Source organism: Coregonus lavaretus (assembly GCF_964263955.1).
Source record: "Coregonus lavaretus genome assembly, chromosome: 19".
Lineage (NCBI taxonomy): Eukaryota > Metazoa > Chordata > Actinopteri > Salmoniformes > Salmonidae > Coregonus > Coregonus lavaretus.
The window spans coordinates 15,113,358-15,174,305 of record NC_140006.1 but is presented as its reverse complement, the minus strand read 5'-3'; the positions used below and the strand labels follow the sequence as shown (position 1 = coordinate 15,174,305).

Here is a 60,948-nt window from a genome sequence, read left to right as displayed (position 1 = left end):
GAAAATTGCAATTAAAGTGAACATGAGGTTGCCTAACACTCACTCTTCAGTCCAACTGTATCCAAATTCAGTTCACTTGAGTGAGTAGCAGGCCTCCATGACAGTATTATGTGCCTGTGCCATGTATCTGGCTACAGAAAAGACAGGTGAGCTCGCGGTCTATTTATGTCCTCTACGGACACCGTAGGATTCTTTAATGCTCATATGACCACGCGCTTCTCCCATCCTTTGTTGTCGCGGAAGTAAAACACCATCAGTGGTAGCTAGCAAAAGTGGTTAACAGTTAACTGAAGCCGTTTACCTTTGAAAAAATGTATACTTAACTGGGTGTGTCTCCCATAGGACACGAACGCAATAGCAGCTGTGTCTGACTTCCATGGAACCAGCTGTCTCTGGTAGCTAGCTAGCTAGCTAGCTATTGTCTTTTCCGACTGAACATTATCTTTAGAAACATAACACTAGTCAGATAAAATGTTGTTCCAGGAGAATATAACCAATTGTGTTACTTTTCAGACCAAGTTAACCTCGGTTATGGATGTGTTAGCCAAAGCTGCAGTTGCAGAAATAAGTAAAATGTTCGATGATGGGTTTGCTGTTTTACGCTTAGAAATGTGTCGTAGAGAAAATGAAATCGAAACGTTGAAACGGAGATTATTGTTTATGGAGAACGAACGGCAAACGACGCCGTCCAAAGCGCGAGAGGCAGGCTGTTCTTCCACATGCCCTTTGTCTTCCACCAGAACAGAGCAGGGTGAGCCAGCTCGTGTTCACTGTACCCATATAAATAAAATCAATGGATTATATTGCTAAGACTGTACTAGCTAGCTGAGTTTAGAATGAACCAGTACATGGGCTTGAGGAGACGATAAATATGACGAGCACTGCTCTGACGCCCAGGATACTTAAATTTAAAGACCCATTAACCAGCTCTACAAACGTTATTATGTAAAAAAAAAAAATACGTTCGGTACTCAGCAAAATATGTAGTTTCGCAGAGCAACTATAGTCATTACTGCCCTTATGCACGATATGTACTTTCAAAAAAGGTAAATAACACAATTTATTTCGTTTTTGACCGCATGCGGCAAATCCACCGTCGGCACCTCCAATAAAATCACACATTACTACTGCCTCGCAGGCTGATCCACCAACATTACAATATTCCGAAAGGTCATTGATTTTATTGGAAGTGCACAACGGCAGTAATGACTAATTGCTCTGCGAAACTCCATATTTTGGTGAGTACAGAACCTATTTTGACATAACATTCGCAGACCTGGTTAATGGGGCTTTTGCCGCGTTCTATTGCAAGTCGGAACTAGGAAACTCGGACATTTACGACACGCTAACTGTTGTCGTTATACACGTGCCGCGTTCAACGACCAGCAAGTCGGAAATGTCCGAGTTTCCTACCAACATATGAACGCAGCATTTGAATTGAAGGATCCTGGGCGTCAGAGGAGAGGTCGTCATATTAAGCTTCTCCCCAAGCCCAGGAACTGGTTCAGGTTTATGCTATGTTCACATGTTAGTCGGAACTAGGAAACTCGGAAATGGCCAACTTGATGATGTGTTACTACAATCAGTTAGCAAGGTGGACATTTCCGACTTTCCTAGTTCCGACTAGCACTTGAACGGGGCATTTGAGTAGAGCTATCTGAAATGTGTTGCTGTCCATCTCAACTCAAGGGTAAATTCTGCAAAAATATATCAAGTATTAACAATATGACTGACAATCATTTATGCCTAGCTAGTGTAGATAATGGATTTCAGTTGTTGACCTTGTTCAATTGTTCAGTGCTCTCTGAACTTTTACATTGATTTTGACATATACTGACAGTTCATTTAAACCTTTCCTAGGGTCCAAGGGGTCTGATAAGGGTGCTGGTGAAAGGACTTCATTTGAGCAGACCGCCAGAGACAAAGTTTTCACACCTAAAGATGACCAACTGGATGAAAATAGACCACAGCCACTTGCAGAAGTAGAGGGGCTCAATGAACAGGACAGGTCTGGCCACAGAGATCAGAAGGGTAGTGGACTAGAATTAGTGGTGAAGACAGAGCAAGAGGAGGAGTATGACGTTATTTCACTACATACATCAGGAAGTGAACATGGCACAGAGAGATCAGATCATCAGGAAACTGAGTTTGCCATGAATGACCGAGAGAGTCAGCTGTGGGCGTCTGTATCAGAGAGCAACTTTGACTCTGAGGGTCCAGATTGCTCTTATGGTACAGAACAATATACACAGGATCTCAATACAGACATACAGCTTATTCAAAGTGCTGTGCAGGGTCTGGATAGCGATCCATCATCAGAGATGGGGTACATTAACAGACTAATGAAAGAAGAGATGCGAGCACAGTCTGTTTGGAATCACCGAAGTAGGACCCCTACAGATTTGGTTCAGGCACAACCAGGTCAGCACAGAGAGCAAACTATGCACCCAGAGAGAAGGGAGGATGGAACAACTACCAGAGTGCCGTCAGACAAACAAACGCGAGCCAATGAGGGTGCAGCATATTCCAACGTTTGGCTAAACAACGTATTCTCGTTTGCCCCAAATGGTTTCAACTCCGCAAAAGTAGCCCCACGGGGAACCCCAGCAGGAGAGAAGCGCTTTGTTTGCACCTACTGCGGAAAGAGCTTTGACTGGGTCAGCCACTTGGAGATGCATCAACGGATTCATACGGGAGAGAAACCGTACAACTGTGTGACATGTGGGAGGAGTTTTGCTCAGCAGAGTAATCTCCGCACACACCAGCGAGTACACAGGGGCCTCAGAACAAAGCAAACAGTCTACTGATGGTTATAATAATAATATGCCATTTAGCAGATGCTTTTATCCAAAGCGACTTACAGTCATGCGTGCATAAATTTTTGTGTATGGGTGGTCCCGGGGATCGAACCCACTACCTTGGTGTTACAAGCGCCGTGCTCTACCAGCTGAGCTACAGAGTATCACCATGAAGAGACAACTAAGAACATTCTAGAGAAACCAGCTGGGGCCCGCCCCACACATTATGAAACACAACCTCATTAACCACGTTTCCATCCAGTTTTTATGCGAGTAAAGTCATACAATATTTTTTTTAAATCACGACAACTGTGATGGAAATAGGAAGTTTTGGTACAATTTCATCAATTCCGACAGATAATTTGTTTGTTCTACCTTTTTGTGTCTGTAAAATGTATTATGCGATAAATGGAAGTGGAAACGCCTTTATCCGCAAATATTAATTGAATAACCATCATATCAAAGTAAACTTGGAGTCACACGATGATATGGTATGTGGTCCTCCCACTACGACATGGGAAACCATGCAGTTTATTAGGCTACAGATGAAATTAGTTATGAACTTCTCAGCCCACAAGGCAAAAACTGGTTGCATCATTGCTTCTATGTCATTTCAACAAAAAATTCAATCTGATGATGTTGAATCAACATGGAAAACCGATTGCGTTCATTCAACTTTTAACCTAAATCTAATGACATTGTGACATTTCACGTTGAATTTGCGTTAGTTGACATCTCAACCCAATGTAAATATAAACTATATGTTGAAATTATGTCTGCCCAGTGGGAGGGTGGTGAAAGAGCACGGTGATCTTGATGCTCCTTTCCAATAAATATAGAGGGTCTTATACTGGTGACATTATGATCAACGCTTGACTGCTGTTTGACAAATAAAAATATCCATAATAATCTCATCATGTAGAGTACCCTACCCACAGAGCTTACCCACACTGTATCTGCGAGCTGTTGGCTAGAGCGCACATGCCAAGACCAGAGTAGGCATATTTGCAATTTAACGCAACAGTTTTTGTGACCAAACTATCAGTAGATGAAAATGTGATGGAAACACATTGAACTTTAGATTTTTATTCGGTACATGAAAACAATGGAAACACACTGGTTGGAAATACAAATATTTTATGCGGATTCTAGAATATTCACATGAAAATCTGTCACCAATTGGATGGAAACCTAGCTATTGACAAACATTTTCTAATGACTGAGAACAGAGAGTTTATGAGAAGACAGTCAAGACACTTGCAGAAAGCAGTAGTGTGTTACTTTTGTCTTCCTATTTTGTGAAGTGAGAGCAGTGAAACCCTACCACAACTGTTACACTAGTGGTGCTAATATACTGCAGGGAGGGATCACAGCCTCCTGCTTGTAACCTTTTAAAAAGGAACAATGTTATCAAGAGCCGGATCTCCATCGTCTTTTTAAAACTATGCCAGAGACTAACACATCTGGAGAGAAACACGACAGTGGACATGCTTTTATCAGTGCATACATTTTTATGAATAAACATGAGAGTTCTCTCAAACTTTGAGCCCTTTTGATTTTTAAAAATAGAAATAAACATGAAAATAACATTAACGCACAAGGGTAGGGTATATTTAGTATATCAGAACTATAATGTTAGCTGAAATGACAGCATAAGCACAACTAATAAGTGCTTAGACAAGACTAGGTTTACAGTTGACACAAAGTGATGCTGCAATCTAACAGGCCTCCATGACCATTGTGTTCGGATCGAGCGGAGGGCAGTTCCCTTTTCAACCAACTCCTTCCACCCCTGTCTAGATGATCTGTCCTCTGGGGTGTAGGAGGATGGCGTTGGAGTGCGGTTTGGGCCGCAGGAACCCGTTGCTGTAGTGGAAGTGGTTGGAGAGTGCCTCTGAGATCGAGTATGAACTGGTGTCACAGTCAGCCTCGTCAACCTCCAGCATGTCCTGTCTGTGGCCCCAGTCTTCCCCTTCGGTCACGCCCTCCCTCTGGCCACCCAGGTCGCTGAGCATTGGGGGGATGTCTGTGGGCCCCACACTGCCGTCCTGGGGCTTCATGGGGACAAGGGAGGAAGGAAGGCCAGAGTCCTGAGAAATAGAGAGCCACATATTGCGAGGCATGAAGAGAAACAGATAGGCCTTCAGTTATTACAGAGTAAACTTAGTGTGCATTTTCAAATTTCACGTATCCTTTTCCTATCTCGGACACAAATACACACCAGGGACATATTGCTGCTCTTTAGGTACGACTCCACCCTTCGTCTGCGCTCTTCCCTTTCTCCCTCCATCTCAGCCCCCCTCATACTCTCTCTGCACTCGCGCCAGCTAGACTGGTACAGGACGGGACGGCCTAGGGGGTCCAAATCACCCTTTCCAACCGTCCCCCACCTCCCACCAAGGGTGGATTGACTGCCTTTGTAGATGGGATGGTCCTAACGAGAGGGATCACAATAATCCACAGATTAAACATCAATGAATAAATCCATATGACACTGTTCATAATATGTTGTAAATGTATAATAGTGTTGAAGCTTTTATTGAACTCTCACCTCAAGGGACATTAGGCTGTTTTTCATTCTACCGTCTAGTCTGAGTAGTGTATAGTCTTCATTCTGTGGGTGGGGTAAAAAGTAGAAAAATACTATCATTATTGCTGGCAGACACACATTCACAAGTAGATGATAACTAATAACTGAAAATGATAGATAACTGGAAATAAGAGCAAACAAGTGTTTGAATTTAAAGTACTCTGCACCTGTCCTCTGGGGTCTGTGCTGACAGAGTTGAGTCTCCTGGAGGAGGCCTGTCTGGAGAGAGTGTTGATTTCTAACCTATGAAAGAGAGCATTTCAGAAACAGAGGGGGATTTGAGTATGTAAGGATAGGGAAGGGGGGTTCAAAGTATTATGGAAATCAACTCACATCCTTTTGCTAAGCTCCATCTCTAATTTGCTGTTTTTGCGTCTTTGGTATCGGTTGACTAAAATGATCATGATGATCATGATGATGACCAACACCCCAGCAGCCAGACCTATAATGATCATCACTAGAGTGTCAACGATCATTTCCTGCACACTCTGCGATGTCTCTGTGTGAGGGAGTGGGACGGAAAGAGGAAATGCACACAAAATTGTAAACACAGAAAAACAAAGGTAGCGATTGCAGTGCCATGTCTATAAAATGCAGTTTTATTGCAACTTTAGTGAGATCTGTATTTCAGATTATTATCACAAGGGGGTAGCAATGTTACACAAATATTACCAATCAATTACCAGGCGTAGTGTGACCAGTGTTATGTTTTTCTGTTCAGATCTCCCCAAAATACAGGAGTAACATTGCCCCTTACCTGTAACTGTGATGTTATATTCTACTTTCCTTGTCCCAACACCGTTGTTCACCACACATTCATAAACTCCAGTGTCATTCTGTCTCAGGGCTCGGCCAAACAGAAGCCTTTCTCCATCCACAGTCAGGCCATCTGGCAGAGCCTTACCATCCCTGAAGATGGAGACAAAATACACAGATACAGGGGATTAAAGAATAGCAGAAAACAAGAATGCCCACATTAATACTAAACTTCTCAACAATGTAATCATGTAACCTACTCAACATACTCATCATGACTAATGGAATAGCAGACTCGCTGCATGAAACAATGGCAATGTCCATGAAGGCAGACACAGTGGGCACCCTTACGAAAAAAATATTGCAGTCAGAGTGCAGTTCAACTGCAGTACACTGCAGTTATTCTGCAATTACTGTGTCCAAAATACCACAGTTGACTGCAGTTACTGCACTTTTACTGCAGTTTCAAAACTTTTTTTGTAAGGGCAAGGTTGGTCAATTCTCAATTCAAATCATGGAAAAACAACAACATTAAAAGCCTTTTGTTCAACTAGAAACTTCCAGAATATAAAGCTCTGACAAGAATGTCAGCTAAGCTACACAGTAGTAACCTACAATTAAATAAAAACAATAGGTCAGCGTGCGTTGGTGAGGTGTTTTAGCCAGTGTTGGAGTACTCGAGACCACATATTGAATCGGTCTTGGCTCGGTGTCAGATACATTTGTACTCGGTCTTGACTCGATCTCGGAAAATGAGGACTCGTAATTTTTTCCCGAAGCCAGCGGAGTAAAAAACTCATAATTATCAGCTTCCATTCAGTCAGCGCATAAAACCACTTCGCCAGGCCAAATATATACACTCCTTTCTTGAAACATGAATATCTTAATAGTCTTTATATCTATTACAGTGATGTTTGCGCAGTGGCGAACTTATAGGCCTTCAGTGTGTGACAAGTTCGTGATTCTGAAAGGACAGCAACCGTAATACCAATATCATCTGCAGGAATATCATCTGCAGGCAGCAAGAGTGTGCAGCTCTTAACTGGTTTTGGCATGGAGCAACTCACAGAAGAATGACATCAGTAGCCGGTAGGGTAGGAAAGAAATTTCAATTTATGATATTTACCAGTAAATGCTAACTAAGGCAACAACGGGTATGCAAACCAGGTATTGAAAAAGTTTGTCTGAAGTGTTGGTTAGTAGGCTATTTGTGATGTGCAATTGTCATCATGCACTGTTTGCATCAGGGGCGTATACATGGATGGGCCTGGTTGGACACTCAGTTTTATTTGCTGCAGTGTCTATTAATTGTCCAAACGCACGGCTGCTTTCCCTCTCTATGTTGCTATAGAATTTTCACAAATGCCTTAGTATACATCATTCCCAAACATTCTAAGAATTTATGAAAACGTGAAAATGACCATATCTAAGTGTCCGATTTCTTCCTGGGGGTGTAATTTTTACAAGATTTCATGATGCTAAAATGCTGTCAGTTCCACTTTAAATGCAACAATGTTTCACACACATAAGTTATTTTCAAAGAGATGGCTAACAACAGCAAGCGCGCTGCAATAAAAAAAACACAGTTCCACTCACCATATAATGATCATTTGAAACTTAACTTCTTGTTTAAAGTTATTCTTGAAAAGGGAGAAGCTAACAAATTATCAACAACATCCTCTTTGATAACACCTGCTGCAGCCACTGCAAACTAGCCGACAACAAAAGTTAGCTAGCTAGACCGTGGGAAAACTACTGCTCGATATTGCGCAGTGACATGTTGACCTTAAAGAAGACAGAAGTTTCCATTCATATTTGTACAAATTGTCCCTCCATTAAGTCAAAATGTGATTGGTTGATTCCACTGTCACTCCAAAAGTTTGCCCTAATACAGTTGAATGGCAGATGCCTTTATCTACTGTAGCTTCTGATGGCCTAGCCAAAGGCTGATTTAGCTAGCTAGATTTATCTCCCCAGAGACCAGCAAAGAAAAATCCTGATTGGATATTTTTTTCTCTTCAGCGTTAACCCTTTCCTTTCCAACACAAACTGAAGAGATTAAATCAGAACATCTTTGAAAATAATAATATAATTATATTTACATTTTTGTCATTTAGCAGACGCTCTTATCCAGAGCGACTTACAAATTATAATTATATGATTATAATTATTTTATAAATCCTTAGCCCTTCTCTGAAGGCGTAGAAGGCCAATTGTTCCCCACTGTGTTTGGGTTAGTAATAATTAGTAGAGTGGCTCTATTTCCCTCAGAATGCATTCTTTCACTATTCTGAATGACTAAAGAATCCATATGTTGTTCTGAAATATGAACACAGAAATACTGGACATTTTTAACTCTTATTATGGTGGTGATTTGACAAAATTACAATCATGGTCTTGAATTGGACTCGCATTTTTCTGGTCTAGGTCTTGACTTGGTCTCGGACCCCTTGTCCCCCTTCCCAGACCCGTCGCCAGACCTCAGTCTTAAGGGGGCCATATGAAATGCATGGGAGGGCAGGGCACAATTATTATTAGCCTAAAGTACGTATATTTAATAATAAATTCCCTCAAGTGGGGGGGGGGCACAAGCATTTTTGGGGGCGGGCCCGGCCCCCTATGGCCCGCCCATAGCGACGGGTGTGCCCCTTCCGGTCTCGGTCTTGACTCGGTCTCGCCACCCCCCCACCCCCCCACCGGTCTTGGTCTTGACTCGGACTCGATTTGCTCCGGTCTTGGTCTTGAATCGGTCTCGCTTTAGATGGTCTCGAACACAACACTGTTTTTAGCTAAATACATTTTCGTTGTATCAGGTTGACTAAAGGGAAACCAACCATTTGCATTCACTTGTAAAATCAGTTTAATTGCTGCTCCTATTGATCTGAATAGAAAAATACAGCTTGGCTTGGGATTTGAGCCTACTATGAAGTAAGAGGCCCCTGAATAAGCTCAGATGTCCCAGGGAGTTTAATAGCGAGCCAGTATCTGACCCCACCAGGAACTAGGTCCACTGAGAGGGCTCATGTTGCCCTAGTTTCACTGTGCCCAGCCGGGCTACCAGTTTATTGCTCACCCCAACAAGGAGCTTCTCACATTTCTGTTCTCACTCAGCCCAACCTTCTAACCAATCCTTCATAATGGAATTAACGCCAGAGATTACATCTGACATTGAATATATGTTTGAGAATAATACTACTGATAGGGAAACCCTATCACCAAGTGGTCAGGATCCTGTTTCTTTTCATTAAAATGCATTACGTTTTTAGCAACATGCTAAATATGATACTTTATATACATTTAGAGCAATTTTGGAAAGTATATCTCCTTCAATTATATCTAACTACTGCAGAAACGGACTCATGGATTTTTATCATACTGCAATAGTGAGTATTTAATTGTGTGTTCTGTCAGTATTGTAAAGCTTGCAGAATAATCTTTAATTATGTGCAGACCCTGTGTTTTACTGCGTATTAGAGTGATATTTAAAGTGAGTCACTATGATTAAGTGCTTAAGATGCGCCTCCAACTCTTCCTCCTCCCTCCCTGGCTCCCTCACACGTGTGAAAATGTCTCTCTCCCAATCGGTTTTCTTATTCTGTAACTGGACACGATGTCTTTTATTTCATCTTGAATGGAACAAAGAGAGAAAGGCACCCTCCTAATTGACATACTCTTCTTTGTGTGTGTGTGTGTGTGTGTGTGTGTGTGTGTGTGTGTGTGTGTGTGTGTGTGTGTGTGTGTATGTTTTTGTTTAACTATCCTTGTGGGTACCAGAAGTCCTCACAAGGATAGTAAAATTTTTTGCTGGTCCCCACACAAGAAAAAATGATATTTTAGGCTTAGGGTTAGGATTATAATTAGGCTTAGGGTTAGAATTAAGGTTAGGGTTAGGAGTTACGGTTAGGGTTAGGAATTAGGGTTAGGTATAGTTTTAGGGTTAGGGGTTTGGGATTAAGGTTAGGCTTATGGTTAGGTTAGGGAAAATAGGATTTTGGATGGAATCAATTATTTGGTCCCCATAAGGATAGCAATACAAAACTGTGTGTGTGTGTATATTGTTCACGCCAGTATATGTATAGTATATTTTATAATGCAGTGTGTTACATTAGGCAAATAATGCATAGACAGAAACAAAGACAGTAAGTCAGACAGACAGGTAATACCTGGTCCAGGTGAAGTTTTTTGGTTTGGGGTTTCCTCCAGACTCACATCGGAGTTCAACTCCCTTCAGTCCCATGTACCAGTTTCCATCAAAGCCGGTGACAGATGCATCTGGGGGAACTATCAACACAAACATTTTCACTTTAATCCATCCTAGCATGGCCATCTAGTTACCACCTTCCCATGGTGACAGCTGAGGGTAAACTCACATTGCACCACCAGGCGGTTGCTGATCCTGCGGGGTTGTTCCAGAGCAGGGTGCCAGACCAGGCAGTCCAACCGCATGCCATTCATGCTCCTCAGGGGGTGCAGGGAGAAGTGGGTAGACACGGCCCCGCTCTCTGAGCTGCGGTTCTGGGCCTGGCCAGGGAGGTCCGTGTCCCAGGTCAGGCGGGGTGGAGGGCGGGCCACGGAGCGGCAGGAGGCAGCCACGCGGAAGGACTGGCCCTCCTCCAGAACCACCGGGTCCAGAGAGGAGATGGGGAAGGCTGGGGAGGAAGGGAGGTAGAAGGGCACGGTCAAGCTGAGCTATATTAGATTGCATTTTATGCAGGTAAATTTAGTTTTTAAGTAAGGCTTTGGTCAGTCAGAACTGAGAGAGTTCCTTCAGTGGAAATGACTATGTCCCGTGTAGCTCAGTTGGTAGAGCATGGCGTTTGCAACGCCAGGGTTGTGGGTTCGTTTCCCACGGGGGACCAGTATGAAAAAAAAAAAAATTATGCACTCACTAACTGTAAGTCGCTCTGGATAAGAGTGTCTGCTAAATGACTAAAATCTATAACAATGAAAATAGTAACTTGGTTTACAACTAGGATGAAAAGGAGGATGGTGAAATAAATTAGTCTTACTCCACACAGTGAGTGACAGCTTCCTCTCGAAGTTCCCATAGGGGAATGTGCTGATGTGACAGATGTATTTCCCCTCATCAGACTCCTCAGTGATCAGGATGAGCAGAGCAGAGTTCACCATGGGGCGACTGCTCTCAAACCTCACTCTTCCAGAATACCGCCCAAACTCTAACAGAGAGAGACAGAGACATGGTTTTGTTTCAGGTAAACATTACAGTCATTGCAGACAAATGCATGAAAACAACATTATGATAGTGATTAAGATGTGTGAGTTGGTGAGGGCATGGTGTACCAACCTGTGTGTCCCTCTGTGCGGTGGACGGTGATGATATGTTCCTTGGTGCCATCAGGTAGCTCCTTGATCCAGCTGACCTGAACTACCTGCTCGTCCTCCTGAACCTGAAACTGACAGGGCAGCCGCGTCTCAGCCTCCGTCAAGGAACGCAGGGAGAAGGATGGAGGAGGCTCCACAAACCCACCCCTCACACACGCTGCTGTATGAGAGAGAGAGAGAAAAGGGTGAGAGAAGGGGTGTGAGAAAGAGTAATGCATAATCACCATAATAAACAAGAACAAACATTGCCCTTTGAAATGTCTGGGTGGATAGACAGTCTGTCATTAATGATTCCTTCACTCATGAATGATTACACCTGTAGATAAGAGACCATGGCATATACTATGAGCCATTCTATAAATTTCAACCACACAAGAACAAGGACACAGACCCCTCGGACACACAAAGGAATGCAAACAAACTTTTTCTCACACACAGGCTCACACTTATTTATAGTCAACATAAAAAAGGGACTCTGTGACCTATTTTACAGACAGGGGAGAGTGGGAAACAGACAGACACACACACACACACACACACACACAGAGGTAGAGTGTGAGCCACAATGCTGTTTTTCTTGCTTTTCCTGTTCATGACATTTACCATTATCACACCTCAGTTTGACAGTCATGCTAAGGCCATTAACACAAACATACTGACAAAAAGTGCACTTACTGACCTCAAAGGAAGTCTACTTTTAACACAGGTATAGGCCTATACATGCTACAAAAACTTACTCATTACTAATCAATCAAAACAAAAGATGCAGGGAAATAGCCTGTGTTTTTTTTGTTTTCCAAAGAAGAATGTTACTCTACCACATTTATGTGGTGGTGAGTGTTGTTCAGCACTTGTCACCACCACTCCCTTTCCTAATAGTGTCATGGTATGCAACTAAAATACACACACAGATATTATAAAAGCTATTATATATATATATATTTTTTTTAAACCCATTCTCAAATCTTACCAAATGCCCATAGCACCAACCACGCTGCCTCCGACTGGCTCTGGTCCCAGACAGGTAACTTCATTCCTCGATTCACCAGCCCTCACAATATCAACGTTGAACTACAAGCTTCAAAATGTTATGAAATAATTCATTTTTTGTCATCTCATCATTATTAGAAATATGAGAGTAAACTGGTGCCACTTATAGTGCAATTGAAGTGTATTGAAGCAAAAAGATTCAGTCCTAGCGCTGTTTACGGCAGAGGCAGGTAGACAGGCTGTGCGTCAGGTTGGCAGTGCGTCAGGTGTTCGTCTCTCTTCGTTTTTGCTTGATTTAATACACTTCCCATGGTTACTCCATGGCTTTTCAGTCTGACCGAAGTTGCCATAAAAAAGACGCAATAGTCTCTACAAGACAGAATTCTTAATACAATTATATTTACACTTCCTTTCCCTGTTGTACATGTTGTTGGACTTTTTGGTGGTAGGAGGTGGAGATGTTGTTTACCCGAAATTTTGCGCAGGTTCTGTCACTTGTATTTTAAATCTCTTGAGGCATTGCACGTGACGCACAATATGTAAACAATAGCCGAATGTAACCGAATGTAGTCCACCAAAGCGCGTTTCCTCGCAATCAGCTGGAAGTGTTTGCTGTTTGTTCTGTGGTTCGGTTAGGCTCGCTTTGTCAAACGCAAAGTGCATCAGTATTGAAAACAAAACTGGAAATACAAACCGATATACAGACCAGTGTACTGTAGGTCGGGTTGATAACACTTCCCTGTTGATATTTTGTATCAGATTACTTCCACCATAGATACAAAATCGCCAGACAACAGGTAAAGTAAATTGAAACGATTTTTTGTTCAACGTTCCGACTTGTAGTGGGACTATTCGGGAATGCTGAGCCTACATGTTAAAGATAGACGAGTGTGTAAGTATTTCACTCATGGATTCTAAAAGAGGCTACGTTTTTGCCAATCAAACCCAACCAGTTCAATTTATTTCCAGGAGCCCACGAATTGTGTACACATTTTCCACTGTATAACTATGTCCAAAATATTTAGTTACATTCAAAAAAATGTTTTCAGTTTAGTGTTCAAATTTTTCTAACTCTCACTCTCTCCAGGAATCCATAGTCCATACCTGACAGATGCATGAGGTAAAAAGTTAATTCCAATCCGAACAACTGCAAACACCAATCAGGTACCTACTCAACAACATTTGAACATAATTAGATTAAGTCATTAGCCTACACAAGACTGACATTATTCTGTGAAATTTCTCGAATTTACACCATGCTCATGCCATTGTTGAATACACCAGTGGCCCCCTGCGTCTTTCTCCACCCCTTTAGTTGCATCACCCCCCCTAATTAATATTCAAAATATTTTGACAGGTAAAGAAGCCTGCTTTTCTGTCTTTTGAGTTTTACAGCGCATTCTTTTATTTGACACAATCCAATGCACAATACTGTACACCTGGTGGTCTATTCTCAAATGGCCATAGCCTTATCTAAATGTAAACGTATACTGTATGTATTTGGTCAGATTAATGGAAATTAGTATTGAATCAGATCAAATCTCATTTAGAGTCAAACTTGAGGTCTAATTGGTCACTTTCACTCTTGCTGAGGTCTATGCTCATATATTGCCCCTGAATTTGAGATGTTTTCTTTCATATTAATTATGGGTATTCAAAAGGAGGATGTTGTTACAAGAATACATTATATAAGGTTTATGGTACTCCCTAGACCCCTCAAACGCAACTCTGGACCTCGAATCCAGTTCCACTGAATTTTTTCATTGTTCCCCTCTAATCAGGGACTGATTTAGACATGGGACACCAGGTGTGTGCAATTAATTATCAGGTAGAACATAAAACCAGCAGGCTCTGGACCTCGTAGGGTAAGGGTGTGGGGGATGGGGAGTGGAATGTGCAGCTCAGGGTTGTGAGGTGCTGATAACAGTCACAGGCAGGGAATGCTGAGCCTACATGTTAAAGATAGACGAGTGTGTAAGTATTTCACTCATGGATTCTAAAAGAGGCTACGTTTTTGCCAATCAAACCCAACCAGTTCAATTTATTTCCAGGAGCCCACGAATTGTGTACACATTTTCCACTGTATAACTATGTCCAAAATATTTAGTTACATTCAAAAAAATGTTTTCAGTTTAGTGTTCAAATTTTTCTAACTCTCACTCTCTCCAGGAATCCATAGTCCATACCTGACAGATGCATGAGGTAAAAAGTTAATTCCAATCCGAACAACTGCAAACACCAATCAGGTACCTACTCAACAACATTTGAACATAATTAGATTAAGTCATTAGCCTACACAAGACTGACATTATTCTGTGAAATTTCTCAAATTTACACCATGCTCATGCCATTGTTGAATACACCAGTGGCCCCCTGCGTCTTTCTCCACCCCTTTAGTTGCATCACCCCCCCTAATTAATATTCAAAATATTTTGACAGGTAAAGAAGCCTGCTTTTCTGTCTTGAGTTTTACAGTGCATTCTTTTATTTGACACAATCCAATGCACAATACTGTACACCTGGTGGTCTATTCTCAAATGGCCATAGCCTTATCTAAATGTAAACGTATACTGTATGTATTTGGTCAGATTAATGGAAATTAGTATTGAATCAGATCAAATCTCATTTAGAGTCAAACTTGAGGTCTAATTGGTCACTTTCACTCTTACTGAGGCCCTCTAATCAGGGACTGATTTAGACATGGGACACCAGGTGTGTGCAATTAATTATCAGGTAGAACATAAAACCAGCAGGCTCTGGACCTCGTAGGGTAAGGGTGTGGGGGATGGGGAGTGGAATGTGCAGCTCGGGGTTGTGAGGTGCTGATAACAGTCACAGGCAGGGAATAAATAATGGTGTTGCTTGAGAAATATGTAGACTAGGAGACACCACCATCTAGTGGTCTTTCTGGAGCTAAACAAAAGCAAGGATACCTTTGACAGATAATCTCACATGCATGAAAAAAATATTTATAGAATGAAACCACATATGAATTTACATAGCCTATATTGAATCACACAGATGCAAAACCTTTATGAGCATTTTATGAGTAAAGACAGGAAGTCAGTCGGACTCTGTGCAGTCAGGTTGTTGAGCTTGTGTTGGGTCCTTCCAACGTTAACACAGAAGTAGAACACCCATCCTAATAAACATGCTGAAAATGTGTTAAGATAAATATTTCATATCAATTATATAAAATATGTAGAAATAAAATGCACTGTTTGTTAGCCTATGGTAGTATCATTAGCATACAATGTTGACTAAACTTTAATAGAAAACATGGAACCATGATTTAAAGTTGTTGTCGAATCATTTAATCACAGTTTTAAATGACAGGAGAATTGATCGTTCATTTTATGAAGTGAAAGGCTGGTATACAGAATAATAAAAATGCATTTTGAACACTGCCCTACAGTCAACAGCCACCAACACTACTGGCCCAACCGAAGCCTGATGTTTTGGAAAGCAGTCATGTAGATTTAAACTAATTTAAATGCCATGTTAGACAGGGTTTGTTGTTTACCACAACTCGCTTTACTGTTCTTCCTCTATCACACCAGCACAGCTGTCTTCTGCACTTTGATGGTCTCATAAGTGTCCTGACCTTTATGGGTCAAACCCTGTGAGAGGAAGAAGAGTGAGGGTCTTGAAAACAACTTGAAATCCTGAAAACTGCAATGTTGTTTGTTTCATTAATGATATGTCATAATAAGAATAAGAAAATTGATCTTACTGCGTAAAGTCCCTCTCCTTTCTGTAAAATGGAAATTATGAGAACTGTTATCTGCTGAAGGCACACGCACACACAATTTATTTTAACATGATTTCCCAACAGTTCACATAAATGAGTTGTTTAGCAGACGCAGACAGAACTAAAGGGCATCGATATGCATTTCTCCTTCCCTACTTCTCATTTTCTCCTCTACTTATTTTTAACTGCAAAGGCAGGAATTGGTGTAAAGACTGCAGACAGAGTGATGCCAACATATAAGGCTTATGCTACTCTTAGCTTTTACTGTAATTTGATTTGATTTTTATCACAATCTATCTACACAGTTATTTCTGTGTAACAGGATATGGGGTTGTGTTTTAGTCTGACAGTAATGGAAACTGTGTTTATAAGTAACAGGCTTGGTGGTCAGTTCTTGTTAACAGGAAATTATGACAGTTGCTGGGGGAGGAAAAGCAGAACTGTGGGTCTTGAGATGACATGGTAAGACAGTATAGGACTTGAATTCATGAAGGATAAGCAGGATAATAATTTCGCCAGCTAAATTAGAAAATCATTCAGAGTTGAATATTGAGAGTATTGCGTCATTTCTACATGCTCAATACACATTTACATTCTCTCTTGCTTTTTCTTTCTCTCCCTCTTAAACACGGGCACAAAATTGTTATTTTACCTGTGAATATCCGCCAGTGCCCTGTGGATATCCATCAGTGTTTCTGTAGATTGGAGTCATCTGAGGAACATGATAAATATAATTTTAACTAAACAGCTGTGTGAATGTGAAATGTATTCTATTTATGTGGGAGCTAGTCTTCAATTGGTGTGAGGAAGTTATATTGGATGTTTTGAATGTGCCATTATTGTTGAAATATAAAGACAGTTTTAAAGTATGAATGTCGTAACTAAATGGTCATGGAGATATGTGTGCACTGCACACCCTGATGTATCATACACTATATACACACAAAAGTATGTGGATTCGGCCATTTCAGCCACACCCGTTAAAATCGAGCACACAGCCATGCAATCTCCATGAACAAATATTGGCCGTAGAATGGCCTTACTGACGAGCTCAGTGACTTTAAATGCGGCACTGTCATAGGATGCCACCTTTACAACAAGTCAGTTCGTCAGATTTCTGCCCTGCTAGAGCTGCCCCCGTAAACTGTAAGTGCATTTATTGTGAAGTGGAAACGTCTAGGAGCAACAACGGCTCAGCCGCGAAGTGGTAGGCCAAACAAGCTCACAGAACAGAACCGCCGAGTGCTGAAGCACGTAAAAATTATGTCCTCGGTTGCAACACTCACTACTGAGTCAGCACAATAACTGTTTGTCGGGAGCTTCATGAAATGTGTTTCCATGGCCGAGCAGCCGCACACAAGCCTATCACAACCATGCACAATGCCAAGCGTTGGCTGCAGTGGTGTAAAGCTTGCCGCCATTGGACTCTGGAGCAGTGGAAACTCGTTCATTGGAGTGATGAATTACGCTTCACCATCTGGCAGTCCGACGGACAAATCTGGGTTTGGCGGATGCCAGGAGAACACTACCTGCCCCAATGCATAGTGCCAACTGTAAAGTTTGGTGAAGGAGGAATAATGGTCTGGGGCTGTTTTTCATGGTTCGGGCTTGGCCCCTTAGTTCCAGTGAAGGGAAATCTTAACGCTACAGCATACACGATTCTGTGCTTCCAACTTTGTGGCAACAGTTTGGGGAAGGCCTTTTCCTGTTTCAGCATGACAATGCCCCCCTGCACAAAGGGAGGTCCATACAGAAATAGTTTGAGATCAGTGGAAGAACTTGACTTGCCTGCACAGAGCCCTGACCTTAACCCCATCGAACACCTTTGCGATGAATTGGAACGCCGACTGTGAGCCAGGCCTAATCGCCCAAATTCTGTGCCCAACCTCAGTAATGCTTGTGGCTGAATGGAAGCAAGTCCCTGCAGCAATGTTCTAACATCTAGTGGAAAGCCTTCCCAAAAGAGTGGAGGCTGTTATATCAGCAAAGGGGGGACCAACTCCATATTAATGCCCATGATTTTGGAATAAGATGTTCGACGAGGCGTCCACATACCTTTGGTCACGTTTTGTGTATGTTGTGATGTTTTATGTGTTATAGGACGTTTATAAAACCTTACCCTCAGTCTGAAGTACAAGAAGGTGAGAACGATGCCGTAGGACAAGAGAATCCCATCCAGGACGTAACACAGCTTCACCTCCGGCACTTGGGCCTCTGTACACATTATGGAAGCACATTTCATCATCGCCATCCATCATAGATAAATCTAATGTAAAAATAAATTACGTCAACCACAAGCCTACTGTTTTTATCTGCTCATATTGTAATACTGCAAATACTTCATTATTCACTTATCACATTAAGGACATTGTAGTTAAAGAGAAAGATCAATAATATATTGCATAGAGTGCTGTATTACTAGGCAATTCAGTTGAGGATCAGGAGTAACTGTCAAAGTATACAGAGTATAAATGTCCCTGTCCAGTGCTGAACAGGAAAATAAAACAGGATTCGCACCAGCAAGGCTGAAGTTCAAGAATAGAGTGACCAAGATCAGAGAATCCCGAAACATCTTTGTAGGAGCCGCAAAATGAGAGAGAGTAGATGGACAGTTGGAGTACTTCGTGTTATTTCGATGGCTGTCCGTGGGTTTCTGACGCCTCTGAACAGAAAGTCCAGAGAGCTGTAGCAGGAAGTTATGTGCTCATACTGAAGTGTCAGTTTTCATCTAAAAACCACACGCTTGTCCTCTCCTCACCCATAGAGATACGTGTCAACTACAGTATGTGAGAAAGAGAAGATGGAAACACAAACATGTACACATTTGATGCATAATTCTACTGCCGAGGACATTACACTGTTCCTGGATACCTAATTCTGTGGCATATTGTAATTCATAAGTATTGATACTGTGTAAGGCTATTTGTTAGTGTGATTCCCTTTTTGACAAACTTGTGATGTAAATATTAAATAATATGGTGATCAGAAACTTAAACAGTATGATATACATACACATGGCTAAAAATGAAATTACTCCTCAGTGTGAGGGTGTTGGCATGTCACTAGAGGGTCCTATATAACTGAATAATGGGGTGCTATGGAAAACAAAAAGCCTTAAAAGGACTCCGAAGGGAATGAGTGGGAAGCGTGTTTTAGGTAAGAAAGGGAAGTTTAAACTCAATTGGAATTACTTTTCAATTCTATATCTTTCTCTGAATTATGACTCAGATTCAATTTATGTCTTTAATCATCTTCTCATCAGTAGGCTTACAGTATTATTTTTGCTAACAGGACCAGCGAATGAAAGACAGGGCTTCATACAATCACAACTTTGTGTATGTGAGAAAAGCAGTGACAGGAAGTAAAAACATCTTGCACACTATACAAGCTAATATTATCAATAAAGAAACATTCAAATCTTTGTACACCCCACCTCTTTTCCAAAAGTAAAAACATTTTTTGAATTGAATTATAACTTAGGCATAGTAAAAAATATATAGAAAACAAACAACCTCATAAAATATATTTAAACCCAAAATTCTAGCATGCATAAAAAACTGGAATGACAATCATTAGCATTCTGTCATCCAGATGACTTTATCATCAATTATGTCAAACCAGTTCTGAACTTTCATTGGTTGTTCTCACAGAAATGTATGGTATTAAAGTTCTAACTGCTTGAATAAAAATGACTGGCAGTCATTTTGTGGCTCAGAAGATGAACTGCACCAAACTGCAACATCAGGCTGCCAGTTACAGCACATCTTGGTTAGAACCGAGAGGTTTAGTGGTCAGAGAAGTGGTTCTTTGCTAAAGATCACTGGCCAGCATTTCGTAGATCACACATGGGTAAGGCTGTTACTGTGCTTGTTTTAATGTTTTACAATGTGGCACAATCTGGTGATTTGCTATGACTGCAGAGGACTTGCAGTGAGGATACAATCACATGTCCCTGGTCAGAGGGAGATGGATGGAGGACAGTGGACACAGGATAAAGACAAGACAAGTCCATTCAAAACAGCTTCATGGCACTACAGGTTATTGAGGAAAGTCAGTCTGAGTAACATTGTAAGAATGCTGTCCCAAGGCAGGAATTATTTTCTCATTCAATGTTACCAAAATCATGATAACTTATGGCCAGTGTAAAATGAAATAAGAGCCACATATACAAGGAATATATGACTCTACAACAACAGAATATATGACTCTACAACATACAGAGTCTCAGTTACAACAAGCTCAGGAATGTAGTTCCTTCGCAAACAGATGGAGACAGTTGACCTACAGGCAACAATAAACACCTTTTTCTTTTTTTTTAAAGGGAATTTTACAGTGTCATAAGTAATGGTCAAGGCATCCATCTTCTGTCTTTGGAAGATCGTAGCTTTATCACATTCTGTTAACATCCACGACAATGGTTCGATAGGAGATTACATGATGATCTAGCGCCCTGCATATCCCAGTAGAATCAGGGTCCTCCACTGACCCCCTTTACACAGAGGTCTCCGACTGCAGCCTCATCACAAACTTGTGGCTCTTGGGGTCAATAAACTCCTCACCGATACGCAGGAAGGGGAGGGGCTGCACTGTGACGACGAGGGAGAAGTCGAGGCGGCGCAGGGAGAAGACCAGACCCTGACGCAGGGCAGAGGTTACCGGCTCCTCGCTCACTAGAGTCCACTGGCGCCCCCTACCATGCTCACGCTGGTACTGCATGGTAGGGCCCGGGCTCACGTAACGCTCCAGGAATGCCTGGAAAGACAAAATAAAATACAGCCTTTCAAAATCAACCTGAATGAGGAAGACCTGTGAATGGGTACAGAGAGGATGAGTAGTTAAGTACAAGTTCGAATTTGAATTCTAGATCTGATCAAATGCATGCTATTTATTAGGGCCAGGAGGATACCAGTATAGCGATACACTAGTATCGTGGCAAGGAAACAAAACGGATTTTACTTCTTTAGGAAAACAGCCCTAATTTTGGAAACAAATATAATGATGCTGTCATCCAGTCACATGTATTTTTTTTCCCAAGCTGTAGCAGACAATATTTTACATATAGCAGGTTTTTAAAATGACCAAACAGTTTGGTCTGCTTTGTGTTTTCATTTTTGTCATGGAAAAAATAAATCGCAATACTGGTATCGTCCCAGCCCTACTATTTATCCCAAAAGCTGTTGTAACATTTTACCCAGAGTCACACAATGTATCCCTTCTATTTGAAGGGATACATGATAAAGATAACATGATAAATTCTGCTCACCTTGGGGGTCATGTTGTGGGTGATGCAGAACTGCAGGTGTGTGAGGATGCTCTCCATGCTGTGGTAGGGCTGCTGGCGCGTGGTCCTCAGGTACTTCTGCATGGCCCTGGCCATGGGGGCGAAGATGGCCTGAGCCGCCTCCCGGGGGTCCATCACCTCACGGGGATGTTTGTGGGACGAGGCTGCGGGGTCATCATCCTGGAGACGCTTGATGTGGGTGAAGGCCTCTTCCACCGCTACTACCAACCTGGACAACACAACAATAATCATTATGATCAGTGTTATTATTATCAGCAACAGCTCTCAATGAGAAGTGGCATCAGTCATCATAACTGTGCCTGAAACACACTATGAAAGGGACTGGTTATCCTCTAGCAACATACATAGCAACAAGACTCACTGGAGACATAAACAGAACAGGGACATCAACAGGATTCTTCTTTCCCTAATCACTTTAAAAGCATATTACTGAAATGTATAGGGGACAGGATGTTGTCGGTCTTACCTGGCCTTGCGCTTGCGGCACCTGCGGTCCATCTCGGCCTCCTCGTAGTAGTACTCGTTGTGGGAGTTGTCCCTCCTGCGGGCCGCAGCAGCGATCATGGCCCGGGACTGACTGGTGGAGTTATTGGTGCTGTTCTCTGTGGATCAATATATCAGTCAGTGGATGGATGGGAGGGATGGATGGATGGATGGATGGATGGATGGATGGGAGGGATGGATGGATGGGAGGGAGGGATGGATGGGAGGGAGGGAGGGAGGGAGGGAGGGAGGGAGGGAGGGAGGGAGGGAGGGAGGGAGAGGGAGGGAGGGAGGGTGGGTGATGGAGTGATGGGGGAGGGAGGGATGGATGGATGAGAGGGAGGGAGGGTGATGGAGTGATGGGGGGAGAGAGGATGAGAGGGTGGGGAGGGAGGATGAGAGGGGGGAGGATGGATGGATAGATGGGAGGGAGGGGAGGGATGATGGGGGGAGGGGGGGATGGATGGGGGGAGGTAGGATAGATGGGAGGGAGGGAGGGAGGCAGGGATGGATGGGAGGGAGGCAGGGGAGGATGGATGGGATGGAGGGGAGGGATGGATGGGATGGAGGAGGGGAGGGGAGGGAGGGGAGGATGGGAGGGAGGGGAGGATGGATGGAAGGATGGATGGGAGGATGGATGGATGGGAGGGAGAGGATGGATGGATGGGAGGGAGGGAGGGGAGGATGGATGGGAGTGAGGGGGGGAGGATGGATGGGAGTGAGGGAGGGAGGATGGATGGGAGGGAGGGGAGGACGGATGGGGGGGAGGACGGATGGGGGGGAGGACGGATGGGAGGGAGGGGAGGACGGATGGGAGGGAGGGGAGGATGGGAGGTCATGATGGGAGGGCGGGAGGGATGGATGGGAGGGCGGGAGGGATGGATGGGAGGGCGGGAGGGATGGATGGGAGGGAGGGCTGTAGGGATGGGAGGGAGGGCTGTAGGGATGGGAGGGAGGGCTGTAGGGATGGGAGGGAGGGCTGTAGGGATGGATGGGAGGGAGGGCTGTAGGGATGGATGGGAGGGAGGGCGGGAGGGAGGGAGGGAGGGAGGGAGGGAGGGAGGGAGGGAGGGGAGGACGAATGACTGGATGGGTGGATTGATGGATGGCTGGCTGGTCAGATGAATGGAAAGATACTGTAAGGTAGAGAGATAGAGGGGGTGTAGAATGCTGTATACCGTCCAGTGAGTAGACTTTGAATCCAGACATCTTCTTGGAGAGGATGGACTTGGGCAGGTTGAGCAGGGCAGGGTTGTAGACTGGGAAGTCACTGTAGTACTGATCCAGCACCCACACTGCTGCCCTCTGAATACTGGAACACACAATCATAATCTTCATTACTATCAACATCACAATGAGGTTATGTGAACAGCACAATGTACAGTGGCTTGTGAAAGTATTCACCCCCCTTGGCATTTTTCCTATTTTGTTGCCTTATATCCTGGAATTAAAATGGATTTTTGGGGGGTTTGAATCATTTGATTTACACAACATGCCTACCACTTTGAAGACGCAAAATATTTTTTATTGTGAAACAAACAAGAAATAATACAAAAAAACAGAAAACTTGAGCACAAAGTCAATACTTTGTAGAGCCACCTTTTGCAGCAATTACAGCTGCAAGTCTCTTGGGGTATGTCTCTATAAGCTTGGCACATCTAGCCACTGGGATTTTTGCCCATTCTTCAAGGCAAAACTGCTCCAGCTCCTTCAAGTTGGATGGGTTCCGCTGGTGTACAACAATTTTTAAGTCATACCACAGATTCTCAAATGGATTGAGGTCTGGGCTTTGACTAGGCCATTCCAATACATTTCAATGTTTCCCCTTAAACCACTTGAGTGTTGCTTTAGCAGTATGCTTAGGGTCATTGTCCTGCTGGAAGGTGAACCTCCGTCCCAGTCTCAAATCTCTGGAAAACAAACAGGTTTCCCTCAAGAATTTCCCTGTGTTTAGCACCATCCATAATTCCTTCAATTCTGACCAGTTTCCCAGTCCCTGCCGATGAAAAACATCCCCACAGCATGATGCTGCCACCACCATGCTTCACTGTGGGGATGGTGTTCTCGGGGTGATGAGAGGTGTTGGGTTTGCGCCAGACATAGCGTTTTCCTTGATGGCCAAAAAGCTCAATTTTAGTCTCATCTGACCAGAGTACCTTCTTCCATATGTTTGGGGAGTCTCCCACATGCCTTTTGGCGAACACCAAACATGTTTGCTTATTTTTTTCTTTAAGCAATGGCTTTTTTCTGGCCACTGTTCCGTAAAGCCCACCTCTGTGGAGTGTACGGCTTAAAGTGGTCCTATGGACAGATACTATAATCTCCGCTGTGGAGCTTTGCAGCTCCTTCAGGGTTATCTTTGGTCTCTTTGTTGCCTCTCTGATTAATGGCCTCCTTGCCTGGTCCGTGAGTTTTGGTTGGCGGCCCTCTCTTGGCAGGTTTGTTGTGGTGCCATATTCTTTCCATTTCTTAATAATGGATTTAAAATGGTGCTCCGTGGGATGTTCAAAGTTTCTGATATTTTTTTATAACCCAACCCTGATCTGTACTTCTCCACAACTTTGTCCCTGACCTGTTTGGAGAGCTCCTTGGTCTTCATGGTGCTGCTTGCTTGGTGGTGCCCCTTGCTTAGTGGTGTTGCAGACTCAGGGGCCTTTTAGAACAGGTGTATATATACTGAGATCATGTGACAGATCATGTGACAGATTGTACACAGGTGAACTTTATTTAACTAATTATGTGACTTCTGAAGGTAATTGGTTGCACCAGATCTTATTTAGGGGCTTCATAGCAAAGGGGGTGAATACATATGCACGCACCACTTTTCCGTTACTTATTCTTTAGAATTAAGTTATAAGTTTAGTTATTTTTTTCATTTCACTTCACCAATTTGGCCTATTTTGTGTATGTCCATTACATGAAATCCAAATAAAAATCCATTTAAATTACAGGGATGAATACTTTTGCAAGGCACTGTACGTACACAGACACACAGAGACAAACACATACACACACTCACCTGAGGTGTCCAACGTTGTAGAAGCGACTAGCCCCGTCTGTCGCGCGCACCACCTTGAGGCAGAAGGCAGGCTGCAGGTGTCTGACCTCCAGCAGCACCAGGGCCAGGTACTGGATGAAGAGCAGCGCATCCACCAGCGATGCAGCATACTCCACAATGCCTCTATAGTCCCTCTCCCGGGGCTCCAGCACGCGCACGCCGTAGAACAGCCAGTAGGACGCCACGAACAGGAACACCAGCACCATGAGCAGGCAGCGGAAGATGAAGAAGCGGGGCAGGGTGGCGTGCGGCGGGCGCAGGAACAGCGCCCAGGAGGAGATGAGGAGCACCAGGAGCTTGAAGGCCAGGGAGACGTAGAGACCCTCGCAGGGCGTGCCGCAGGGCTCCAGGGCCTCACGCCACAGCAGTTGGGGGAGGACCAGGAAGGCCAGGGGGGTGACCAGAGCAAACAGGCCTAGGCAGCCACCCAGCACAGGCCCCAGGAAGCGCTTGCATTCCAGGGGAGACGATTCCTCCAGCTCCTTGGAGACGCGCGTCAGGTCCTCGTTGGACACGCTGTGTTCTGATGTGCCTGTGACCACGGTGGTGTTCTCGCCCCAGTTGTCATCCTGCAGACAGGGACAGAGACAGGACATAGAGTAATCGTGGAGGAGAGATTGGAGGGGGGCTTTATAGAGATATAAAAGGATAGAGAGGTTGCGATTTGGATGGGTAGGGAAGATTATAACTGGACCTGACGTTTTTCTGACCACATAACCTGATCCTGGTTAGGTCACATGGTCAGGAAAAACCGTTGTCGCAATTATGAGATAAAGATTCTGAGAAAGAAATATGGAGATCTAGAGGGGTTGAAGAGGAGAAGGTTGTGATTCTAACCCTGTCATCACCGCGGGTCGACTCTGCATCTAGTAGTGGCTCCCCAGGGGCCTGGATGGTGACAGACTTGTCCCCACGGCTGCTGCCGTCTCTGCTCTTGGAGCGATGTCTGTCCCTCCGATCCCTGGATAAAAGAAAGGACAACCACACAGTTATATGTTAGCGTGTTAAGCCTTTGTCGTTGCGTAACCGAGGCCTGGGGGTACATGTGTTTTCCACGTGTGTGTGATTGCTCATCAATGTGCCCATTGACTAATGGATCAATGTGTGTGTGTGTGTGTATTACACATGCATTTGAGCCTAGTGTTTCACTAAAACATGCGTGGAACGATTGTTTAAAGTGTACTTGCACGCTTGTGTGTGTTTTTTTGTGCATGTCTGACCAACCCTCTGGTACCTGTGCTTGCGGGAACTGCGGGAGTGGGACGACTTGTAGGAGTAGCCCGAGTACTGTGACTCGTTGTCCATATCTCGGGTCGGTGGACGGGGTTGACAGGCCCCTCTTCCCCCCGTGCCTCGTTCCCTGACTCTGCCCAGCTGGCTCTTGCGCTCAGAGATGGACTTGGTGGATAGGGCCAGGGGCAGCTTCAGCAGCTCAACCTTACTCCTGAGGGAATCTATCTTGGAGGCCGGAGGACAGGGAGAGGGAGAAGAGCCCACCAGACAAAGACGGAATCAGGGAAACAATGGACTAGAAAAAGGAGGGGAGGGGAGGAAGAAGAGAAGATAGACTAGACAGGAGGGGGGGGGGGTGAAAAGATAGGATTATGAGTAGGATGGGGGTGGGGTGGGGGGTGGGGGGGTGGGGGGGTTGAAGTGGACAGGCCCTGAAATAGAGGAGAGAAGGGGTAGAATTGGTGACAAAATCAAACTCCTATCCCTAATCTGGTGTTTAAATCCAACCCGATTTAATTTTACATTTACATTTTAGTCATTTAGCAGATGCTCTTCTCCAGAGCAACTTACAGTTAGTGCATTGATCTTAAGATAGCTAGGTGGGACAACCACATCTCTCAGTCATAGCAAGTACATTTTTCCTCAAAGTTGCTATCAGCAAAACCAATGCTAGTGGGGGTGGTTGTGGGATAATCTGTGGGATTATTTAACATACTCTTGGAAGAGGTAGCGTTTCAGATGTTTTCAGAAGATGGGAAGGGACTCTGCTGTTCTAGCTTCAGGGGGAAGCTGGTTCCACCATTGGGGTGCCAGGACAGAGAGGAGCTTTGACTGGGCTGAGTGGGAGCTGCCCTCCCGTAGGGGTGGGTGAGCCAAGAGACCAGAGGTGGCAGAATGGAGTACTGGGGTTTGGGGTGTAGTGTTTGAGCATAGCCTGAAAGTGTTTGTGGGTATTTGACCCTGACTGTCTGTGCAACTGAAGATGACGTTAGCCAATTGAGCTAAAACGTGTTAGCTCTAGGGGTGAATACAAGCTTTTAGATCTCAGGTAAGGTTGGCCCTCAAGTAGTTCTACAGACCATATTGGATTACTGTGTTTTCACAAACTTGTTTGCCCTCTCCCTCTCTTTCCCCATCTCACATTCCCTCTTGGGTCTCCCTTGGCCCCCTGGGTAACAGGGCCTCTCCGCTGCCATGGTGATGAAAAGAGGGTGTTCAGATGAAGGGGATTGGAGGTTGACAGTTTCCATGGAAAACGGACCGTACGCCACCCTCTCCTACCCTGAGAAAAAGACTGTCTTGTCACATGCTTAATTGATATGGGCACTATGTTAACTGTATTGGCTTACCATGTTAAATTGGACAGTTTGATTTGTCACATATGGGGCAATAGTCAGTCATGGCCATGCATGCAGGGCATTACGTTGAACAACTAACTCCCTTAAACTGCCATTCTATTCTCAACTGTATGTCTGTTTGCATGCACAAGTTTATTTAAGCATCGACTTGGGAAGTGCCCCACTGTCTATGCTATAAACTCATATCCTTTGTACCCACCAATAAAAACCTAAGAGCCCTAGAGCATTTGCTGAACTTCAGCTCCCATCACATGCTGATACGAAACAATCTATAAATCAGTCAATGTGGATGTGCTGTGCAGCCTTGGGAGGGTGTGGTGCACATGGAGCAAAATGTATAGCCTACTCCTCCTACATTTCAAAAAATTTCTGCTACATAAGGCAGAGCAGAGAGAACCCACATGCTCATTGTGGCTTGCTTGGCTTGTTCATATTCCCATGCTCTGGACTTGATCTCCCAAAAACAGATCCCCCACACAGGCTGTCTACTTGATACTGGGGATATGATTATGATGAACATCTGATCCATCAAGGTGTGGTCTGCTGGAGAGACAGAATTCCCTTTTCTTATTCCACCCTATATGTCATGTAACCAGGTCAATGAACTGTGCGATAGTGGTGACTCCTCACTCACGCCAACCTCACTTAGCCACATCATCATATCATAAAGACCTAGCCAGCAGGAAGCTCTGATTTCACCATTATTGAAACAAGACCCAGATGTCAAATATAAAGACCCAGTCTATCTATTAAAAAAAACTGGAGGCCTCTTCAATGTTGTGATGCAAAAATACTATATATATATATTTCGGCGAGTCTCTTATTCAATGGGTAAAATAAATGTATTGCAATCCTAGGTGTAAAATAGTAAATAGTGACTACTTCTCAGAGAGTTTGGAACTGTCAAGAGGAGTTAAAGGGTGCCCGCTGTCACCATATCTATTCGATATTGCCATCGAAATGCTAGCTATTAAAATCAGATCAAATAACAACAGAGGATTAGAAATCCAAGGCTTAAAAACAAAGGTGTCCATGTATGCCAATGAATATGAACTGGTTGGGCTGAGATTATTAAATATAAAAGCACTAAACGTCTCTAAAAGCTTCACTTATACAAAAGTTTTACTTTAATTCAAAATGGTTCTCAAGTAGATTACTAAGAAAGGCTCATTCCTTGTTTAAAAATTGCCTTTTTGCTTTTGTGTAGATTGCCATGTCTCATTTTCGATTAATTGAAAATGAAACCTTGTTCAAAGTATCGCTCTTTTTCAAACAAGCATTGCAGTGCTGGTTACAATTTCATCCCCAGAAAAGATAGAACAACTATTACAACAAATATTATAGTTGAACTCAAATGTGCTGAGTGATATAAATGATATTGTAAATTGGAATGGTAGAATTATGTCTTTCATGGAGCTATCGGAATTTTATGGGAAGGTCTGCTCAATCCAAGATTACAACCAATTGATTACAGCATTACCCCAAAAATGGAGAAGGCAGGTAGCAGCGGGAGGAGGTAGGGAACTGGTCTGTCTGCCCAATATAAAGGATCAAAACTGGCGGAGGAACAAAAATAGCATAAATAGGAAGGTATACCAGTTTAATTTGAGGACCAGGATGTTGACAGCTGTGCCATACAGATTGCAAAATAGCTGGGAAGAGATGTTTTATGTACCGATTTCATGGCACAGAGTGTATGAGTTGGTATATAAAACGACAAGATTCAAGACTTCGTGCTTTTCAGCTAAAATGATTGTACAGAATTCTTGCCACCAACAGAAAATTAAAAATTTGGGGCATACAATCATCGCAGCTCTGTATATTTTGTTGTGAGGATAAAGAAACAATAGACTATTTGTTCTGGTATAGCCTGTTTCTGGTCTCCGGTTCAGCGAAATGGCTAAAAAAGGAATGGCTAAAAAAGCATAACATTAATCTAAAATTGACCCTAGAAATAGCATTGTTGGGAGATTTGGAGAGACCTGGTCAGTTAAATACTTTTACTAAGAGTATTAGTAATCATCTTCAACTCGCAATCTGTGGATTCTATTCGATAGATTCAAATTGTATGTTAAACATCACATCATAGTTGAAAGATATATGGTGTGTAAAAATCCAAAGAGGGTGGCCAGCAGAGACAGGTGGGATGGGTTGAGGTGTCTGCTAGATGACTGAATGTAATGTAAATGTTGCCGGTTTCACTGCAGGTAGATTATATATATATATATATATATATATATATATATATATATATATATATATACACACACACACACACACAGTACCAGTCAAAAGTTTGGACACACCTACTCAGTCAAGGGTTTTTCTTTATTTGTACTATTTTCTACATTGTAGAATAATAGTGAAGACATCAAAACTATTGAAATAATACATATGGAATCATTTAGTAACCAAACAAAAAGTGTTAAACAAATGAAAATATATTTTATATTTGAGATTCTTCAAAGTAGCCACCCTTTGCCTTGATGACAGCTTTGCACACTCTTGGCATTATCTCAACCAGCTTCATGAGGTAGTCACCTGGATTGCATTTCAATTAACAGGTGTGCCTTGTTAAAAGTTCATTTGTGGAATTTCTTTCCTTCTTAATGCGTTTGAGCCAATCAGTTGTGTTGTGACAAGCTAGGGGGGGGTATACAGAAGATAGCCCTATTTGGTAAAAGACCAAGTCCATATTATGGCAAGAACAGATCAAATAAGCAAAGAGAAAAAACAGTCCATCATTACTTTAAGACATGAAGGTCAGTCAATACAGAACATTTCAAGAACTTTGAAAGTTTCTTTAAGTGCAGTCGCAAAAACCATCAAGCGCTATGATGAAACTGGCTCTCGTGAGGACCGCCACAGGAATGGAAGACCCAGAGTTACCTCTGCTGCAGAGGATGAGTTCATTAGAGTTACCAGCCTCAGAAATTGCAGCCCAAATAAATGCTTCACAGAGTTCAAGTAACAGACATCAACATCAACTGTTCAGAGGAGACTGTGTGAATCAGGCCTTCATGGTCAAATTGCTGCAAAGAAACTACTACTAAAGGACACCAATAAGAAGAGACTTGCTTGGGCCAAGAAACACGAGCAATGGACATTAGACCGTGGAAATTTGTCCTTTGGTCTGGAGTCCAAATGTGAGATTTTTGGTTCCAACTGCCGTGTCTTTGTGAGACGTGGTGTGGGTGAACAGATGATCTCTGCATGTGTATTTCCCACCGTAAAGCATGGAGGGGGAGGTGTTATGATGTGGGGGTGCTTTGCTGGTGACACTGTCTGTGATTTATTTAGTATTCAAGGCACACTTAACCAGCATGGCTACCACAGCATTCTGCAGCGATACACCATCCCATCTGATTTGGGCTTAGTGGGACTATCATTTGTTTTTCAACAGGACAATGACCCAACACACCTCCAGGCTGTGTAAGGGCTATTTGACCAAGAAGGAGAGTGATGGAGTGCTGCATCAGATGACCTGGCCTCCACAATCACCCAACCTCAACCCAATTGAGATGGTTTGGGATGAGTCGGACGGCAGAGTGAAGGAAAAGCAGCCAACAAGTGCTCAGCATATGTGGGAACTCCTTCAAGACTGTTGGAAAAGCATTCCAGGTGAAGCTGGTTGAGAGAATGCCAAGAGTGTACAAAACTGTCATCAAGGCAAAGGGTGGCTATTTGAAAAATCTGAAATATATTTTGATTTTTTAAAACTTTTTTGGTTACTACATGATTCCATATGTGTTATTTCATAGTTTGAATGGCTTCACTATTATTCTACAATGTAAAAAATTAAGAAAAACCCTTGAATGAGTAGTTGTGTCCAAACTTTTGACTGGTAGTGTATATATACAGTGGGGAAAAAAGTATTTAGTCAGCCACCAATTGTGCAAGTTCTCCCACTTAAAAAGATGAGAGAGGCCTGTAATTTTCATCATAGGTACACGTCAACTATGACAGACAAAATGAGAAAAGAAATTCCAGAAAATCACATTGTAGGATTTTTAATGAATTTATTTGCAAATTATGGTATATAAGTATTTGGTCAATAACAAAAGTTTCTCAATACTTTGTTATATACCCTTTGTTGGCAATGACACAGGTCAAACGTTTCCTGTAAGTCTTCACAAGGTTTTCACACACTGTTGCTGGTATTTTGTCCCATTCCTCCATGCAGATCTCCTCTAGAGCAGTGATGTTTTGGGGCTGTCGCTGGGCAACACGGACTTTCAACTCCCTCCAAAGATTTTCTATGGGGTTGAGATCTGGAGACTGGCTAGGCCACTCCAGGACCTTGAAATGCTTCTTACGAAGCCACTCCTTCGTTGCCCGGGCGGTGTGTTTGGGATCATTGTCATGCTGAAAGACCCAGCCACGTTTCATCTTCAATGCCCTTGCTGATGGAAGGAGGTTTTCACTCAAAATCTAACAATACATGGCCCCATTCATTCTTTCCTTTACACTGATCAGTCGTCCTGGTCCCTTTGCATAAAAACAGCCCCAAAGCATGATGTTTCCACCCCCATGCTTCACAGTAGGTATGGTGTTCTTTGGATGCAACTCAGCATTCTTTGTCCTCCAAACACGACGAGTTGAGTTTTTACCAAAAAGTTATATTTTGGTTTCATCTGACCATATGACATTCTCCCAATCCTCTTCTGGATAATCCAAATGCACTCTAGCAAACTTCAGACGGGCCTGGACATGTACTGGCTTAAGCAGGGGGACACGTCTGGCACTGCAGGATTTGAGTCCCTGGCGGCTTAGTGTGTTACTGATGGTAGGCTTTGTTACTTTGGTCCCAGCTCTCTGCAGGTCATTCAATAGGTCCCCCCGTGTGGTTCTGGGATTTTTGCTCACCGTTCTTGTGATCATTTTGACCCCACGGGGTGAGATCTTGCGTGGAGCCCCAGATCGAGGGAGATTATCAGTGGTCTTGTATGTCTTCCATTTCCTAATAATTGCTCCCACAGTTGATTTCTTCAAACCAAGCTGCTTACCTATTGCAGATTCAGTCTTCCCAGCCTGGTGCAGGTCTACAATTTTGTTTCTGGTGTCCTTTGACAGCTCTTTGGTCTTGGCCATAGTGGAGTAGGAGTGTGACTGTTTGAGGTTGTGGACAGGTGTCTTTTATACTGATAACAAGTTCAAACAGGTGCCATTAATACAGGTAACGAGTGGAGGACAGAGGAGCCTCTTAAAGAAGAAGTTACAGGTCTGTGAGAGCCAGAAATCTTGCTTGTTTGTAGGTGACCAAATACTTATTTTCCACCATAATTTGCAAATAAATTCATTAAAAATCCTACAATGTGATTTTCTGGATTTTTTTTCCTCAATTTGTCTGTCATAGTTGACGTGTACCTATGATGAAAATTACAGGCCTCTCATCTTTTTAAGTGGGAGAACTTGCACAATTGGTGGCTGACTAAATACTTTTTTCCCCCATTGTACAGTGAGGGAAAAAAGTATTTGATCCCCTGCTGATTTGGTACATTTGCCCACTGACAAAGACATGATCAGTCTATAATTTTAATGGTAGGTTTATTTGAACAGTGAGAGACAGAATTACAACAAACAAATCCAGAAAAACGCATGTCAAAAATGTTAAAAAATTGATTTGCATTTTAATGAGGGAAATAAGTATTTTACCCCTCTGCATAATATGACTTAGTACTTGGTGGCAAAACCCTTGTTGGCAATCACAGAGGTCAGACGTTTCTTGTAGTTGGCCACCAGGTTTGCACACATCTCAGGAGGGATCTTCTCCAAGTCATTAAGGTTTCGAGGCTGACGTTTGGCAACTCGAACCTTCAGCTCCCTCCACAGATTTTCTATGGGATTAAGGTCTGGAGACTGGCTAGGCCACTCCAGGACCTTAATGTGCTTCTTCTTGAGCCACTCCTTTGTTGCCTTGGCCGTGTGTTTTGGGTCATTGTCATGCTGGATTACCCATCCACGACCCATTTTCAATGCCCTGGCTGAGGGAAGGAGGTTCTCACCCAAGATTTGACGGTACATGGCCCCGTCCATCGTCCCTTTGATGCGGTGAAGTTGTCATGTCCCCTTAGCAGAAAAACACCCCCAAAGCATAATGTTTCCACCTCCGTGTTTGACGGTGGGGATGGTGTTCTTGGGGTCATAAGCAGCATTCCTCCTCCTCCAATCACGGCGAGTTGAGTTGATGCCAAAGAGCTCGATTTTGGTCTCATCTGACCACAACACTTTCACCCAGTTCTCCTCTGAATCATTCAGATGTTCATTGGCAAACTTCAGACGGCCCTGTAAATGTGCTTTCTTGAGCAGGGGGACATTTTACATTTACATTTTAGTCATTTAGCAGACGCTCTTATCCAGAGCGACTTACAGTTTAGTGAATGCATACATGTTAGTTTTTTTCATACTGGCCCCCCGTGGGAAACGAACCCACATCCCTGCCGGCCAAACCCTCCCCTACCTTGGACGACGCTGGACCAATTGTGCGCCGCCCATGGGTCTCCCGGTCGCGGCCGGCTGCGACAGAGCCTGGACTTGAACCAGGATCTCTAGTGGCACAGCTAGCACTGCGATGCAGTGCCTTAGACCACTGCGCCACTCGGGACCTTGCGGGCGCTGCAGGATTTCAGTCCTTCACGGCGTAGTGTGTTACCAATTGTTTTCTTGGTGACTATGGTCCCAGCTGCCTTGAGATCATTGACAAGATCCTCCTGTGTAGATCTGGGCTGATTCCTCACCGTTCTCATGATCATTGCAACTCCACGAGGTGAGATCTTGCATGGAGCCCCAGGCCGAGGGAGATTGACAGGTCGTTTGTGTTTCTTCCATTTGCGAATAATCGCACCAACTGTTGTCACCTTCTCACCAAGCTGCTTGGCGATGGTCTTGTAGCCCATTCCAGCCTTGTGTAGGTCTACAATCTTGTCCCTGACATCCTTGGAGAACTCTTTGGTCTTGGCCATGGTGGAGAGTTTGGAATCTGATTGATTGATTGCTTCTGTGGACAGGTGTTTTTTATACAGGTAACTCTTAACTCCCTTTAAGAGTGTGCTCCTAATCTCATCTCGTTACCTGTATAAAAGACACCTGTCCACAGAAGCGAGAGGGGGTCAAATACTTATTTCCCTCATTAAAATGCAAATCAATTTATAACATTTATGACATGCGTTTTTCTGGATTTTTCTGTTGTTATTCTGTCTCTCACTGTTCAAATAAACCTACCATTAAAATTATAGACTGATCATTTCTTTGTCAGAGGGCAAACGTACAAAATCAGCAGGGGATCAAATACTTTTTTCCCTCACTGTAAATAAAAAAGACCTAGCCATGGTTACATAACCATGATTGCCTTCCAACCCCATTGCAGCTCAGTGTAAACAAGCGTAACGGTAGGGTCAGTATCTTCTGGCAAGGCTAATCCATATAATATAGATAGGGAAAATATGCAAACATCTACCAAGTATGCTGGCATCTGTCAGATTAATCTGCCTGTGCTTGTTGAAAATTCATACACAAGCAAGTCCAGTACCCACTCCAGCCCCTTGAGTAGCTACCAGGAATGAAAGTCAAATGATATATCCAACTCAACCTCAGTCACTTTTAGAAATCTGGCCGTGTAGTCCGGGATTTAAGATGATGACCCAGTCAGACAAGTCAACGCCGAAGGCAGGGCTTGTCTGACAGTGTATAAACTATCATGCATGTCTCGTTGCCCCACAGTGAGCATCACAGATGCCTTTGCCTTCTCTGAGTACACATCTCTCTGTTCCCATGACTCTACAATTAACTAGCCTAACATAACAGCACACATGCCTGCCAAATGACACAACCATTTCCTTCCTCTCTTCCAAAGCTTAATGCTTTAATAGTTGCTTGGTAAATATAAACAGAGGTGATATACCCCTAACTACATGCCCACACAGAAATACAATTCAAAGCCATTGGACAAATCAACGTTTTCTACATTTCATGAAATCCAAACTTTCACCAACTGTTTGAGGGAGTGGCAGATTCCAAACAACTCTCATTGTGGCAAAGCGGTATGTAACAGTATTTGAAGCAAAAAGACGGCAACTGTGAAAATAAACATGCCCAGTACAGTGGTAGAGTGTGAGTATGAGAAAGGGCCACACACACCATTTCAACCTCCACCCACCTACTTCTAACTGCAGTGACAATCTTCCTATGTGCTATGAAGTGGAGCAGGTGTGTGTACAATGTAAAAGATGGGGTGTGGCCAAATCAACATTTGGTTTATGGACTGGACAAAGCAGTCTTATTACGATATTGTTACAAGAGGGGCAAGACAGTTGACCCTTCACTTGCCAACACTAACTGTTCTGTGACCATATCCAAGCATGGGTTTGAGGTTACCACTGTCCAAAGTCTTGCCTCAGTCACCACTATGCCTCATCTATGGGCCTCCGACTTGTGGGCCTGTTTATTTTGAGAGCCACAGGCAACTGGGACAATAGCCTTGGCCCTGGGAACTCTACAATAGCCCTAGCAAAAGCTAACTGCATGAGAAAAATAGGCATCAGATAAACAAATACAGATTAATCAAAGTTGGTTGTTGTAACTTCATTAGATTCTGATCATTTTACAGGACCACTTTGATAGCATAGGCCTAACATAACTTTTAACTTAAAACATTTAAAACTCAGTAATTGTGTAGTTTACGAAGTTAAAGTTTAACAATCGCCATAATTTGTGCTGCTGTAGTAACCTACTGTTGACATACTGTTTCACTTTAGTCTCTATGATACATTTGTAACATGCATATCTGCAGTCCTTGTTAATAACTTGTTACAATGGTGACATACCCTACGTTGTTACAATGTTGCAAGTGCAACAACGTTACAAACATGTAATTTAGCCACAAACTAAATCAGATACACCGTAGTTAACTATATTCGTAACAAATAGTGGCATGCCTCATTTCATTACCAGTCGGTTTGGAACAGGGATCTTCATTAAGTGTAACCACAAAAGACTGAATGAAACAATAACATGTTACTAAATTAGCAATAAACTAGTAAACACAAAACATGTTTATCGAAGATTCAACTACGATATATAAAAGTTATAAATGCCAATTTTATCCGACGTAGCAGAAATGTATCCTCCATTATGAGGGTTAGCAAACAATGGGACGAGAATCTCCCGTCACTATCGGGCACAAATGGATGATCCGTTTCCAGTCCGCCAATATTTTCCTCCATTTATTTTCGAAACGGGAAGCCCTGGATGAATGGATCATGCATATTGAATTGAACACCAACCTTCGGCGAAATTTCTCACGAAGCTTAAACCCACACGTGTCCTCTCATCGTCTCGTTCCCATCTCGTTGGGATGAGGGTCGGCTAATTTCTGCCAAATTGTTGGGACTGAGGATTCAACTCTTCGAACCACGTTGCTACGTGGCCTGTGTGAATATAACAATAGGCCCGATCAGGCCAGGGGTCCTCTCTAAACTTCCCTGCAGCTTCGGTCTGGAGTGAAAACCGAGTGCGAACATAGCCTCTTCCCGACTTTTGTTTCGGAACCATGAAACCTCACCCTGGCGCATATGTATTTTTTTCTCTCTTTACTTCAATAATCAATTATTTCCAAACATGTTCACTATATCTATCCACACTGAAAAAGAAGCTTTCGACCACCCAAAACGGCGTAGGCCTACTTATCCCCAAATATCCATTCAGGTACTTTAACTTTCTTCTTTTCCACCCTCCACTGACTTGTAGACAAGGTTGCCAGGTCTAGCTACGCTACAATTTTTACCCGAATGTCCCCTGAAAACCCGCCCACAATGCCAGGAAACAATCTTAAAAAAAAAAATCGCAGCAGGAGAGGAGTTGCCACATTTATCAAATCATCCCATTTTCCATAACGTTATCGAGCGAATTAAGAAGTAATATCGATATAATTTTTAACGACATAGGCTAAGAAGCAAAATTCGGTTTTCCATCAAAATAATTATTAAATTTACATTGTAGTAGACGCTCTTATCCAGAGCGACTTACAGGAGCAATTAGGGTTAAGTGCCTTGCTCAAGGGCACATCGACAGATTTTTCACCTAGTCGGCTCGGGGATTAGAACCAACAACCTTTCGGTTACTGGCACAAAGCTCTTAACCACTAAGCTACCTGCCACGTTCTAGCGACCCCTGTGGCGGGCCGGGCGCAGTGCACGCTGACTCAGTCGCCAGGTGAACGGTGTTTCCTCCGACACATTGGTGCAGCTGGCTTCCGGGTTAAGCGGGCACTGTGTCAAGAAGCAGTGCGGCTCGGTTGGGTTGTGCTTTGGAGGACGCACGACTCTCGACCTTCGCCTCTCCCGTGTCCGTACAGGGGTTGCAGCGATGGGACAAAGACTACCAATTGGATACCACGAAATTGGAAGCTTCATTTTCTGGAATTTTCCAAGCTGTTTAAAGGCACAGTCAACTTAGTGTATGTAAACAGTGTGATACAGTGAATTATAAGTGAAATAATCTGTCTGTAAACAATTGTTGGAAAAATTACTTGTGTCATGTACAAAGTAGATGTCCTAACCGACTTGCCAAAACTATAGTTTGTTAACAAGAAATGTGTGGAGTGGTTGAAAAACGAGTTTTAATGACTCCAACCTAAGTGTATGTAAACTTCCGACTTCAACTGTAGAGCTCTGTCAGAGTGACCATCGGGTTCTTGGTCACCTCCCTGACCAAGGCCCTTCTCCCCCGATTGCTCAGTTTGGCTGGGCGGCCAGCTCTAGGAAGAGTCTTGGTGGTTCCAAACTTCATCCATTTAAGAATGATGGAGGCCACTGTGTTCTTGGGGACCTTCAATGCTGCAGAAATGTTTAGATACCCTTCCCCAGATCTGTGCCTCGACACAATCCTGTCTTGGCGCTCTACTGACAATTCCTTCGACCTCACGGCTTGGTTTTTGCTCTGACACGGACTATCAACCAGGGGACCTTATATAGACAGGTGTGTGGCTTTCCAAATCATGTCAGATTTGGAGCGAAAGAACGGTTTCCCAGGTCTCACCTTCCTTTCGTCCTGCTTCCAAACCAAGTAATTCGCCCGGATGTCGAAGCACTTGGTCCCCTTCTTGATTCTCCTCCGGTAGCTCTCCTTCTGTTTCTCCTGCGCTTTGTCCATGTTCAGTCTCACCTTGATTGGTAATAGAAATAAATGCAATTATATCTTATATTATTACAAATACATCTCTTACATATCTCTTGGAGGGCTAGAAAATAAATTAACAGCGGACAATAATTTTTACCTGGTCAAAAACCTCCAGATCCTTCTTAGCCCGTGCCTGAAGGTGGTCCTTGAAGGCATTCTGATCTGGTTCGACAACTTCTACCACATCAGGTGGAGTTTCAGTGATCTCAAAGTACGTTATACAAAAATAGCAATAGACAAACAACAACACTAAGTCAATCACAAATTTGAAATACCACAGTATATGCAATAATTGTATATACAATTGCATTGTTTACCTCAGTAAACAGCTGCAGCTCCCGTCCGTAAAGCAGGCGATAGGGTGAGTACTCTGGAGGACTGGATGCTGCTGTTGTGTGCTAAGAGAATTACCTTCAGGTTGTCCTCCCACCATTCCTGGTACCCATCAAGGGACTTGCCCATGGCAGACTTGAGGGTCTGGTTGGTCCGTTGATCTAAACCTGGAGGAGGGGGTAGGAAAGGGATATCTATTGACAATGGAAGATATTGAAATGTCTGATTAATAATTAAATAAAAAACCTACAACAAACCATTGGTGACAGAATATAACCTATAATATCCATACCTTGTTCCAGAGTTCATGACCTCGGTCACTCAAGATGACCTCAGGAGAACCGTGGGTGTTGAAGATGTCCATCATCGCCTTAGAGGTGGCCTCACCAGTCTTGTCCTTGATGGGTATCATACAAAAGGAAAATCAATTGTTGGTTCCAAGCACCCTTTTTAAATGGGTTACAGAAGGGAATTTAGAGTTAAGCATGTTCTCTTCCTTTACTGACGTTAATGAGTATTGCCTCCACCCACTTGGTAAAGTAATCGGTTGTCATCAGACACCAGCTGTTGCCATTCCTGGATTTCATGAAGGATCCGATGATGTCCAACCCTAACATTTAAAGTGTTAGAGAGAAGATTACTTTGTTCTTACCAGTATCGGTGTCATACAGTATGCAGATTTTCATATTTGGAAGGATAATGACACACATTCTATAATATTGAACTCTGCTGTGGTCAAATAAAGCAACCAATACAAAACAACTTATCAGAGCAAAATTTGAATTGTGACACTTACCGATCATGTGCCATGGTGAAACAACTGATGGGCTTCAACTCCTGCGCCACAGTCTTCACCCTCTGAAACTTCTGTCAGGCTAGACAGGTACTGACCTTTAAGCACAAGGTCACAAATTGAAACATTGTGTTCTCTCTGATATGACGTTCATTGAAATCATAATAATTTCAGATATAATAGAATGTGATTGATAGACAAAAGGTTATTTCACTTGCCCAGCTGTCCACATCCTTGACAATCCCACGCCAATAGAAGCGTAGGTTGATTTTGGCAATCATGCACTTCACTCCAAAATGGCCAACATGCATCTCGGTCAGCATGGCCTATAACTAAATGTATAGCTAGTGTAGTGTCTAAACAATTTTTGACTTTGCTGACGTTTGCAAATGGTGTTAGAGGAAGTTGACTCAGCTTGAGGAAGCATCTGGAGAGCATTACTATAGGGGCACCCTAAAACAGAGGAAGTCTGTTATGTGGCGTCCTGGGATTGGTCTGTAGGGGAAACCACCCATATCATGTTACAGATGATAAATACCTTGGTTGGGACAAAGGACGGGGAGTAACAACATATTAAAAGATTGGGTCGGTTGTTCTCCAGATGTCTGCAGAAATCTGTAAATTGACGCTGAAAGTAAAGATGTAATAAAACTATTATAATCGAGGACAGTGTCAGCGGATTTCTTGTCATCACAGCATCTCAGCATCGTTCTCGACACTACATTAATGGCGACGAGGAATTTGGGCCGTGTTGCGTCTTTTCTCAGCTTTCCATTCATGGGCGCCGAGCTGACTCCCGCTCAAGAAGCATGCAGATACGGTGAGCTTTCTCACAAACTTTGGGCGCTGGTCAGTTCGTGTGCTTTTGTGTGTGTGTGCATTGAAAGACTGCACCGTCAAAGGACTTATGTGTGCGCTTTGCTGTTATTTGCTGTGTGATAAGAATCCGTTCTAAATTTCTAAATTTGTTTGCGTTGAAAGCAACGCAAACAGGGGGGAGTGTCTATAGGAATTGATAATACTGGACACAGGGATATTTGGAAAATTGAAAAAGAATAGAATGAAGGAATAAGGCCAAGGAAAAATGTATACAAATTAGGACGTCGTTGATCTATGGCAAGCCCTCAAACGAGGCGATCATTAGGATGGGCCGAAAATCCTGAAAACTCACTAGGTTGATTTTTAGGTCAGTTCTGGGGATTGGTGTTTGTGGTAGATACATTCGGTTGCAAGTTACCGCTCGACTTATAGTTGACGAGGTATATGTTCGATGTAACCTCTCATTGGATATCCGCAAACTCGAGGTAGCAGAAATTTAGGAAGGAATAATGACAAATAAGGAACGACGGTAGCATGCTTTAGAGGTCCGTAGGAACGGATACAAACCTCTTGAATTGTGTGTGTGTAGAAGAGAGCCTGAGCGTGTGGGAAAAAAGGGGAGGTCTCTGCAGTGTGTCGACTAAGGCTATGAGAACAGGGGTTTTAGTTTTTTGTAAGGAAATATGTAAGTTAAAGTTAAAATCTTATGAGTCTCTATAAAAAGAGAACGTTTAATAACTGTTAAAAGACTAGGAGCCTACAGGGAGGATTTTAAGAGTGTATAGATATGTTTTGTAATGGATAAGAAAATAACTATAAATCTGCAGATTAGGATAAGTAAAGATAAGAAACTTCGAAGTAGGATTTGTGTTCTATGTTTTGTGTTGGTTTGTGAGTTCTGTTAAGTGTTACTGTTTGTTTGTGTGGGGAAATAATGGAGGGACAGCTGGTCTGTCTACTTTCTGTTGTTTAGCTTGGAGAGAGCTGCATGTGTCACATTCGCTTACAGACGGGACGGACCAAGGCGCATCGTGATATGCATACATGTTTATTATTACTGAATAAACACCACGACAAAACAACAAATGAAACGAAACGTGAAGTCCAAGGTAGACAAACAGCATACATCACACGGAACAAGATCCCACAACCCACTAGTGCCAATAGGCTACCTACGTTTGGTCCCCAATCAGAGACAACGATCTACAGCTGCCTCTGATTGGGAACCACACCGGCCAACATAGATCTACACGATCTAGATCTAAACATAGAAAATACAACATAGAACATAACCACACAGAAAATACACACCCTGACTCAACAAATACCAGTCCCCAGAGTCAGGGCGTGACAGCTTGGGAGCTCTTCTCACTTTGAAATCGCATTGGTGAATGAACTGCGCATGTGTGGGATTTTATGAGTTTAGAGTTACGTAGAGCAAATATGCCACTCCCCTGCCTGCACTGAGCTGCTGTGACATGCAGACAGAGAAGAAGGGGGAGACTTACACACAAATCAAGTATTCTGTTTGTTAAATCGGCTGTTGCTTAACGATGAAACTATTTGATTGAGATCTATTGAATTTATAAATAAGAGATATGTTGACAGATTAAAAATAAAAATAATAAAATAAATAACTAAAATAAAATGTTATTGAGCTATTTATAATATTCCTGAGTTAAGTTGTTTGCTTATTTCTTAGCGCGAATGTGAACAAAAGTGTATTGTATGGTTGAAATAACCCAGTGAGTGCATAAAAGACTAAATTATTGTCTGTTCTTTGTTCTCCTGTCATATGAGAGATGATAAGGAGGAGACAGAGAGAGAGAGGATGTGCTGACGAGTGCCTCACGCGAGAGGGTGTGCTGCAACGGATCAAGTCAAATTAAGGCCAGTACTGTTCTGTTTACAAAACGTACCTTCCCATAGAGGATATTTTGTGTGCCTAGCATATTTCATGTTGTGACAATTTGACAAGGACTTGGCAACAGACTGATCAATTGATGTAATTAAAGAATTGCACATTGGAGTTTTTTGTGAATGAGTTGGTTTGATTAGAGTTGAGTTGGAAATCCAGCACTGACATTATTCTACATAGTCTAAAATAATAAAATAATTCACAATAAAGGAATATAAAAGAGTTGTTACAATGGGGAAAAAGGACATCAAAACTATGAAAGTAATTACTCCTGTTGATGTAGTAGAAAATAGTAATCCTCTAGTTAATGGTATTGCAAGGTTATCTGGAAAATTGAATAAACGTTGGCCTGACATTGAACAACCATGGCCAGTGGAAGGGACTCTTAACCCTGACGTCATCAACATAATGAAAGTGCTTGTATAATAGAGAGAGGAAAAGCAGAAACGACCATAAAGATGAATCAAAAACTCCAAAAGTAAGAAGAAAACGAGATGTCTGGAAACTAAGGGTGGAGTGAGGTTCAGGAGGATGGAACTTGAAGATGATGATGATGATGATGATGATCAGAGTGATTCAGAAGAGATCATGGGTGGATATGACCCTGTGATCAGATGGAGGTTGGCCAGAGAGGAAAGAAGGGGTGATGGAAGTTGGAAGAAGAAGGAAGAGATTCGATCTCTGATGAAAGTGAAGATGGAGAAAGCGATGAAGATTTGGAGATTAAAGGTGCTTTATGTTCGGGAGGATTCTATTCTACAATGATTAGCACAGAAGAAATAGAAAGAGATATAGATCATATAGCCCATCAAGTGGATCTGTACAGAAAAAAGGAACACAACCAGAAAGAACAGGACCAAGAAACTCTCAGAAAACTCAATCAAATACAACTGGTGGAGAATAAAAAGGAGAAGAAATAAGCTTTGGTTATGAAGAATCAGTGTGCACCAAATCAACAATCACTGCCACAGCTTCAACTGGACCAGTTCCAACCGCAATTGTACCAGCCACAACTAGTGGTACAAGTTGTTTCATATCCATAGACAGTTTTTGGACAGACACATAATTGGAGAGGAAGAGGACGAGAAGGCTTAGGAAGAGGAAGAAGATTTAAGCCATACTTCCAGCAATCTTCAGAAGTGTGTTATGATTGTGGACAGGTTGGTGACTTTGCTGTGAGTGTAATGGGCCAGGAGGAAACATCAGAGGGAATTTCAGAGGAAGATACAGGGGCAAGTGAAGATCATCTGGAGGACAGGTGAACCCTTATAGGAGCCTGGAGCAAGGATTCTAGGGGTGCAGAGAAGATCCGAAAGGGGGGTGTCAGCTGGTAGCACCAGTTAGGGGAAAAAGATCCAACAATTGAGGTGAAAATAAACAACCGACCATTGGAAGTGATGGTGGATAGCGGAGCTATTTTTATCTGTGTTCAGCCTGAAGATGTTACACATCTCACTATGTCCAATCAACTAATTAGGACAGGGATTTGAGGGAGTGAAACAGCTGATTCCTCTTACGGAACCAATTGAGCTCTGCTATGAAAATCAGAAAATTACAATACCCATACTGGTATCAGAACATACACCTATTGCATTGTTGGGAAGAGATGCATTGTGTAAGTTGAACTGTAAAATAAAATGTACACCAGACGGCTGTCTGGTAGAAGTGCCAAAGGAAAAGGTTTACCAATTGTTGATGATGACAGAGATGGATTCGTCTTTAGTATTCTGGATTGGAAATCTCAGTGAAGATTTTTTGAAGCAGGCTAAGATATGGGAGAAATCTATTGGGGGGAAAATATGCCAGATGCGAGGCTTCGGGAATATCCATTTCAACTCAGCTTAAGTATTTTAAGAATGCTGCCCAATCGAACTCAGAGGAATGGTTGAGTCATCAACCAAAGAAAGTTCAACTCAGCTTATGTTGAATAATTTTAGGACCACAAGGAGCAGCTATGAAGATAAACATAGACGATTATCTGGATAAAGAATTGGAGATTGAGAAGAGTGTGCCACATGTGACCTTGTTGGTTTCTGAAGGCTATGAGTAGAAGCAAATAGGAGAAATGATGACAGAAGCAGAGAAAGTTGTTTTCGTACTGATGAAAGAGAATTTGGGGATTTGGAGGAGTGAAGATCAGCGATTTCTCAAAATAATGATTTTGGCTCAAGGACAAGGAGAGCCATAAGCTGTACGGATGACACATGAATCTATTTGCAGTGTCACACCCTGGCTCGGGGACTCATTATGTTGAGCCAGGGTGTGTTCATTCTATGTTTTCTGTTTCTTTGGTGGGTGTTCTAGGTTGTCTATTTTCTATGTTTGCCGGTGTGACTCCCAATCAGAGGCAACGAGTGTCAGCTGTCGGCTGGTTGTCTCTGATTGGGAGCCATATTTAATCTGTCTGTTTTTCTTTCGGGTTGTGGGATTTTGTTCGTGTGTGTTCGTGTTGTACCATAGACGTCACGCATTCGTTGTTTATTGTTTTGTTCGTGTGAGCATTTAATAAATAGAATATGTTCACTCGCAACGCTGCGCCTTGGTCTCCCTCATTAGACGATCGTGACAGAAAATCCCACCAGTACCAGACCAAGCAGCGTGAGGAGGAGAGAGGAAGGACCTGGGATCAGTGGAGTAGGAGTTTCGGCTGGGCCCCGCTAAGTGAAGAGAAGAGAGGCTGGTCTATGGAGCAATGGATCAAGAGCTTCGACTGGGTCAAGCCCATTGAGGAGCTGAGTGACGAGGGTTGGAGACAGAGGAGCGAGAGGTGGGCGAGAACGATGGAGGCCTGGCCCACGGGGAGGAGAGACCCCCAGAAAATTTTTAGGGGGGAGCTCACGACGTGGACGACGGGGCAGCAGGAGGCCGCGAGGGAGCGGTCCAGCGGGTGTGAAGAGGAGGCCGCCAGGTTAAGGGGGCCACTGGTCACAGAGGAGAGGGAAAGTGTGGAGGCACGGCGAGAGGTACTGGGGTGTGTTACCAGTCCGGTCCGGCCCGTTCCTGATCCCTGCGTAGGGCCAGTGGTGTGTGTCCCCAGTACGGTCCGGCCTGTTCCTGTTCCTCGCATCGAGCCTGTGGTGCGTGTCGTCAGCCCGGCCCGGCCTGTTCCTGCTCCCTGCACCAAACCTGTGGTGCGCGTCGCCAGCCCGGTCCGGCCCGTTCCTGCTCTCCGCACCAAGTCTGTGGTGCGCGTCGCCAGCCCGGCCCGGCCTGTTCCTGCTCCCCGCACCAAACCTGTGGTGCGCGTCGCCAGCCCGGTCCGGCCCGTTCCTGCTCTCCGCACCAAGTCTGTGGTGCGCGTCGCCAGCCCGGCCCGGCCTGTTCCTGCTCCCCGCACCAAACCTGTGGTGCACGTCGCCAGCCCGGCCCGGCCCGTTCCTGCTCTCCGCACCAAGTCTGTGGTGCGCGTCGCCAGCCCGGCCCGGCCTGTTCCTGCTCCCCGCACCAAACCTGTGGTGCGCGTCGCCAGCCCGGCCCGGCCTGTTCCTGCTCCCCGCACCAAGTCTGTGGTGCGTTTCGTCAGCCCTGTCCGGCTCGTTCCTGCTCTCCGCACCAAGTCTGTGGTGCGCGTCGCCAGCCCATTCCGGTCCATTCCTGCTCCACGCACCAAGCCAGGGGTGTGTATCGTCAGCCCGGTCCGGTCCGTTCCTGTTCCACGCACCAAGCCAGGGGCGCGTGTCGTCAGTCCGGCTCCGGCCAGCGGGGCTAGACAGGACCAGGGGTACTTTGGGGGGTTGGAGAGGAAGTGGGGATCAAGCCCGGAGCCGGAGCCGCCGCCGAGGAGGAATGCCCACCCAGCCCTCCCCTGTTTTTGCTCGTATTTAGGCGCGGTCGCAGTCCGCCTCTTTAGGGGGGGGTACTGTCACACCCTGGCTCGGGGACTCATTATGTTGAGCCAGGGTGTGTTCATTCTATGTTTTCTGTTTCTTTGGTGGGTGTTCTAGGTTGTCTATTTTCTATGTTTGCCGGTGTGACTCCCAATCAGAGGCAACGAGTGTCAGCTGTCGGCTGGTTGTCTCTGATTGGGAGCCATATTTAATCTGTCTGTTTTTCTTTCGGGTTGTGGGATTTTGTTCGTGTGTGTTCGTGTTGTACCATAGACGTCACGCATTCGTTGTTTATTGTTTTGTTCGTGTGAGCATTTAATAAATAGAATATGTTCACTCGCAACGCTGCGCCTTGGTCTCCCTCATTAGACGATCGTGACATGCAGTGTGAAGATGGATTAAGACCCTATGAAAGAGGAGATGTTGCAAAAAGTTCAAGAATGTTTGTGGTCTCAAAATAGTACCGATATTGGACTTGTGAAATCAGCCCAATTGAGGTGAAAGTTGAACTTCGACGAGGAGCCAGACCTCCTTGGAAGAATCAGTATCCATTGAAAGATGAAGCAATCCAAGGGATTGAACCACAAATTGAAGGACTTTCGAAAGCAGGTGTTTTGAAGACTAGAGTAGCAATCCATCGTTGTCTTTGGAGAAACCATGAGGGATTGATAGTAGCGCCTCTAGACCTATTAGGTCTGATGATTCAGGAAGCTATGGGTTAGCTAATGTTGCAAGGGGGGAGGTTAGGAGAAAGATCACAAATGAGTATGGTTTTTGGGAATCATATTTGCTTGAACAGGTTGACTATGTCATAGGCAGGTGCACAATCTGTCTGAAAAATAATGTTCGCAGGGGTGTGACTGTTCTTCTTGGTTACATTCCTACACCAAGAGGTGCATAAGATGTCAAACTAAGCTAAAAGATGCTCAATCGTTTGCCAAGTTTTTGTGTAAAGAAGTCATAAGCAGGTGGGGATTTCCCGATCGAATATCCTCAAATTAGTGGGAGAGAGTTTTGTGGATAAATCAGTGAAATGGTTTTTGAAGAAATTGGGGAAAAAAGTCAGACTAAAAAAGTTATGAAAACTAGGGTTGAAGTAACTCTAGGACAGTCAGCTCAGCTTCAATGTAAGTGCATGAGAGAGAACAGTGGTGAAGGGAAATTTAGAGTTCAGTGGGAAGATAGATATGGTAGGAGTTTAGATCTGTTAGGAGCAGTTGCATTGAGAAAGTATGCGTTGTTGAATGATAAGAGAAGAATGAAGATTGAGGGTGATTGTAGTCTCTATGTGTACAATTCACAGCAGGAGGATCAAGGTGATGATAAATGTATTTTTTATAATCAACAGTTTGAAAGTGAGGGATTAAAGTTGGGAGTGAGAGTTAATGTAGTGAGACTAGTGGTGATTGATGGAAATACAAGTAAAGAGCTCAAAAGCTGTAGGGAAAATAGATGAATCAACAACAATGACATCAACACTTCAGCCTATTACAACAACAGTGAGAAGCAATTCAACTCTTTCAACATTGACAGTTATTAAAGCTATAAATGTATCACATTTGATTACAATGGAGCATTAGACAATCGCTCCAACACCAATTTTAGAAGAAAAGACTGTCATTAGGGTTAGGATGGGTGGTACAGCTCATCTTCCTTGTAGATGTGAGAGAAGGAGTGGGGGAGGTGAAATTCTTCCCATGTGGGGAGATAATTATGGAGAAGAAGTGCTGTTATCAGGACCAGAAGTAGAAGCTGTTTCATCTAGTGAAAGGAAGTATATTTTGTAAAACGATATGAAGTGGAAGAGGGTTATGAGTGATTGCTAACTTATTTTGAGTAATGTTAAAGGGGTAGATCAGGGAGAATATATGTCTATCAAGTATGTGTCAATCTTATGCTTTATCATGGCTGTTGCATCAGCAACAATCATTAACAGATATAATGATGTCGTTGTAGAAGCATTTGTTTAGGCCTAGGTTTAAGTGTTCTTGGTTAAATGAATTACCCTATGTGAATTTGTTAGACGGGAAGGAAAATCAGTTAACAGCGATTCCTGAAGCATTGGAGGTGAAACCCGTGAGGGCTAAAAGCTGTTTTTGTTAAAATAAAACATATGATGGAAAGAGTATGTTTATGGGAATATCAGATTGTGATGATTATATGATGACTTGGGGTAAGCATGAACGTAAGGTTAGTAATGAGAAATATAGTGTAACTTTTTATGTTCCAGTTAGTAAGAAGAGAAGGACTTTGATGGTGAAAGATCAGCTTTTGCATGGAAATGTGACTATTGGGAATTTTAGAGATATTTGGGGGGTTTGTGGGGTTTGTGGTGAGAAAGAATATATATTCTTACCCTATGGATGGAAAGGATGTTGTTACATGTCGATGTTGAAGCTTCCATATGAGGTTTTTACAATTAAAAGAGGGGAAGCACCGGAAACAGATACATCTGATTCTAGGTTTGGAAATAGGGTGAAAAGGGTAATGAAGAAATGTCATAGTCTGGAAGCCTACCATTGGAGGATAAGTCTAGGAGAGAAGTGGGGACTTGGACTTTTTCCATGGTATGGTGTAAAATTTTTGGCAGATCACATTGATAATATTACCTATACTTTGCAGGGTTTTACAAAGGAAACGATAAGAGGGTTTAACCTTCTGTCAAATACTCAAAGAAGTGTACAGACTGACGCTGTTGAAACATGACATGGCTCTTGACTATATTTTAGCAAAACAAGGTGGATTATGTTTGGCTATGAACTTGAAGGGGGATGATTGTTATACTTTGATCTCCGATAGTTCCGATAATATCACTAGTGTTATAGATGCATTGAAGAATATAAGGGATGCGTTTGGTAGATCAGAGGGAGCTGGATGGTCAGCGAAGGCTTGGTTGCAAGATCAGTTAGGCTCAGTGGGAGCAGTGATAGTTCAGATTTTAGTAGCAGCTCTTATAGCGCTGTGTGTGATGTTTTGCTTTTGTACTTTGTTATTGACTTTTGCGAAGGCTATGATATTGAGATGGTTTGGAGTTGTGATGCCTGGAGAAAACACTCAGATGCAGTTGTTAACTGTTACTGATCTAGATGGAGATGAACAAGTGGGACTGGATGGAGTATTGATGGATAGATATCAATTTTGAATATCCGATCATTTTTCACGTCTTTACATATTATTGTGATATTTTGTGATGAATCAAAGGGGGGAAAAGGAATGTGATTCATTTTATATATCAATTTTATATATCATTTTTATATTATTTTTGATATTGATGTTTTAATTTGCATGTGTTGTTTTGCAAAAGATACTGGTTGGTGTTTTCTTTTCTTCCAGAAGCATATGGGGGAATGTGTAGAGGGGATTCAAATACTCAAACATGGACAATATGAATGGACTGGAGGAAGTGGAACAAGGAAGGTGTGGAAATGTTCAGATTCCATCATCGACGTTTCATTGAAAGTCGACACTGCTGAGGAGATTAAGTGTAGTGGACTACATTCCAGTGTCTGCAATGATATATAGACATATTTGCATGTGTAATACATAATTTGTGTCATATTCTTTCTGTATGAATTTTTGAAGAATGATATTTGCTGTTGTTGGGTACATGTGGGGATCTCAGATGTTTTTGTTTATTTCGTGGATGCTTAGGGATATTGTGTCTAGGCAGGGACAGAGAGAATCCACAGGAGGGTCCGATGGGTCGACCAGCCTGAATGTGGACATTTTTGATTGTATTTTGTTTTCTGAGGCTTTCAGGTGTATTCAATTGTATCATAGTTAAAAATGCATTGATAAAGATTTATGAATTGATCTGGAGTACTTAGGTGGTTGCCTGGGGCAGAGGGGCCGTGAGAGAATTTTACTGTCTTGATTGATTGATGGATATTTGGAAAGAAAGCTGCCAGACAGGTTTTTCGCTCTCACACTCCATAAAGATTTGTTCATATTTCATAGAAATGTATTTACACTCCATAGAAAAATGTGTTTACTCTCCATACATTTTGGTTTATTGCTAAAGTTACTCAATAAGAGAAATTGTTATTTGTCATAATCCTATTCTTTTTGTTTTCGAGACTTAATTAGTGTCGAAGGGGGGAAATATGTAGTGTCTAAACAATTTATGACTTTGCTGACATTTGCAAATGGTGTTAGAGGAAGTTGACTCAGCTTGAGGGAGCATCTGGAGAGCATTACTATAGGGGCACCCTAAAACAGAGGAAGTCTGTTATGTGGCGTCCTGGGATTGGTCTGTAGGGGAAACCACCCATATCATGTTACAGATTATAAATACCTTGGTTGGGACAAAGGACGGGGAGTAACAACATATTAAAAGATTGGGCCGGTTGTTCTCCAGATGTCTGCAGAAATCTGTAAATTGACGCTGAAAGTAAAGATGTAATAAAACTATTATAATCGAGGACAGTGTCAGCGGATTTCTTGTCATCACAGCATCTCAGCATCGTTCTCGACACTACACTAGCAACTTGTAGATGACCAACTAGCTAGATGGAAAATGGTTGTTGAAATATGGTTGTTCACAGCTAAATCTTTCCAGTTATGTAATAGAAGTTAACTGCTTAGCGTTACCCTGAATAGTGAATTTCTGCCCCCTATGAATGTTGCGCCTCTTGTCGAGATCAGTGCTGCCTTAATAGTACTTTGCCTGGTTGGAAAGATAAAATAAAATCTCCTCGAGGGATGCCATTGAAGTGCAAACTACATACAAACTGAAAGCTACAATAACAGTTAGCTAGCTAGCTAACGTTAGCTAAATAAAACTGTCTGGCTAGCTAGCTGACTAGGCAAGCTGATGTAAGTAAATAAGTAACGTTAAAGTAGCTAGCAATTTTCAATCTAAAAACAGCTTAAATTATTTATTCCCTTTTAACAATATTTTCTTCTTCTTCTTCTGTGGGTTTTATGGTCGGACTACAACCCCAAAAGGTGTATTGCCGCCACCAACTGGACGGGTTGAAAAGTCAAAACAAGGTAAAAAAAATTATCCATATGTGATAGGGAAACTAACTTAATCCACCTAAATAAAAAAAGTACATTGACAAAAACAAAACAAAACTCCCACTTCTTCCAAATCTCCATATCTCTCTTCTCAGGCTCTAGGGACTGAGAGGGTGGTACAGCTTGTGACAATATTCCATGTAACTCCTCTGCCGAGAAATCTTTCAGTCCCAGGAACCGCTCCGCCGCATTCACAATGATATCTATCTTCCTGGACCTTCTCTCCACCTTGGCAGTGCCATTAATACCATAGCTAAAAGGCCACAAAGTCCACCTTCTTAACCTTTAAAAGGTCAGGGTCCTGCTGGTGAAAGGCAACCACTGCAGCGTGCAGTGAAGGCCTATCCACCATCATGGACTCTTCAGGAGCACCATTCAAACCCTCAACCCATTTGATAGCTGCTGCATATGATATGCTCTGGACAGCCCTGACTTTGGCCACATTCTCTTTCACCCTTGTTGGGAAATCGAAAGATGTAGCTTCATGGTTCCCACCACAATTGGAACATGTCACCTTTTCCTCACTTTTATAACATCTCGGCTTCTCCCTTCCGCAAACACTTGAGACATGACCGAAAGCTTTACAATGATCACACTTCATTGGTCTTGGGATAAATGCTCTGACTCTGTAGTTTATATAACCCAACTGCACTTGAGTAGGGAGAGACTCCATATCAAAAAACAAAAGAACAGATAGACCCTTCACTTTTCACCATTCACCACACGATTCATCCAACGTGCATCAATCACTCCAGGAATATTTTTGATCTCTTCAAAATCGACTTCCCACGAGACGCCAGATATAACCCCCTTGATGGGTGCCCTGTTCCGAAGAGACACACACAACACTTCATACTTATCAAATCGGGTGAGATGCAACGCACGTTCCTTCTGATCCGCAGAAGCACAAAAAATCTAAACAAGCCCGCCCCTCGTGATCCTCACAGCCTTCACTTTACCCAGCACTCTCTCCACCAGTTTGGATATCTCAAATGGTTTCTTCAATATTGGTAATCTGCTCAGCTGCTCCTCATTAACAAACTGTATTCCTACTAGATACGAAGGGTCATTCTTATCACAGTACACTACTTTGCTCCGTTTTCCATTCTTTTGAACAATACTCAAATTCTCCTTGATTCTACAGACATTGGATTCAGAATCCACTTCATCATACGCTTCCGCCATCTTTTTGCTTGAATTTGGTTAAAAGGACAGTGAATTTTTCATACTTTGAGGACCTGCTACCAAGCTCCTGTGTGTATCAGACACACATCATTTTTTCTCTGCAAGATTATTCTGAACTGAAGACACGTGTTACCACGTTGTTTTAGCCTATTGATGATGGTTATATACTCTGTGTAATTCTGTAATGTATTAAGTAGTTCATGTGCACTGTAATTGTTTGTGTCAATTATTTTATGACTAATACATCCTATTACATTGTACAAGGAGGTGGCGATGGGGTGAGGTTGTGTTTCTCTAAGCGAGAGGTAAGCTTGGCTTCTTCTTTATATGGTGTCAAGTAAAACTTAAACCATGTATTTAGATTGTAGGTACAGTGGGGAGAACAAGTATTTGATACACTGCCGATTTTGCAGGTTTTCCTACTTACAAAGCATGTAGAGGTCTGTAATTTTTATCATAGGTACACTTCAACTGTGAGAGACGGAATCTAAAACAAAAATCCAGAAAATCACATTGTATTATTTTTAAGTAATTAATTTGCATTTTATTGCATGACATAAGTATTTGATCACCTACCAACCAGTAAGAATTCCGTCTCTCACAGACCTGTTAGTTTTTCTTTAAGAAGCCCTCCTGTTCTCCACTCATTACCTGTATTAACTGCACCTGTTTGAACTCGTTACCTGTATAAAAGACACCTGTCCACACACTCAATCAAACAGACTCCAACCTCTCCACAATGGCCAAGACCAGAGAGCTGTGTAAGGACATCAGGGATAAAATTGTAGACCTGCACAAGGCTGGGATGGGCTACAGGACAATAGGCAAGCAGCTTGGTGAGAAGGCAACAACTGTTGGCACAATTATTAGAAAATGGAAGAAGTTCAAGATGACAGTCAATCACCCTCGGTCTGGGGCTCCATGCAAGATCTCACCTCGTGGGGCATCAATGATCATGAGGAAGGTGAGGGATCAGCCCAGAACTACACGGCAGGACCTGGTCAATGACCTGAAGAGAGCTGGGACCACAGTCTCAAAGAAAACCATTAGTAACACACTACGCCGTCATGGATTAAAATCCTGCAGCGCACGCAAGGTCCCCCTGCTCAAGCCAGCGCATGTCCAGGCCCGTCTGAAGTTTGCCAATGACCATCTGGATGATCCAGAGGAGGAATGGGAGAAGGTCATGTGGTCTGATGAGACAAAAATATAGCTTTTTGGTCTAAACTCCACTCGCCGTGTTTGGAGGAAGGAGAAGGATGAGTACAACCCCAAGAACACCATCCGAACCGTGAAGCATGGAGGTGGAAACATCATTCTTTGGGGATGCTTTTCTGCAAAGGGGACAGGACGACTGCACCGTATTGAGGGGAGGATGGATGGGGCCATGTATCGCGAGATCTTGGCCAACAACCTCCTTCCCTCAGTAAGAGCATTGAAGATGGGTCATGGCTGGGTCTTCCAGCATGACAACGACCCGAAACACACAGCCAGGGCAACTAAGGAGTGGCTCTGTAAGAAGCATCTCAAGGTCCTGGAGTGGCCTAGCCAGTCTCCAGACCTGAACCCAATATAAAATCTTTGGAGGGAGCTGAAAGTCCGTATTGCCCAGCAACAGCCCCGAAACCTGAAGGATCTGGAGAAGGTCTGTATGGAGGAGTGGGCCAAAATCCCTGCTGCAGTGTGTGCAAACCTGGTCAAGACCTACAGGAAACGTATGATCTCTGTAATTGCAAACAAAGGTTTCTGTACCAAATATTAAGTTCTGCTTTTCTGATGTATCAAATACTTATGTCATGCAATAAAATGCAAATTAATTACTTAAAAATCATACAATGTGATTTTCTGGATTTCTGAAAATTACAGACCTCTACATGCTTTGTAAGTAGGAAAACCTGCAAAATCGGCAGTGTATCAAATACTTGTTCTCCCCACTGTAGGTATTGTAGGTAGTTTATCTAGGTAGTTATTGTAGGTAATTATTGTAGGTAATTATTGTATTCGACTGAGCCCGGTGAAGCACGAGGCTAGCTAACCCACTACCTGGACCAATAAAGCTAGCTAGCTAGCGGGTAGCTACTGGTAACTATTAGCAACTGTGGATAGTTGTTTCCAATGTTATTTCACGCTTAAGAGTACCTGTAATTATGCCAGCTAGCTACCTACCATTCAGCTGTTTTTCTAACCTCATTATCTGAAGCGTTAACGTTAGGTAGTTAGTAGCTACTGTACTCGAAATGTAGCTAGCTTGTTGCTACCTGGATAGCTAACTAAACAATAGCTGGAACGACCTAGCTGTAATGTTTGGAGACGCTTTCTCTCCGTTGGGACAGACGCTAACTGGCTAAATCGATTCAGTAGCTAGCTTTACACGTAACTAGCTAACAGTAGCTACTAAGGGTAAGTTATAACATACATTTATTTAAATTTTACATACTGGTAACCAGAGTAATTCAAAAGGAATTCAAGACATGGGTGACTAGTTAGCTTGGCTCTCTCTGTGTGTTTCATACCGTGGGAGGAGGGGTTGGTACGTTGACAGAGAGCAATGGCTAGCTAATATGCTAACTATTGTAGCTAGCTAACTAACTGGCTGAATAAGTTGACGACGTACTCACTCAAACTGTCAAAACTAACCCCAAAACTTTACACAACGTTAGACACGGACACGAATGATCTGTTTAGCGTGTTAACACACTGGTTATTTAACAAACTATTTCAGTGTCTCTGTGCGTCTCCCAAAAGGATCAAGAAACGGACAGAGTCCCGGTCTGCATAGTCAGAGATGTTTATTCATTGAGAATTCTGCCATCACAATTTCAGAGTCCATCTTTTATACTCACACGTCATACAAAAATCCCTCCCCTCTTTAGACGGGCTGTAGTTTTCCACTTTAAAACTGCTCTCCTGACCATCAGTTCACACATACACACACATACACACACACACACATACATACACACACACATACACACACATTCCTTAGTTATCGCCATCACCATATTTCAAACTCCTTAAAAAGCCTAACAGTTTCTCTCCTCCCTAAATTGGGAGGCCTCTTTATCTTGGTTTCTCAGTTGTCTGTAGACAGTTCTCCTTGTCCTTTGTTGTCTGGTCTAACTCTTACTCACATTGCTAAATAGTAGCTCAATGTCATAGTCTTTACTGGTCCTACACTCACACATTCTAACACATTTCACACAGTTTCAGGGTGTAATAATTAGTCATTAATAATTATTCTATCAGCGTGTTAACACACTATTGGTAGTTTGTTGTAACCGTGTATTGGTGCTAAACCGTGTTATTGGAAGCTAGCATGCTAGTTAGCTATGGCTTCATAGGATACGGTGCCCTGGGCGGTTTTCACGGAAGAATACTGTACCAAGTTAGCTAGCTGAATAAACTAAGTTAGAGTCTATTCCTAGAAAACATTGAACCGCTGTAGTTTACAACAATTATAATGTCTAAAGTGGAAGTTGGGAGAGTTATATTGAGTGTTTCAGTGAAACGTAAGTGTTTAGTCAATTTCATTCCGATCTCCTTTGCATTATTGTAGCCTTTTCTGTAGCCTGTCAACAATGTGTCTGTCTATCCCTGTTCTCTCCTCTCTGCACAGGCCATACAAACGCTTCACACCGCGTGGCTGCTGCCACTCTAATCTGGTGGTCCCTGCGCGCACGACCCACGTGGAGTTCCAGGTCTCCGGCAGCCTCTGGAACTGTCGTTCTGCGGCCAACAAGGCAGACTTCATCTCAGCCTATGCTACCCTCCAGTCCCTCGACTTCTTGGCGCTGACGGAAACATGGATTACCACAGAAAACACTGCTACTCCTACTGCTCTTTCCTCGTCTGATCATGTGTTCTCGCATACCCCGAGAGCATCTGGTCAGCGCGGCGGTGGCACAGGAATCCTCATCTCTCCCAAGTGGACATTCTCTCTTTTCCCCCTGACCCATCTGTCTATCTCCTCATTTGAATTCCATGCTGTCACAGTCACTAGCCCATTCAAGCTTAACATCCTTATCATTTATCACCCTCCAGGTTCCCTTGGAGAGTTCATCAATGAGCTTGACGCCTTGATAAGTTCCTTTCCTGAGGATGGCTCACCCCTCACAGTTCTGGGTGACTTTAACCTCCCTACATCTGCCTTTGATTCATTACTCTCTGCCTCCTTCTTTCCACTCCTTTCCTCTTTTTGACCTCACCCTCTCACCGTCCCCCCCTACTCACAAGGCAGGCAATACGCTTGACCTCATCTTTACTAGATGCTGTTCTTCTACTAATCTAACTGCAACTCCCCTCCAAGTCTCTGACCACTACTTTGTATCCTTTTCTCTCTCGCTCTCCTCCAACACTACTCACTCTGACCCTACTCAGATGGTAATGTGCCGTCGCAACCTTTGCTCTCTCTCTCCCGCTACTCTCTCCTCTTCCATCCTATCATCTCTTCCCTCTGCTAAATCCTTCTCCCTCCAATCTCCTGATTCTGCCTCCTCAACCCTCCTCTCCTCCCTTTCTGCATCGTTTGACTCTCTATGTCCCCTATCCTCCCGGCCGGCTCGGTCCTCCCCTCCTGCTCCGTGGCTTGACGACTCATTGCGAGCTCACAGAAGAGGGCTCCGGGCAGCCGAGCGGAAATGGAGGAAAACTAGACTCCCTGCGGAACTGTCATCTTTTCACTCCCTCCTCTCTACATTCTCTTCCTCTGTTTCCGCTGCTAAAGCCACTTTCTACCACTCTAAATTTCAAGCCTCTGCCTCTAACCCTAGGAAGCTCTTTGCCACCTTCTCCTCCCTGCTGAATCCTCCTCCTCCTCCCCCTCCCTCCTCCCTCTCTGTGGATGACTTCGTGAACCATTTTGAAAAGAAGGTTGACGACATCCGATCCTCATTTATTAAGTCAAATGACACCGCTGGTCCTGCTCACACTGCCCTACCCTATGCTTTGACTTCTTTCTCCCCTCTCTCTCCAGATGAAATCTTGCGACTTGTGATGGCCGGCCGCCCAACAACCTGCCCGCTTGACCCTATCCCCTCCTCTCTTCTCCAGACCATTTCCAGAGACCTTCTCCCTTACCTCACCTCGCTCATCAACTCATCCTTGACCGCTGGCCATGTCCCTTCCGTCTTCAAGAGAGCGAGAGTTGCACCCCTCCTCAAAAAACCTACACTCGATCCCTCCGATGTCAACAACTACAGACCATTATCCCTTCTTTCTTTTCTCTCCAAAACTCTTGAGCGTGCCTTCTTTAGCCAACTCTCCTGCTATCTCTCTCAGAATGACCTTCTTGATCCAAACCAGTCAGGCTTCAAGACTGGTCATTCAACTGAGACTGCTCTTTGTGTCACGGAGGCTCTCCGCACTGCTAAAGCTAACTCTCTCTCTCCTCTGCTCTTATCCTTCTAGACCTATCTGCTGCCTTTGATACTGTGAACCATCAAATCCTCCTCTCCACCCTCTCCGAGTTGGGCGCTGCTCACACTTGGATTGCGTCCTACCTGACAGGTCGCTCCTACCAGGTGGTGTGGCGAGAATCTGTCTCCGCACCACGTGCTCTCACCGGTCTCACTGGTGTCCCCCAGGGCTCAGTTCTAGGCCCTCTCCTATTCTCTCTATACACCATGTCACTTTGCTCTGTCATATCCTCACATGGTCTCTCCTATCATTGCTACGCAGACGACACACAATTCATTTTCTCCTTTCCCCCTTCTGATAACCAGGTGGCGAATCGCATCTCTGCATGTCTGGCAGTGTGGATGTTGGATCACCACCTCAAGCTGAACCTCAGCAAGATGGAGCTGCTCTTCCTCCCGGGGAAGGACTGCCCGCTCCATGATCTCGCATCACGGTTGACAACTCCATTGTGTACTCCTCCCAGAGTGCAAAGAACCTTGGCGTGACCCTGGACAACACCCTGTCGTTCTCCGCTAACATCAAAGCGGTGACCCGATCCTGCAGGTTCATGCTCTACAACATTCGCAGAGTACGACCCTACCTTACACAGAAAGCCGCACAGGTCCTAATCCAGGCACTTGTCATCTCCCGTCTGGATTACTGCAACTCACTGTTGGCTGGGCTCCCTGCCTGTGCCATTAAACCCCTACAACTTATCCAGAACGCTGCAGCCCGTCTGGTGTTCAACCTTCCCAAGTTATCTCATGTCACCCCGCTCCTCCGCACACACTTATACACAGACTAATTAGGGGATTAGAACCAGGTGTGTGTGATAACGAGACAAGACAATTGTGATGATGATTGGGGCCGCAGTGGTTAGTACTCCGGTGACGACGAACGCCGAAGCCTGCCCGAATAAGGAGGGGAGGCAGCCTCGGCCGAAGTCGTGACACATACTCACAGAGATAGCAAGACATTCAGTATTCACTGAGTAAATAAGCCTACCCATCCCCATTTACAATTTCATTCATCAATGAAATAAATTATACTATAGCACAGTGGAAAAATAAACACATAGCTCCAGCACACCATGGCATGTAGGAGTGTATTACAATATAAAATATGTATATATTCTATAGCACCACGTGTGTATATTTTCATTTACAATTGAATTCATCCATGAAATAAATCCTACTAGCACACTAGCCTACTCCCATATCGACACAGTAAAGAATATTGCCTATGTGCCTTCGACAATACGTTATCAACTCAGCAAAAGGTAATTATTTTCAAATAAACCAAATTTGCCTTATCCCTTACCTTAACCATTTTACGTTTCTACTTGATTGAGATAGGGACATCCCAAGCATCCCGAATAGCACGGAGCCTCTGGGAAAGCCTATGAACTCGTCCATTCGACTGAAAGCCACGGACACAACTCTTATAGGTTGTCTGTTGTAGGCTACTAGGAACTGGTAACAACACAGTCTGTGATTGGCTAAGAACGTTTAGATCTGTATACAGCGAGATAAGATTACATACCATCCCATGAGCTGTTGAGGGAAAGACAGATTACTTATAGATTGGACATAATCTTTTCTAGGCCATGAGTGATAACTGGAAATAAACAAGCCATAGGCTACACTATAGCTCAAGGTGGTTACATCAGAATGTCGGATTGCATGGTAAAAGCGGTAAGTTTCTAACATTTCTGGTTGAGATTTAATTAATATAAATATAAACTATGCACCTTATGACTTTCATTAACACGCAGGCGTCCCGCAGACGTTAGTAAGGCATTGGTATGGTCATGTCAGTCAGATGTTCAATGGTAGGCGACAGCTACACGGTGGTACTGTTGCCGAGGCTGATTTTAGGCCTTTATCGCCCCCCATAAACAAAATTCAAGCGTTCTAATTGCTTTATGCCTGATTCTTCCCCATGTCCTTTTCGCATGAACAGGTGCATAAAGCGCCTGTCTTCTTAATTTCACACGTTGTGAGCACATGTTAAGCATTTTTTCACCTGTTGTGTTTGCATTTAAAAGTGTCGAAAACCTGTGGCTTCTGTGAAGTTGCTTTTCAAAGTAGGAATTTCCCTGTTTAAATCTTGATGGACATTTACAGTGCATTCTGAAAGTTTTCAGACCCCTTGACTTTTTCCACATTTTGTTTGTGACACTCTGGCTCCGGGACTTTTATATTTGAGCCAGGGTGTATTTGTTTTGTTGGGGTTTGGTTTGGGTATGTTGGGTTTTGGGTGTATTTCTTGTTTGCATTTCTGTGGGGTTCGTTTCTAGGTTTGGTCGATGACTCCCAATCGGAGGTAACGAGTGTCAGCTGTCGGCTCGTTATCTCTGATTGGGAGCCATATTTATTCTGATTGTTTTCCTGTGGGATTTGTGGGTTTTTGTTCCAGGTTCAGTATTTTGTCACTGTTGGACTTCACTATCGTCTTTTGTTTGTAGTTACGTGCTTTCTTTATTAAAGTCATCATGTTCACTCAACGCGCTGCGTATTGGTCTGCTCCCTTTATAGACGATCGTGACAGAAAAACCCACCTTAAAAGGACCAAGCAGCGTGTCAAGCGGCAACAGGATTTATGGACGCCTATCAAGGATTCATGGACATGGGAGGAGATACTGGATGGAAAGGGTCCTTGGGCACAACCGGGAGAATATCGCCGCCCTCGTGAAGAGCTGGAGGCAGCTAAAGCCGAGAGGAGGTGGTATGAGGAGGCAGCACGGAGTCGAGGCTGGAAGCCCGTGGGTACTACCCAAAAATTTCTTGGGGGGGGGCTAAAAGGGAGTGTGGCGAAGTCAGG

At 43.5% G+C, this 60,948-nt stretch overlaps 4 protein-coding genes across 6 annotated transcripts; 1 reads left to right on the top strand and 3 right to left on the bottom strand.

The window, feature by feature from the left end:
- Positions 1-390: 390 nt before the first annotated feature.
- Positions 391-4,335, top strand: LOC311146159 (uncharacterized protein). Of its 2 annotated transcripts, XM_084182647.1 has the most exons (3): positions 391-751; positions 1,861-2,809; positions 2,959-4,335. In XM_084182647.1, the coding sequence occupies exons 1-2, from the start codon at positions 472-474 to the stop codon at positions 2,805-2,807; spliced, it is 1,227 nt and encodes a 408-aa protein (XP_084038773.1). In that variant the 5' UTR covers positions 391-471; the 3' UTR covers positions 2,808-2,809; positions 2,959-4,335. The 2 variants fall into 2 exon arrangements, with proteins under 2 accessions (XP_084038773.1, XP_084038772.1); XM_084182646.1 differs by having other exon boundaries at positions 1,861-3,696.
- Positions 3,871-13,369, bottom strand: LOC311146157 (nectin-4-like). Of its 2 annotated transcripts, none has more exons than XM_084182644.1 (11): positions 12,458-13,369; positions 11,450-11,647; positions 11,154-11,321; positions 10,515-10,793; positions 10,308-10,425; positions 6,146-6,297; positions 5,722-5,887; positions 5,556-5,631; positions 5,350-5,412; positions 5,020-5,232; positions 3,871-4,888 (listed from the first exon to the last, which is right to left on the bottom strand). In XM_084182644.1, the coding sequence occupies exons 1-11, from the start codon at positions 12,519-12,521 to the stop codon at positions 4,595-4,597; spliced, it is 1,791 nt and encodes a 596-aa protein (XP_084038770.1). In that variant the 5' UTR covers positions 12,522-13,369; the 3' UTR covers positions 3,871-4,594. The 2 variants fall into 2 exon arrangements, with proteins under 2 accessions (XP_084038770.1, XP_084038769.1); XM_084182643.1 differs by having other exon boundaries at positions 3,871-4,939; positions 12,458-12,749.
- A 2,045-nt stretch (positions 13,370-15,414) lies between these two features.
- Positions 15,415-18,884, bottom strand: LOC311146160 (high affinity immunoglobulin epsilon receptor subunit gamma-like). The gene is made up of 5 exons (XM_084182648.1): positions 18,746-18,884; positions 18,348-18,442; positions 16,881-16,940; positions 16,211-16,231; positions 15,415-16,097 (listed from the first exon to the last, which is right to left on the bottom strand). Exons 1-5 carry the CDS (start codon positions 18,798-18,800, stop codon positions 16,029-16,031), a joined length of 300 nt encoding a protein of 99 aa, XP_084038774.1. The 5' UTR covers positions 18,801-18,884; the 3' UTR covers positions 15,415-16,028.
- On the bottom strand, positions 18,884-37,026 carry LOC311146158 (vang-like protein 2). The gene is made up of 8 exons (XM_084182645.1): positions 36,944-37,026; positions 26,306-26,735; positions 25,909-26,032; positions 25,033-25,640; positions 23,192-23,325; positions 21,997-22,132; positions 21,492-21,738; positions 18,884-20,980 (listed from the first exon to the last, which is right to left on the bottom strand). Exons 2-8 carry the CDS (start codon positions 26,374-26,376, stop codon positions 20,720-20,722), a joined length of 1,581 nt encoding a protein of 526 aa, XP_084038771.1. The 5' UTR covers positions 26,377-26,735; positions 36,944-37,026; the 3' UTR covers positions 18,884-20,719.
- Between the last annotated feature and the right edge of the window lie 23,922 nt (positions 37,027-60,948).

Excerpts from the sequence above, each read along its gene's own strand:
- LOC311146159 (XM_084182647.1), top strand. The coding sequence starts at position 472 with ATGTTGTTCCAGGAGAATATAACCAATTGTGTTACTTTTCAGACCAAG. Across the intron at positions 752-1,860 it reads TTCCACCAGAACAGAGCAGG|GGTCCAAGGGGTCTGATAAG; the intron begins GTGAGCCAGCTC and ends AACCTTTCCTAG.
- LOC311146157 (XM_084182643.1), bottom strand. The coding sequence starts at position 12,521 with ATGAAGTTACCTGTCTGGGACCAGAGCCAGTCGGAGGCAGCGTGGTTG. Across the intron at positions 5,413-5,555 it reads GCACAGACCCCAGAGGACAG|AATGAAGACTATACACTACT; the intron begins GTGCAGAGTACT and ends CCCCACCCACAG. Across the intron at positions 5,233-5,349 it reads ACAGCCTAATGTCCCTTGAG|GACCATCCCATCTACAAAGG; the intron begins GTGAGAGTTCAA and ends CCCTCTCGTTAG.
- LOC311146160 (XM_084182648.1), bottom strand. The coding sequence starts at position 18,800 with ATGTTTCGGGATTCTCTGATCTTGGTCACTCTATTCTTGAACTTCAGC. Across the intron at positions 16,941-18,347 it reads TCTTGTACTTCAGACTGAGG|ATGACTCCAATCTACAGAAA; the intron begins GTAAGGTTTTAT and ends CATGTTCCTCAG. Across the intron at positions 16,232-16,880 it reads GCACTGGCGGATATTCACAG|AAAGGAGAGGGACTTTACGC; the intron begins GTAAAATAACAA and ends TCCATTTTACAG.
- LOC311146158 (XM_084182645.1), bottom strand. The coding sequence starts at position 26,376 with ATGGACAACGAGTCACAGTACTCGGGCTACTCCTACAAGTCGTCCCAC. Across the intron at positions 25,641-25,908 it reads CGACCCGCGGTGATGACAGG|GATGACAACTGGGGCGAGAA; the intron begins GTTAGAATCACA and ends CCCTGTCTGCAG. Across the intron at positions 22,133-23,191 it reads CAAAGTCTACTCACTGGACG|AGAACAGCACCAATAACTCC; the intron begins GTATACAGCATT and ends ATTGATCCACAG.